Raw genomic sequence first — 72,089 nt, forward strand, 5'->3', positions numbered from 1 at the left:
CAGCTTGGAGAAGAGGAGCCTGAGTGGTGCCCTCATTCATGTTGATAAAGATGTACAGGGTGGTGTCTGGAGGATGGAGCCAGGCTCTGCTCAGTGATGTCCAACAATAAGACAAGGGGTAATGGGTACAAGCTGGGGCACAGGAGGTTCCATGTGAACATAAGGAGAAACTTTTTCATAGAGGGTGACAGAGCCCTGGAACAGGCAGCTCAGAGAGGTTGTGGAGTCCTCTCTGGAGATATTCAAAACCCACCTGGATGCATTCCTGTGTGACCTGCTGTAGGTGATCCTCCTCTGCCAGGGGGATTGCACTAAATGATATTTCAAGGTCTGTTCCAACCCCTAATATTCTGTGATTCTGTGGGTTTAATATCTGCAATACAAATCTGAGAAACCTGGGATTTCGTTTGGTTATAGTACTGCAAGTTCTGTCATGCACTATTGCATTCTACTCTCTAACTTTTATTAAGTACAAATAATTATAATAAAAGTCTGCTTGCAAACTCCACAGGGCATTAGCCATAGCACATGTTTTTGAGTCTGGGCAGACTATTCCCTCATTCCAAACTGAAGTGCTATATGGTATACATTTGGATGGAATATTACTGCCTACAGTATAAAACATCTCTATCATGTGTAGCTAGAAATTGCATACAAACCCTCTCCATAATGTATTTTTTTTATTATTATTATTATTATTCCATGAGTGAGTAGTAATTTCACAGTCTAATAAAACAGGAATGGCATTCTGCACATATGCATTACCCAGCAATGTTGAACATGTTCTTTTCCTGGCATCAGCTGAAATTAATTTCAATCTCTCATTAACGAGCACACTAACATAAACCAAAACCATAACATTGAAAATTAGTTTTCAAGTAAATAAATAAGATCTCTTGCTCAGTGGTGATTAATATTCCCAGGGTTGGTTGGGTTCTTTTTTTTTTTTTCCTGCAGTGGAATGACTTTAATAACTTACCACTGCTCTGGAACTTATTGATTATGTAGGTCTTCTCACACCAAAACTATAAAAAACAACAAATACTGGTTTTAATCAAAGCCAGATTTTATCTGCTTTTCTATTCTTCACATTTCAGTCACACATACATTAGAAAGGAACGTGGATGTTTATTGAAACAAGAAATTTTGTTGCTTTAGTGCTTTCATTTGAAGTCATCTTAATTATTTGTGTATTACCAGCTGAAGTAAGCCACAGGATAATGTTTGGTGGCCCTGAGTGAACAAGGGGATTAAAAAAGGTGTAAATCACTGGTTCTGCACTGTGACCCACAGGCTGTGGGTGATCTCTGAGGTCCCTGCCAGTGGTCCAAGGCTGGCCCAGGAATCCATAGAGCAGAGTATTTGCATTGATTTCAGTGAGATCAGTTATACAAGTTGATACATGAGAAGGTCTGAAGGTCAGCAGTGTTTTGAAAGTCAATGAACTAGATAATAGCTGTGGAAAAGAAGGGAAAAAAAGGGGGAAAAAAAAGAAAAAAAAATTAAAATTTAACTGGGAAAGGACTGGAATGCTATAGCACAACCAGAGATCAGTTCTCAATCCTTCAGTCAGTCTGGGTCAGGTTGCAGCCACAGTAATAACTACACCTGACTGAGCCAGCTGAGTTTGGCTGTGGCATCATATTTACATTGGTTTGTCCTTAGTTATTTAAAAGAAATGGAATATAACATTTCACTCTTCTATATAATGCCTTAAAAAGAAGCCAACTCTTCTTTACAGCTTTGTTACATCAGAGCTTTTCTTCTCAACCCAGCTCTTTTGCAGCTAACTTGCCATCTCATGAGGTTCAACAAGAGCAAGGGCAGGGTCCTGCACCTGGGCCAGAACAATCCTCACTATCAATACAGACTGGGGGAGGAGATGAGAGAAAGCAGCCCTGAGGAAAAGGACTTGGGGGTGCTGAAGGATGAGAAGCTGGACATGAGCAGGCAGTGTGAGCTTGCAGCCCAGAAGGCAAATCACAGCCTGGGCTGCATCAGAAGAAGCACTGCCTGCAGATGGAGAGAGGGGATTCGGCCAGTTTGCTCTGGTGAGACCTCACCTGGAGTACTGTGTACATGTCTGGAGCCCTCAACACAGGAAGGACATGGAGCTGATGGAGAGGGTCCAGAGGAGGGCCACAAAAATGATCTAGGGGTTGGAGTATCTCTGCTACAAGGACAGGCTGAGGGGACTGGGGGTGTTCAGCCTGGAGAAGAGAAGGCTCCAAGGAGACCTAATACCTACCTTCATGTACCTGAAAGGTGTCTACACAAAGGCTGGAGAAGGACTGTTTACAAAGGCCTGTAGTGATAGCTCAAAGGGCAATGGTTTGAAATTGTAGAAGATTAGACTTAGATTGGAGGTTAGGAAGAAGTTCTTTAGCATGAGGGTCATGGAGCACTGGAACCAATTGCCCAGGGAGGTGGTTGGGGCCCCATCCCTGAAGATATTGAAGGTGAGGCTGAACAGGGCTCTGGGCAACCTGCTCTAGTTGAGGATGTCCCTGCTGACTGCAGAGGGGGTTGGACTGGATGACCTTTGGAGGTCCCTTCCAACCCAGACCATTCCATGATTCTGTGATCTCTTGGGCAGATGTATCCTAATTTTGCTTCAGTGCACCAGGAAGATCAGAGATTGATGCATTGTGAACTCTTGCACCATAGCTGAAGGGAAAGAGTGCTGACATTTTAACGATTTTAATAATAGACCTAATAGCTTTTTTCTCACCCTCTGAAGATCAAGGTGACCCTACTGGGGTCATTGGCATGGTTGGAAACCATGGAGAAGTGAGCTTGCAAAGGCAGCTTTCTTCATATTTTGCAGTGTCACACTCTAATTTGGGCAGAGATGTTAATAACAACACGAAAAAAATAACCCTTCTGACATATTACCTGCTGTCTCTTCCAAACCTATTCTAAGCCATGTCTCTGCCAGCTTGCTTCATCTGATCTCTAGACCTATTTTAATCATGCAGATTAGTGGAGACAAATTCACTATAAATCAGGGGTGAAATCTTGAAATCTCTTATAGGTGAGGGAAAACTTGTCATAGAAATTCTGGGGTTGGTTTGTCAATTAGTAAGGAGCTTAATATCACTGACTCAGGAACAGAAGTGCTCAGATGCTGGCAGAACCTACACTTTGCCCTCAGAGAAATGTCCAGAGCCACCAGCATTCTTTTTTTTTTTTTTTTTTTTTTTTTAGGAGGCCACAATATTTTTCAGCAATTTCTGTATATATGAAAGAAATAGTCCTGCCTCCTTCTCTTCTTCACTCTGCAGTTTAAACCCAAGAAAGGGGTCACAGAGACATCAAGGATAATCCCTTTCTTCAATGCTGATAATGGAATGGACAAACTATCCTCTTTTTCTCTGAATAGGGCTTCTGATTAAGTCATGTTGCTCAATCCCATGACAACATCCAAAATCTCTACTGCTTCTCTGAAGTTTTGCTCCAGTGGTAATTTTGTACAAATGCTCAGAGAACATTTGTGTCATCCTTGGAAAGGGTCTTTGGGCTGAAATAGGAAGAGTCCAGCCACACTCCTCCAAGAATAATGGAACAAAAATAGAAATGGATAGATGTAGATCAGATGTTAGGAAGAAATTCTTCCCCATGAGGGTGGTGAGACACTGGAACAGGTTGCCCAGGGAGGTGGTGGAAGCCTCAATCCCTGGAGGTGTTTAAGGCCAGGCTGGATGTGGCTCTGGCCAGCCTGATGCAGTGTGAGATGTCCCTGCCTATGGCAGGGGGGTTGGAACTGGATGGTCCTTGAGGTCCCTTCCAACCCTAACAATTCTGTGATTCTATGAATAGCAAAGGATTACCACTTTGCTCTGGTGAGACCTCACCTGGAATACTGTGTCCAGCTCCAGAGCCCTCAGAGTCCAGAGACATGGACCTGATAGAGAGGGTCCAGAGGAGAGCCACGAAAATGCTCAGGGGGTTGGAGCACCTCTGCTATGAGGACAGGCTGAGGGAGCTGGGGGTGTTCAGCCTGGAGAAGAGAAGGCTCCAGGGAGACCTCATAGCAGCCTGCCAGTACCTGAAGACGACCTCCAAGAAGGCTGCAGAAGAAGTGATTACAAATGCCTGTAGTGATAGGAAAAGGGGCAATGGTTTAAAATTAGAGAAGAGGAGCTTTAGATTGGATGTTAGGAACAAGTTCTTTGCCATCAGGGTGGTGGAACACTGGAACAGGTTGCCCAGGGAGGTAGTTGAGGCTCCATCCCTGGAGATATTCAAGGTCAGGCTGGACAAGGCTCTGAGCAGGCTCTGTTCTAACAAGGATGTCCTTGCTGACTGTGGGGAGGTTGTACTGGATGACCTTTGGAGGTCTCTTCCAGCCTGGACCATTCTATGATTCTGTGATTCTATGATTTCTGAATTTATCAGGAGTGCAAGAGTAAATATTTTGTCCCAAGTTAATTGCCCACATTTTTATAACCACCACATGGTTTCCTTGACAGATCACCTGCCTTACTAAGGGCACAGAGGAAATGTATTCTTCAATTACTTTTCTGCACTTATTCCTGATGTGTCCAATTTGCTGTTTACAAAAGAGGAGGAACAACATGAACTGAGAATCCAGAAGTCTCATTCTTAACATTACATGTTGTCTTATTCTGGAACCTCTGCAAGCTAGTGTGAGTAACTACCTAACCTTAAAGTATGGTTCCTGAAATGCATATGTTTTTAAACCCTCAAATAAAGGTTATTAACACATGTATTTGAGGCACCTTAAACAAACCTCAGTTCAAAATCCACTTTATTTATAAGCTCTCCCTTAAGCCTCACAAACTAAAAGCCACAATTCCATTAATTTGCTCAACCAAACTCGAGCCCTGAAGTACTTTTGGACAGATGTTCTCTTTAGCTACGTTCTGATTTGCTCTATTTACTTGATATGATGTACTGTAAAAACAGTCTCAGGTTACCTTTTAATTAAAAGGAAAAATATGCAGACATTAAATGGTTGTGTAGAACAGATCTGTTTAATTTAACTCCCTGGCTTTGTCACATCATTTTCCTTCTTTGAAGCAGGCTGGCTATGAGTAGTTTCCCTTCTATAACAGGGGTGAGTCGTAATAATAGAGTGAGGGAGATGGCTTTTGGACTGTTTCTTCCCTCAGTTCTGTCTGTCTTCACATCATCACATTTCCAGGAAGAAGAATTGGCTGAAAAATGACTCTGAGTAAGCCATGTTTAGTGCTTTTTCAGTGTAAAACTTAAAAGTGACATTATGCTATCAAGGCAGCTGGGGAGGGGTTTGTTGGGGGGGTTTAGTAGGCTTTTCTTTTTTCTTTCTTTCTTCTTCCCAGCCAGATGCAAGGGCAGTGAGATGAAACTGAAAGAAACCACAGCTCAATCGTCTGCCTTCCACTTAATTTTTCATACAAATTTAAGGTCAGGTTGTGGCCTGGTAACCAGTGAGGTGTATGTAACATTAGAAGAGTGATTCTCAGAAACTGATTATGAAGAGAAACCAGGGAGAAGAGACAGGAGCCTGCTCTTGGTTAAGCTAAAACTACATCAGCTCCATTACTGTAGGGAGTAATGGACTTCTTCAGATTTATACCAAGGTTAAAGCAGTGGAAAATCAGTTAGTGGATAACAATTACATAGTTCAATGAAACAGTCTTTTTTTTTTTTACATGTATATACATTTTATGTACTTTTCCTGTGTGTATGTGTGTTAATGAAAGGCACTTACACATACTAAAACATTCCCATGCAACATATGCTGCCACATTTCTGACTAGATAACAAACTGATTGTTTCTGATAGCAAATCTGTTGTTTACATGAGCAAAATAAGAAGTATCAGCAGTATCTGAGCTGTCATGGTTTCTAACCTTTTATTTGGCAAATGCAAGACCTGTGCTTGCTCTTTGTGCAAACATCTATATCCCTGCTATTTAAGCATGTATTATATATACTTATATATATTTATATATACTTATATATATTTAAATATACTTATATATCACAGTCTCACAGAATATCAGAGGTTGGAAGGGACCTCAAGAAATCATCAGGTCCAACCCCCCTGCCAGAGCAGGATCACTTAGGGTAGTCTGCACAGGAATGCATCCAGGTGGGGTTGGAAAGTCTCCAGAGAAGGAGACTCCACAACCCCCCTGGGCAGCCTGTTCCAGGGCTCTGTCACCCTCACTGCAAAGAAGTTTCTCCTCATGTTGAGGTGAAATCTTCTCTGTTCAAGTTTGAACCCACTGTTCCTTGTCTTATCACTGAGAACCACCCAAAAGAACCTGGCCCCCTCCACTTGACCCCCACCCCTCAGCTATTGAGAGACATTGATCAGATCCCCTCTCAGCCTTCTCTTCCCCAGACTAAACAGCCCCAGGGCTCTCAGTCTCTCTTCACAGGGGAGATGCTCAAGTCCCCTAAGCATCCTTGTTGGCTCTCCATTGGATTCTCTCCAGCAGGTCTCTGTCTCTCTTCAACTGGGGAGCCCAAAACTGGATGCAGTATTCCAGGTGTGGTTTCACCAGGGCAGAGTAGAGAGGTAGAAGAACTTCCCTCGACCTGCTGGACACACCTTTCCTGATACATCCCAGGATCCCATTGGCTCTCTTGGCCACAAGGGCACATTGCTGTCCCATACAGAACTTGCTGTCCCCCAGCACTCCAAGGTCTTTCTCTGGGGAGCTGCTTTCCATCAGGGCAGCCTCTAACCTGTCCTGGTGCCTGTTGTTATTCCTCCCCAGATGCAGGACCCTGCACTTGTCCTTATTGAACTCCATGAGGTTTTCCTGCACCCAGCTCTCAGTCTGTCCAGGTCATGGTCATATTTATATGTACTTATATATATAAAATACATATATATATAAAATAAATAGATATAATATATAGATATATGTATATATATAATATATATATATATAGATATTTTATATATACTTAAATATGTATAAGTATATATATATATATACATACACACACACACAATTATTTTTATATATATATCAGGAGTATATATTCCTGTGTGCTCTTTCCAGACATTTCTGTACTGACAGGAAGACTGTTTGAAAAATGTAGAAGAACCTCTCTAAATCTACCTTCTCTCTAGTCTTACTGCTGCAGTGCAATAATGCTCAGCCTAAGTCAGAGAATCAGAGAATAAGAGTGGTCTGGGAAGAGACCTCCAAAGTCATCTAGTTCAGCCCCTTCTGCAGTCAGCAGGGGCATCCTCTACTAGATCAGGCTGCCCAGAGCTCTGTCAAGCCCCACTTTGAGTATCTCCAGGGAAGGAGCCCCAACCACCTCCCTGGGCAACCCATTCCAGTGTTCCACCACCTCCATAGTAAAAAACCTGCTCCTAATATCCAGTCTAAATCTGCTTCAGCCATTGCCCCTCATCCTGTCACTGTAGGCTTTTGTAAACAGTTTCTCTCCATCCTTCTTGCAGGCTCCCTTCAGGTACTGGCAGGCTGCTGTTAGGTCTCCCCAGAGCCTCCTCTTCTCCATCACAATGTCCAGAGGCTAGTGGGGACCCCTCATCAGCAGAAATATTAAGATTCATCTTGCAGAAATATTAAGATTAAACTTGCAGAAATTATTCCTAAATTTTCAATGAACTAGGGGGGCGGCAGGGGGTTTGGTGAATTTTTGTGAGAACAGTAACAAAGGATATTTATACTGCAATTTAAAATATTTCTGTTTTGATAGATTCATAAGGGAACCCCAGAAAACCTCAAAACTGTCCTGATTCTCTGCTCTGTTGCTTGAATTCTCTAAAGCTGATCTTCTGAGCTTCCAGCTGTGCAGGCTTCCTCAGAGATACAAATATAGTAACTGTATGTATAGCCATATATAGTAGCTTCTTAAACTCCCTAACTCTCAAGGCATGGAAGTATAGCTGGCTTAGGAAATGAGGAGAACCAGGAGTTTCATCTCAGAGGTCATAGCTACTCTTTAATCTCTGACCTGAGCTCTGGGTTCTGGGTTTCCATGTACCCTAGAGCTGTAAGGGAGACCTTGGCAAACCATTGCTGTGAGTCTTCTCAGATACCACCCTGTGTGAAAACTCATGCTTATGTTTAAGCATAGTCTTTACAACCAAAAGTCTGACAAAACTATTTCCCTGCTAGCCAGTAGTGAGCAATGAGGAGTCTAACCTGTATTAAGTCAGCTCTAGTGAGGCAATGCCATCCTCACAAGGTCTAACAGGCCACCAGGTGCCAGCAGAGGATGCAGGGGACACACAGGTAGAGGTAGCTCGAGGTGAAAATAACACATTTCTCTGTAAAGTGAGAAACCGTGACATTTACTGAGGGTTTTTTTTTTTTGTTTGTTTGTTTGTTTGGTTTGGGTTTTGGGTTTTGTTGTTGTGGTGGTGGTGATGCTGGGTTTGGGTTTTCTTAAGCAGTTTGTTGTTTATCCTTGCATCAGACAGCCCAAAAAGTCTGCACATGCGAGCATTTTCAGGGAAGTGGAATCTTATTTCCCCAAAGTCCAGTTAGTAAAACCACCCTTGCCAAGAGTAATCAGTTCTTAGTGGTCTACAGAGAAACAAAAAGGGTTCTGATATTCTGCACTTAAGACTTATCTCTGAAAATAATTTCATGCAGACTTCAGTGTTAGCATGAACAGTCTCAGTGTCAGTAGCAACTGTTTAATAATCATTCATATCTGATTCTTGAGCCACCAATGAAGAGAGATAGGAATCCCTTTTTTAAATCCTTAGTTGGGTAGTAAAAAGTACATCAGGTTACAGAAAACATTTTTGATTTCTGTCAAATCAGGCAGTTCAGGAAAGTCTTCTGCTTAAGGCAGAGAGGATCCAAATAGAAGTGCACCAAGTGCAGTATTAAGTGACCCTTCCACCCTTTCATTGACCACATACTGAACAAAGTTTATTTTACAACACTGCCTGGGCACAGTGTCATTCAAGGCCGATGGAAGACTCACATGTCAGAGAAAATCTTGGAAAAAAGGGAACTTTGGTAACCATAGAATTGTTAGGGTTGGAAGGGACCTCAAGAATCATCTAGTTCCAACCCCCCAGTGCCATGGGCAGGGAATTAATTTATGACTGTATAACAGAGTCTCATATATATATCCCAGCAAGTTACCAGCAAGGTTCATTGGACAGACCAATTTTTACAGCAGACTGAGTTAAAGAGGGTGGAAAACAGAACTGGCTCACAAAGTGCTGTGATTTTCTAGTGTCCTCTCTGAATGAGTGTTGAGAAGGCAGAAAACTGCCAGCCTTAGATAATGCTCATTCCTCTGTCAATGAGCAAAGTGATGGTGATTTTATTGCAAACATATTCACAGCCTCACTTAGCAAAACCTCAGCGCCGCCGAAATCGTTTTCAATTTTCCCCATTAATTCCAGTGAAAGGTTTTTCAGTTCCCCCTTCAGGCTTTTAGCACAAGGGGAATGTTGTTGACATTCAGGAAAGGTGAAGATATCAGTATATAAAAATAAAATAAAAAAGTAACCCTTGCACTGGAGAAATTCAATAAAATAATGCATCACAGATGAAGAGAATAGCTGGAAAAGAGCAAATAATTTCCTGTTTAGGTATTAAAGGAAGATTTAGCATTTGCAGCACTCTTAAACACGACTGCATATAAAGTGCAGAAATGCACAGCATGTTCAGCTTGTGAAACTGGTGGATTGTATATGAAAAGAAAATAAAAGAAGATTAAAAAGTGTGAAGGTTTAAGAGCTCACTAATATTTCCATCTCAGTTCTCGCTCTTGCACGTTCCCCTTCAGTTCTGCAAATGATGACTTCCTTGTCAATCACTGGATGTCCAGGAATGCAAATAAGGAGCTGCATCTGTTACTTGTAATTTCCCCAAGTCAAGCTCTGAACTCTTTCCTTAACGTTTTCAACAATTCTAGCATGTGGTACTTGAGATAATCCTGAGCCCAGTATGTTTTCCTGATGGCTAGATTTGCCTGTCACTAGTGTTTGCTTACCAGCAGTATCATATGAATGAGGTGAATTTTCATTGGAAAAAGCATATTGGAAACGTGTGTGCATCCTGCTTTGTTACATCTGTGTAAAGCTTCTCCCCCCTCCCCACACACACACACACCACCCCCACCCCATTGCAATTGTTTTTACTTTCTTTTAATCTTGCAAAGAAATGTAAAAGTGGAATGACTGACCCCATGTTCAAAGTCATTGGCAGAGACAATGAAGTCATAGGCTTCTGTTTTTAATAATGTCTTGCAAAACACAAAGCATCATTAATCATATTCAGAGGATAAAAGACACACAGATTTCCTAGTCTCAAACTTTCCTGAAGCCTTGAACATTTCAGTGTTGTAGATTCCCACAGATAACATCCCACAAGTCGGCACAGAACGCTCAATCAGCAAAGGAAACGTGAAATGAAACCATTTTTATTGCAGTACATTAGAAAAAAAACAAAAAAAAACCCAAACCAAAACAAAGAGAGAGAAACTATCAGACTATCTTTTATGCAAAGCAAAACAGGCTAGAATGGCTGTTCTGACACAGCAATTCAACACCAGATGATGTCTGTAAATAAATTCTTCTCCCTTTGGGGATGGACGCAGTTGAACCACACCTAGGAGCATAAATAAGGGTGTCCATGCAAGAAATAAAACAGATAACAATCACACTGCTGCAATATTCACCTTCTTACTGCCTTCCCAAACACTTCTGCTTGCAGACAAGCCCTTTGTGTTTTATTGGCTTTAGATGAATAACAGGAGCAAAACCGGACTAAAGGTTCCTGTAAACATTATCCCCCTATCCAACTGCCCAGAATTTCATATCAAGCCAAATTCTGCCAAATCTGAGCACCTCCAATTTTTAATTACTTTGTCTGGAAGTCCTGTCTTAGTTCACTTGGACATTAAGGCCTCAGGAAAATCATTTTGCTCTGAAAGGGGGGGAAATGTAATAGCACAGTTGAAATTTGGCCCTCTCCAGCCTAGTGCATGCCAAGTTGTATCCAAGAGAAGAACTAACCACAATATTGTGTTTAAAGATGTTGGTCTCAGTTCAGCAGAGTGTCTGAGAACTGGCTTCACTCTGGCTTAAGTTTTAACATGTGCTTAAACTGCCGTGAGGAGTTGGAGCTATGTTCTCAATATGGACATAAACTGGCAATAAAAAAGGAAATGTGTAATGCATGTATAATGTGTGCTACCCTTATATTTGTCTGATAAACAAGAAAGAGAAGACTGTAACTTGCCTACAGTTACAGCTCATGTGGTATCACAGTCTCAGAGGATATCAGAGGTTGGAAGGGACCTCAAGAGTTCATCAGGTCCAAGCCCCCTGCCAGAGCAGCATCACTTAGGGGAGTCTGCACAGGAATGCATCCAGGTGGGGTTGGAAAGTCTCCAGAGAAGGAGACTCCACAACCCCCCTGGGCAGCCTATTCCAGGGCTCTGTCACCCACACTGGAAAGAAGTTTCTCCTCATGTTGAGATGAAATCTTCTCTGTTCAAGTTTGAACCCATTATTCCTTGTCTTATCTCTGTGCACCACTGAAAAGAGATTGCCCCCCTCCACTTGACACCCACCCCTCAGCTATTGAGAGACATTGATCAGATCCCCTCTCAGTCTTCTCTTCTTCAGACTAAATAGCCCCAGGGATCTCAGTCTCTCTCTGGTGCCAGACAAAAGGGGGACTAACTAGAATCAGGGAGGTCTGCAGTGTGAAATTCAGCCTCTGTGAAGGCCATGGGAAGCTTATCACTGATTTCAGATCAAACAAGATTTCACATTCAGGATGATACCACTTTGCAAGACCAAACACGATTTCTCTTTCAGGATGATACCACTTTGCAAGACCAAACAAGATTTCACATTCAGGATGATACCATTTTGCAAGACCAAACAAGATTTCACATTCAGGATGATACCACTTTGCAAGACCAAACATGATTTCTCTTTCAGGATGATACCACTTTGCACTGGAATGGATATGTTCAGTACAAAGTTTTCACTTTTTTTTTTTTTTTTTCCTACAGAATGTTAGGGGCTGGAAGGGACCTCAAAAGCTCATCCAGTCCAACCCCCCTGCCAGAGCAGGATCACCTGGAGCAGATCACACAGGTATGAATCCAGGCAGGTTTTGAATATCTCCACAGAGGGAGATTCCACAACTCCCCCTGGGCAGCCTGTTCCAGTGTTGTCACCCTCATGGTGAAAAAATGTCTCCTCATCTTTTCATGGAACTTCCTATGCCTCAACTTCCACCCATTGCCCCTTGTCCTGTCACTGGGCATCACAGAGCAGAGCCTGGCTCCATCCTCTTGGCACTCACCTTTTACATCTTTATAAACATGAATGAGGTCATCTCTTAGTCTCCTCTTCAAACTAAAGAGCCCCAGCTCCCTCAGTCTCTCCTTGTAAGGAAGATGTTCTGTTCCATCATTTCCCCACCCTTCAGACAGTCTAGAGAGGGAGAGGAGACGCATCTGGAGTCATCAACAAAGGAGAGGAATTCATAAGTATTGTTTTTGAGAAAGATGTAGGAAGAAGCCTCAGAGGGGTTTCCATTAATTAAATTTTCCTACCCCATCATCCAGAAGCTAAGACCTCAACAGCCTCACCCCAGTGCCTTGCAGTTCCCACAGACATCAGCGTTCCACACACTCAATTCCTGTTTTCTGCATATCCTCCAGTGGCCTTCACTGACAGCCTGATCCATCTTCTGCACCTTTATAGCAGGGAAGTAGATAGTAGAGATACCTTATTTAGGTTACAGCATCCTACTTAAGTCCTTTCAGAGGGAAACAGACCTTCAGCCTTCAAACTAGCTGCTGACCACCTATAGTACTGTCTTGAGTCAGCTCAAGAATATGTTGTTTTGTTTTTTTTTTCCCAGTAGCACGACTAAAACAATCTCAATCATTATACCTAGATTGGAATTATTTCCACATAGCTTTTATTTACAGGTTGGATTTATTTCCACACAGACAGCTGGCATATGGAAGTCCAGTGCAAAAGATTTTGACTCTAAGTTAAGAGCTTGCTTGAAACCTCTGCATAAATCCACGTTATGGATGTGTGTGTTGATACCTAGGCACTTGTGTGGCTTTTGTACAGTGTGCACATTCATCCATGGGAGGAAAAGAAAACAAAATTGGTTTGCTTCATTCTTCACAGCAGGAAAGTGCAATCGACAACCTTATGCAGCTATTTGCTTACAGTAATCGTTTCCTTCATTAAATTATTTCATTTTAGTGTTAAATGACCCTTCCTGATAAATGACTTCCTACCCCGTTGATATTTAGCAATGTTATCAAGCATTAGCAGGGAATAGGAGGCCTCCTATTCCCTTCAATCTGAAGGACAGCATTTACTCACAGTCTCACAGTGTATCAGATGTTGGAAGGGACCTCAAGAGATCAATAGGTCCAAGCCCCCTGCCAGAGCAGCATCACTTAGGGGAGTCTGCACAGGAATGCATCCAGGTGGGGTTGGAAAGTCTCCAGAGAAGGAGACTCCACAACCCCCTGGGCAGCCTGTTCCAGTGCTCTGTCACCCTCACTGGAAAGAAGTTTCTCCTCATGTTGAGCTGAAATCTTCTATGTTCAAGTTTGTCTCCATTGTTCCTTGGCTTATTACTGTGAACCACCCAAAAGAGCCTGGCCCCCTCCACTTGACCCCCACCCCTCAGCTATTGAGAGACATTGATCAGATCCCCTCTCAGCCTTCTCTTCTCCAGACTAAACAGCCCCAGGGCTCTCAGTCTCTCTTCCTAGGGGAGATGCTCAAGTCCCCTAAGCATCCTTGTGGCTCTCCATTGGATTGTCTCCAACAGAGAGAATCTCATTGAAATAAAACTTGCAGGCCAGAAGTATAGAGGTCAGGTGAGAAGATTCTACTTATTAACTACAAAGACTGAGTGGAAAAGGAATTTGGTGCATTTTGGGCTAGGTGTGCGTGGTGTCTGCAGTTGTGCATGAATGCACTCCTCAGGTTTACTGCAGCCCTCTATAAACATCACAAACCACTTCTACAGCTGTCATCAGAATTTGTAAAGACCTAGACAGTGGTTTTACTTTCTGTTTATCCTAATAATTAATTTAGCAGAAAGCATAGCATTCAGTGACTAATTAAAGACTGGTAATGGGAAGAAACTATTCAGCCCTTTGATTGCAACTGTTCCCCCTGAAAATCCATTTTTTGAGGCTGTCTTTATGCATCAGTCCCTGCAATGTGCGATTTGTATAATGACATCCTCCAAGGTACTGTAAATCATTCAAAGCAATAGGACATGTTGCTAAGTTTGTTATAATATGCAAAGCCACATTCAGAAGACACAGCTAATAATCTGCCATCAATAACTTGGTGAAATCATTCCTAGCAACAAGTGGGATGAAATGTTAAATGAAACCAGACCCTTGCTCTATGTTATCTATGCAACAGTTTATTTTTAACTGGAATATATGCATTTTTGGCTCAAACTCTCCCTTCACACTGAATGAATGGTGATAAAAAGCATATTGCAGTGTTACAACACCAAATTCACAATGATGAGATCTTTAGATGTGATCCAGATTCAACAGCATGACTTTGGTGGGGTTTTTTCTTTGTTTTTTCTTTTTCCTAATAGAAATTAATCTGTCTCTGAAAGCTGAGTTTCTGGGAAGCTCAGACTGTTCATGAATTTGTTGAGGAACTGTCTAACTGGGGCAGCTAAAACAGGGACAGGAAATATCTGAAAGTGGTAAAATGTCAATTTTTCCTTTTTTTTTTTCAGATGTTTCTTTCTGGAATTCCACAATGTTTACAAGACATTTTGTTTCTAAGTTTCCAATGCATTGTTTCTAAGTTGAAATATCTATTTTCACTAGAAAATTGACTTGGCATTTGGGGGGGAGGCACGAACTTCAAGTTTTGAAGTAGTTATGCTTCTTCCTTGCTCAATTTTGTCCAAAAAACAAAAAACAAAAAAAAAGGAAAAAAATCTGAAAAAATATCTCTTTTTGTTTTAATCAAAGAAATATTTTCCTCCTCCTTTACTTTCTGGCTAATAAAGCAATCAGGGAAGCGATTTCTTTACATCTCATTTTTTTTACTCATTATGCAAGAGTGGGGTTTGTAATTTTGGGTTTTTTTTTGGTTGGTTGGTTGGTTGGTTTTTGGTTGGTTGGGGTTTTTTTGGTCAAGGTATCAAAGTGCTCAGCCTCATCTTAAAGTCAAATATTAGTTCATACAAAACAACGTGAGCTGAGACTGAGAATCATTCATCCCCATTTACCTGTCATCATGATTGCATCCATTTTCTTGATGATGGGGTGCAGGAAAAAAAGTGTGTCCAGCAGGTCTGGGGAGGTTCTTCTCCCCTTCTACTCTGCCCTGATGAGACCACACCTGCAATACTGCATCCAGTTTTGGGCTCCCCAGTTCAAGAGAGACAGAGACCTGCTGGAGAGAGACCAACGGAGAGTCACAACTTGAGCCTATGAAGCGAGACAGAGAGCTCTGGGGCTGTTTAGTCTTGAGAAGAAGACGACTGAGAGGGGATCTGATCAATGTCTATAAAGTGTCAAGTGGAGGGGGGCAATCTCTTTTCAGTGGTGCACAGTAATAGGACAAGAAACAATGGGTTCAAGCTTGAGCATAGAAGATTTCACCTCAACATGAGGAGAAACTTCTTTCCAGTGAGGGTGACAGAGCACTGGAACAGGCTGCCCAGGGGGGTTGTGGAGTCTCCTTCTCTGGAGACTTTCCAAACCCACCTGGATGCATTCCTGTGCAGACTACCCTAAGTGATGCTGCTCTGGCAGGGGGCTTGGACCTGATGACCTCTTGAGGTCCCTTCCAATCTCTAATGCACTGCGAGACTGTGATCCCCATGGACTAACACGCTACTCTGTGTATGCAAGCATGATGGTGCTCTGCATTTGTTGTGTATACAATGTATTTAAGGTGATGCTCAAACAAGCTCAAAGTCTGATGCACATTCTCATTGGGAAAAAAAAAATAATATAAGCCAGCTTTCAACATTACTATACCAATGTACTGAAAGAAACAAGTTTGGGGTTTTTTTTCATGGAACGGTTTAGATTTGAAGGAATTTTAAAGATCATTAAGTTCCAAACCCCCCTGCCATGGGCAGGGACACCTTCCATAGACCAGGTCACTCAAGACCTCATCCAGCCTGGCTTTGAACACCTCCAGGGTAGATGGGTGAGGGGTGTTTCATAGCTTTCAGAATCATAGAATGGCTTAAGGTAGAAGGAACCTTAAAAATCATAGAATCATAGAATCATAGAATCAGTCAGGGTTGGAAGGGACCACAAGGATCATCTAGTTCCAACCCTCCTGCCATGGTCAGGGACACCTCACACTAGATCAGGCTGGCCAGAGCCTCAAAAATCATCTGCTCTAACCTCCCTGACATGTGCAGGAACACCTCTCAAATAGACTTGGCTGTTCAAGGCTTCATCCAGCCTGGCCTTGAACAAATCCAGGGAGGGGATGTCCATAACCAACCTAGGCAACCTGTTCCAGTGTCTCACCACCCTCACTGTAAGGAATTTCTTCCTTATATCCAGTCTAAATCTCCTCTGCTTGAGCTTCAATCCATTCCCTCTCATCCTATCACTACAAGCCCTTTTCAAAAGTTCCTTTCCAGCTTCCTTCTGGGTCCCTTCCAAGTACTGTAAGGCTGCTATGAGGTCTCCCCAAAGCCTTCTTCAGTCTTTAATCAGTATTTTACTATTTCTGAATTCTATTGAGATGTCTTTGAGAGTTTTAGACTTGACATAGGTTACAAAAAGGCTTCCTGGGTCTCTTTATTGGATATTTTTTCCAGAATTTACCTAAACCTGTGAGTATTTATTCAGTATAATCAAAAACGCAAATGAATAATTAGACATAGCAGGATTTTTTTATTCTTCAAATGCTAGCTTTTCTTCATTTCACTGTATGTTAATTCTTCATTTCATTGTATGTTAATTGGGGCCAAATATTGTTTCTTACAGAACAAAAACCTGAAAAATCATATGCTGGAATTAATGAAAGGGTGAGTATTTTATGTTTAATAATAAACAGAAAGCTATTCCTAATAGCTTAATAATGAGGATGAAAGAAACAAAATATATTGAGTGAAAGAAAGAGTCTGAGAGAATTACTTAAGAGTAACATATTTGAAATAGTGAAGGACAGTGGGGTGAAATAAACTGGTTGTGGCAGAGTACAGAGCCATGAAATTATGAACTTAAAAATCTTTACTTATTTATTTCACAGGACTACGACATAGTACTGGCTTTCTTTACCAGGGAGCATTGAGATATACTCATTTTATCATTAAGATTACAGTATCACAGTCTCACAGTATATCAGAGGTTGGAAGGGACCTCAAGAGATCATCAGGTCCAAACCCTCTGCCAGAGCAGGATCACCCAGGGCAGTCTGCACAGGAATGCATCCAGGTGGGGTTGGAAAGTCTCCAGAGAAGGAGACTCCACAACCCCCCTGGGCAGCCTGTCCCAGTGCTCTGTCACCCTCACTGCAAAGAAGTTTCTCCTCATGTTGAGCTGAAATCTTCTCTGTTCAAGTTTGAACCCATTGTTCCTTGTCTTATCACTGTGAACCACCCAAAAGAGCCTGGCCCCCTCCACTTGACACCCACCCCTCAGCTATTGAGAGACATTGATCAGATCCCCTCTCAGCCTTCTCTTCTCCAGACTAAACAGCCCCAGGGCTCTCAGTCTCTCTTCACAGGGGAGATGCTCAAGTCCCCTAAGCATCCTCCTGGCTCTCCCTTGGATTCTCTCCAGCAGGTCTCTGTCTCTCTTCAACTGGGGAGCCCAAAACTGGACACAGGATTGCAGCTGTGGTCTGAGCAGGGCAGAGTAGAGAGGTAGAAGAACTTCCCTAGACCTGCTGGCCACACCTTTCCCAGGATCCCATTGGCTCTCTTGGCCACAAGGGCACATTTTTGTTCCATGGAGAACTTGCTGTCCACCAGCACTCCAAGGTCTGTCTCTGTGGAGCTGCTTTCCAGCAGGGCAGCCTCTAACCTGTCCTGGTGCCTGTTGTTATTCCTCCCCAGATGCAGGACCCTGCACTTGTCCTTATTAACCTCCATGAGGTTTGCCTGCAGCCAGCTCTCATCCTGTCCAGGTCACGTTGGATGGTGCACAGCCTGAGGGGTGTCAGCCAACCCCCCCAGTTCTGTATCCTCAGGAACTTGCTGAGGGTACTCTCAATGCCCTCAGCCAGGTCATTGATAAAGATACTGAACAAAACTGGACCCAGTACTGATCCCTGGGGCACACCACTGGCCACAGGCCTCCAAGCTGACTCTGTGCCACTGATAACAACCCTCTGAACTCTGCTGTGGAGCCAGTTTAAATTTTTAGGCTGAATTCTTTTGCATTTCATCAATGTTACCAAAGCCATGGAGCACCTCTGACTGTGGCTGTCTTTGGTTCTCTTTTTAAACAGCCCTTAGCACTAAAAGAAATGTCCCACCTAAACAACCCTCATCCTCCTGCATCCTGCCCCCAATAAATAATAAAAGCCTTCATTTCCAGTCAATGAACTGGGAAACTGCCCTGTATTGACACTACTTTTGCTTTTCTTACAAACTAGATCCATTTCCAGGTCTGATTTATTGCTCAGCTACATTACTGTTTGAGGCTGAGGCAGTAAGGAAAGGAAATGAGGGTGTGGACAGAAGATGGGAATGTGCCTTGCTCTAGCAGTAACTTTATACCACTTTAAAGTGTACACTGAACCACTCTTTCAATCAAGGCTGAAGAATGTCAAAATCAGCTCTATGAGGGTAAAGATATCCATTGCCACCTCTTTTATTTTGCTCTCTTGTCAAAATGCTACTCATAAATATTGGGGGGGGGGGGGGGGGGGGGAGTTATACAGAGGTGGCTTGATTCTTACCTGTGAAAAACTTCATAGTCATAGTACATCAGGTCTAAACAGCAAGGATGTCCTTGTTGTGAACTCTTCATCCAAATGAATTTAATCACCAGCAGCTGTACACTCAAAACAAAACAAACAAGCAAGAGAAATGGCAATAAAAATACCCCCACACCTCACCTGGGATGAGGTAATATAGAATCACATAATCAATAAGGTTGGAAAAGACCTCAAGGATCATCAAGTCCAGCCTGTCACCCAAGACCTCATGACTACTAAACCATGGCACCAAGTACCACGTCCAATGCCCTCTTGAACACCTAAATACCTCTCTAGCCAGAGCACTGAAACGTGGAGGTGCCTTTGTGAATGTGGAGGAACAGGGATTTTGTTCTTAATATCATAGTTTTTAATGAGGGATTGTGGAAGGGACAGAGGGGGCAGAATCTCATTACTCCCCTGCTACCATAAACTGAATGAATATTTTCTTGTGGTTTGTTTGTTTGTTTTTTTTTTTTTCACTGTACAGTTCCCAAAGACTGAAAGTAACTGAGATTCAGTTTACAGAATCATCACAGAATTAACCAGGTTGGAAAAGACGTTCAAGATCATCAAGTCCAACCAGTCACCCAACACCATCTAATCAACTAAACCATGGCACTAAGTGCCTCATCCAGTCTTCTCTTAACCACTTCCAGGGATGGTGACTCCACCACCTCCCTGGGCAGCACATTCCAATGCCAATCTCTCTTGCTGTGAAGAACTTCTTCCCAACATCCAGCCTAAACCTACCCAGGGGCAGCTTGAGACTGTGTCCTCTTGTTCTGGTGCTGGTTGCCTGGGAGAAGAGACAAACCCCCACCTGGCTACAACCTCCCTTCAGGTAGTTGTAGAGAGCAATGAGGTCTGCCCTGAGCCTCCTCTTCTCCAGGCTAAACACCCCCAGCTCCCTCAGCCTCTCCTCACAGGGCTGTGCTCCAGACTCCTCCCCAGCTTTGTTGACCTTCTCTGGACACGTTCAAGCAACTTTATTACCAGCACATTTCAATACATGGTAATAAAAGTTGGTTACTTCCACCTCTGGCCAGCCTGATGTAGTGTGAGGTGTCCCTGCCCATGGCAGGGGGGTTGGAACTGGATGATCCTTGTGGTCCCTTCCAACCCTGACTGATTCTATGATTCTATGATTCTATGATTCCACTTTGCTTCTTCACACACAGAAACCATCATTCTAAATATCTTTTGTCTTTATTTCTTTTCTCTTTTTTTTTTGTAGGTTTCCTAAATACAAATGTAACAGAGTTGTGTTTTTTTTTTTTTAATGAATGGCACAAAGGTCAGTCTTAGTGCATTACCTTTTTTTTTTTCTATGCTTGATTGCTACTTGCTGATTTCTTTAACCTTGAACCACATAAATCAGTAAATCCTTTCTGGGAGCTGAAGCATTTAGTAATGCAATGTTGAACATCTGTCTTTAGAGAAGCTGTAAATTTATTTTATAAAGAAGCAATTCAGCATAGCTAATAAATATAATTTCATGCTTTTTACTTTCCAGCTGTTTCTAGGTTCTAGAGTGTAATGAATTTTTAACTTCTGAAATCTGCTGTAAGGGAATAAGCTTCTACATGCAAAAGAGAAAAATTCTGAATAATAGCTTTGTACTTCACAGAAATATTAAGGTGTACATTTCTCATGGGGATAACAAATCTCTGAGGTTCTGAGTTGTGCTCTATATCATCTTGACACTGTTTCTTAGCTGGTGTAAACATAACTGGCCACAGTAACTGCAGTGAAGCACATTTCCATAGCTGAATATTTAACTCCACAGCTGTGCTTTGAATATCAGTTCTCTCCATACCATTATTTACATATCAGATCTCATTGGGGAAACATGATAATAGCTGAGAAATAAATAACCACAAGAGAAAGATTTGTCCAGACTTTTGTAATCACTGGAGAGGATCACCTCCAAGGTGTGGAACATATCATCCTGGGGGAGATAACTTGAAACAATCTGATAAAGCATGCTGTGAAATCCTTCTGCATCCTGCAGATGGCAAAACACAGGTATGACTAGCCCAGACCTACCCCAGGGCCTGAAATGTGTGCACCTACAGCTTGAGAGGACGGATTTCTGACTACCTGTTGAGAATACACCACCCTCAACTAGCTGCTAAAAGAATGTTCACAGACTCACAGAAACATTCAGGTGGGAAAAGAGCCTCAGGATCACAAAGTCCAACCCAGAACCCTGCTCTGCAAGGCTCACCCCTAAACCATAGCCCCAAACACCACATCCAAACCACCTTGAAACACAGCCAGGCTTGGGGACTCCACCACCTCCCTGGGCAGCACATTCCAATGCCTGACCACTCTTTCTATGAAAAAAAAAAAGTTTCCTAATGCCCAGTCTTGCTGTTACTCTTCAGTGGGAGTACCAAGGGAAAAAAATGTTATCTTTCCCTCTCTCCTCTGGCCTTAACATTTGGTCCTTTACTCAGACTTCTCCCACAGAATGCATTTATATTTATTTTACAAGTAAACACATTTGAACATGACAAAAGTTCATTACTTTTTTTTTTTTCTTTTTTGTCTGATACCATTTGGAAACTACTTTTGATGCATGATGGTATTCCTAAGGAATCTTGTGCTTTCTCCTCCTATTATTGTAGGTGTCAGTGTTTTGGGCTGGGCTAATACACTTAGCCATGCCTTCCACTTTTCAGAAGCATTAGCCTGAATTTGCTTTCTTTGTTTTCCCAGAGGTGAGCCCTCAATTAGATGCATACTAAGCAGAAGAGGAGGACTGCAGGCATTAGCACTTCGTTTTTAAAATGGGAGCACCTGCTGGGTGCTCAGTGGTCAATGTGAAACGGAGGGAAACGTCCAAATATTTGCTAGCTAGATACTTTGGGTAACTCTCCACCCTGGGCTGCCCATTAGGCTTAACTGCAATTAGAGGGTGAGTGGCTATCACTGCCCTTAATTCTCTAAGAAAACATGAATTCTAATTAGCTTCAGGCAAAGGTAGGAGTTTTCTCAGAGGGGTTCTAGGTCCACGTGGAAGCTCCCAGTAGGATGCAGCCTGAACATTCTCCAGCCTCGTAGCAAGCTGGAGATGGAGTTTTATTAGAAACATCTCATTTGCCCCACTGCTGTGCCTTCAGTATCACAAAAAACACACCACATGGAGTCCATTTTTCATAAACCCTGGTTTCAGCTTGTTAAAAAAAAAAAAAATCCAAAGGATATTTTATGCTAATAGCAACATCATGGGCTCTGTCTTCCCAAACTTTACTGAGGACTTTACACAGGCACAATTCCCATAGACTTCCATAGGTGGGTTACCTTTGAAATCTAGGCAAAATAATTCCTCTGAGACAACTAATTTAAATCATCAGATTATCCACAAAAGCATTCTCATTATGCATTATTCTAAAACGTTTTAAGGGGTGGGTATGATCTACTGAGGCTCTGATGCCTTATGAAGCTATTTCTCTTTTATTTCTTGGTTTGAATTACTCAAGAGCACTATCTGAACTTGTGTGATTGCATACCCAATGCTAAGAGCACCTCTGCTCCTTGCTGCATGAGTCCCTACCTCGATTGCTTGTGCAAAATGCCCTAACAAAATGTTCTTCACTTAGCACTCATGGAATGGTATACTGCTCTCTATTCCTCACAGCCCTTTAACACACAAGAATGTACCAATTCAACTTCCTAGGAGCTTGAATTGCACTCAGTTGCCAAAGCCATTTGCATATTTCAATTCTATGTACATAAATATTCTGTGAAGCCTTTTTTGAGCTCTAGTTGTGAGTTTGAACCCAGAATTGTCTTTATCAAAATATTCTGAGGTTTACTATCACCTGGGATTTTAGCTGTAGTGATCAGCAATCTACTAGATCTTTAAGATTGATGATTGATTTAGTGTAGCATTTAATCCTGGGTTTGGAATTAAACTGTTCCCCCTTCCTCAGCAAGGTCCAGAACTCTTTTTTACCTTGAATTGTCAGAGCATTGACCACAGTCCTGGTGGATCGACAATGGGCTCTGTGTGTACATCTGAATGCTTGGGAACATGAAGATGGCACAAAGCACTTGCACTCACCACCCTGTGTCATGCCTGCTTTGGAAGGACAAGCAGAAAGCATGGCAAAGAGGTCACCATGTCAGCAGGACACTGGAATCAGAATAAAGCTTGAAGGAGAAGGTGGAACAGGCAGGGACATGGTAGTGGAGCAGGTCGTCTGCAAAGGTTACTCTTTGTGCTATGACCACTCAAAATTTAATTAATCCTCTCCAAAGAAGTTTCTACACAAAGCCTACACTCTTTCAAAACATCAGTTGTGGCAAGTTTAGCAAAGAATTCAACTCTTCAGCTGCTCTGAGTAATTTTATTAAACTCTTCCTGTTCCTCATAAGCTTCTGTCTTTTGTATTCCTCCCAGTTTCACAGACATGGACAGATGTGATCCTGGCATGGTGAAATGACCTATTGGATTTTTGCATTCCTCACATTCTAGTTAATTTCTTTGTTTTGTCTGTCTTTAAAATTTGGTCAGGATGATTCTATTAATGCAGTGCATGATTCTATTAATGCAATGCATGATTCTATTAATGCAGTGCATCTTTTAACTGAAGTCATTCATCCACATCATGCTCAAAATCTTTTGCTCTTTGTGTGGGACCTCAGCTGAAGTCTTTCTTACACTCTAGAGGTTCTGGATCATTGAAACTGTAATCTGACAATAGAAACTGGGAGGTGTACCATTTTTACATCATTATTCAGGAAGGAAGGAAGGGAATGAGAAGATTAGAACACCTCTCAAGCCTCTGCCAGAGCTAGTTTATTTTGCCTGATTTCTTCATCTGGAATATAAAGGAAAAAAAATGAAATACAGTAAACTGAACCATCTCTTCACCTCAGGTAGGTGAAGTCCTCTATGAGTTGTTCATCCAGACACTCAGATAATGCTTTGCTGCTGCCCATCTCAAAACCAACCAGCAACGAGTGTCACTATTATGGTCGGGCAAGATGAATGCTGTAACAGCTGAGGGAAAGAAAATGAATTGTTTTCTTACAATTCCTTCTTTTCTTTTTGCTTTGGACAGAGCCTTTGATGCAGCTCAGTTCTTGAAGTGCTTGAGGTAGTCCAGGCAGAGATGAATGAATGAGACACGCAAAGGTGGATGATAAATCTAATATATTTCTTGACCACATATGTCATACATACTTCTTTAGGAACAGTCTGGCAGGGTCCCAGGTATATACTATTCATCAGTATGTTGCACAGTTGCATGAATGTACTTTTGTTTTCATTTTCCTGTTGGTAAATTCAGAGTCTGGACAAATCCGTGAGCAGTCTTCCAGCCTTTCATATTATTTAGCAGTTTGTGCTATGGCAATGAAATGTTTTTGCAGTGCTGGTATAAACATACAGCCAAGTCATGCTTTTGGTGAAAAATATCCCTTGCTCCAAAGTGAATAAAGAAACACTCAAGCATGTTCTGCTGTTGTGCAGAAAGCACTGATGAAATTGTCTTGGTCACAATTCAGAAGGAAAAAAAAAAAAAAACAAAAAAGCAGGCATCACAGACTCACAGAATGTTAGAGGTTGGAAGGGATCTCCAGAGATCTCCAAGTCCAACCCCCCTGCCAGAGCAGCATCACTTAGGGTAGTCTGCACAGGAATGCATCCAGGTGGTTTGGGAAACTCTCCAGAGAAGGAGACTCCCCAACCTCTCTGGGGAGCCTGTTCCAGTGCTCCATCACCCTCACTTGAAAGTTTCTCCTCATGTTGAGCTGAAACCTTCTATGTGCAAGCTTGTATCCATTGTTCCTTGTATCTGTTGTATCCCTGTTCTTACTGCACACCACCAGAAAAGAGCTTGGCCCCCTCCACTTCACACCCACCCCTCAGATATTATCCCCTAACTCTGGGCCTGATCTTTACTATTCTAAGCCACTTGCATTCCTTGTTTAGGACGCACACAAGGCACAGTCTCTCCTTTGTGCAGGATGGGACGCAACCAGCTGCAGAAAGCCCACATTTGTTCTTTGAAGGGCTGGAAAACCCCTAGGTAAAATGTACAGTTAAGTGGCCATCATCCTTGAAACACTGTGGGAAAACACTAGGATTATGTGCATGAACAACATTAGAAATTAGTTTTTTCATGGATGGAAAATACTTTCCCAGAGGCAATAGAAACTAAACAAAATAAACCAAACTACAGTAATTCCAGAGTCAGAGGGCATAACCAGATTGTTTCCTTACATGTATTCTCTGTTCAAACTTTATTTCCATTGTGAAGGACTGCCAAAATAGTCCAACTTTTCTCTTCATAAAGTTATGTGTGATTCCCTCTGGGGTGGGTGTGGAAAAGGGAGTCACAGGAGGCATGTTATCAGGTAACATAAATAGTTTACAGTGTTTTGAAATCATGGTGCCTTTATCTGACTAGGGGAATTCTGCCAAGTATTGACATTAAAAGCAGGAGGACTTTAAATAGGATTGACTCCTATAGCCTGCCAGAGGATGGTTCTTTATTATTTCTCCCCAAAACTGCAGCCCCACTATTTTTCTTTAAAAAAAAAAAAAAGATAAATAAAAAATATTTTGGCTCCTCTCCAACTTAAACTTCTGCTGATCCACTATACTTGCCACATTAAATTTCTGTGATGGTTTTTGGGAACCATTACACATTGCTTATGTTTAGCATGGGAAAAAATAAGAAAGGAAAAGAAAAAAAATGTAAAAAAAGATAAAGAGAGGAAACATTTTCCCTTTCTGTTGCATTGCTGATAGCAAGTGCCACCTCATTTACCTTTGATAAATTGCAAGGAAAATTAATAGGAAAAGGAAAAGAAAAAAAAGGAAAAAGGAAAAGGAAAAGAAAAAAAAGGAAAAAGAAAAAGAAAAAAAGAGAAAAAAGAAAAAGAAAAAGAAAAAGAAAAAGAAAAAGAAAAAGAAAAAGAAAAAGAAAAAGAAAAAGAAAAAGAAAAAGAAAAAAAAAAAGAAAAAGAAAAAGAAAAAGAAAAAGAAAAAGAAAAAGAAAAAGAAAAAGAAAAAGAAAAAGAAAAAGAAAAAGAAAAAGAAAAAGAAAAAGAAAAAGAAAAAGAAAAAGAAAAAGAAAAAGAAAAAGAAAAAGAAAAAAAGAAAAAGAAAAAAGGAAAGAAAAAGAAAAAAGAAAAAAGGAAAGAAAAAGGAAGAGAAAAAGAAAAAGAAAAGGAAAAAAGAAAAGAAAAAGAAAAAGAAAAAGAAAAGAAAAAGAAAAAGAAAAAGAAAAAGAAAAAGAAAAAGAAAAAGAAAAAGAAAAAGAAAAAGAAAAGAAAAAGAAAAAGAAAAAGAAAAAGAAAAAGAAAAAGAAAAAAAGAAAAAGGGAAAGAAAAGAAAAAGAAAAAAGAAAAAAGGGAAAGAGGAAAGAGAAAAAGAAAAAGAAAAGGAAAAAAGAAAAAGAAAAAGAAAAATATTTTTAAAAAAGGAAAAAGAGAAAAGAAAAAAAGGAAAAGAAAAAGAAAAAAGGAAAAGAAAGAGAAAAGAAAAAAAAATCTGACCATCTACATGCTACTGGTTGCTAAGCAAGAGCTCCTATTTCAATCTATATTGCTCACATTGCTAATAGTTTACTCAAACTTAATCAAAATCCCTTTTAGCTGTATGGATGCAGCAAATCTTTTCCAAGGCCTAAGAGGCTTCATTATCTATCTAGGAAGCTCTCTGTCCATACTAACAACTGAAAAATTCACTTATCACGTAACAAATCTCGTGCTGTGATAGGCAGAATCTGATGAGGCCCTACGAGCTCTCTGCTAGTCCTCCACACATTTCCATTTCTTCTTGTCTTATCTCTACCCTTCCTTTTATCCTTGCAGTTGGTAAATAAAGCTATGACATAAAGATCAAAGACCAAGAGAAAGAGATGGATCTTACTCATTAAAAGCTTGGCTGCTACTGTAGAGCATCCCAGACAACTATGTTGTTCCCAAGATTCACGTTTCTCATAGGACAAAAACAATTCCTGACTATTTACATTACAGAATCACAGAATCATAGAAACATTCAGGTTGGAAAAGACCCTCAGGATCACCAAGTCCAACCCAGAACCCTACTCTACAAGGCTAACCCCTAAATCATATTCCCAAGCACCACATCCAAACCATCTTTAAACACAGCCAGGCTTGGGGACTCCACCACCTCCCTGGGCAGCACATTCCAATCCCTGACCACTCTTGCCCTGAAAAAATGTTTCCTACTGTCCAGTCTAAACCTACCCAGTGGCAGCTTGAGGCCATTCCCTCTTGTTCTATCACTAATTACCCGGGAGAAGAGAGGGAGGAGGAAATGAAAAGCATCTCAAAGGGGACGTGAAGTTTATTTATGGTGTCTCAAAATACAGTAAAGCAAATTAGTAGCTCTTCAATGTAATTTTCCATCAGCAGCATGAAACATTAGCAGAGGTGCACTGGGCCTGGGAGCACAGCACATGTTTATCACTCTCAGTTTGGGAAGACATGAGGAAAAGGATGTAGCACACAAAAAAGGAGGAGAAATTGGAAAGGAAATTAGAATATATCTAAAATTCAACATTGGAAAGACATCTTCAGTTTTTGTGTTCAGATCTCTCTCAAGTCTGAAACTACAGAGCAGATTCTGACCACTGTTGCAATCTGCAAATGTAGATTTGTTCTCCAGTGTATCTGAAGTTTCAATGGCATTGAAATGTGAAAAAATGGAGATCTTTGCCTCTTAGCCTTCATGTTTGTCACATAGCAAGAGACCTCTCATGGCAGGCATAGGAATCATCATGCAGCTACAACCTTACACCTAGAAAAAACAAATTATTTTTACCCAAGCCAAGCCCATAAAGAAAATAGTTCCAAGTAAGGAAAATAATTCCACACCCACACCCACCTCCCCCAAATCACAATGTTTTCATAATCTAATTTGTTTCAATAATAGAATGTGCTCAAAAAGTAGGGGGGAAAAACTGGGGGGAAAAAAATGCAGCAAATTTGGTGAAAAAAAAATTAAGGTTTCAATTCAAGAGAATTTATCAAGGGCCCTGCAGCAATGCTTAACAATTTTGTTTTGCTAACCAACTCCTAATTTTTTTTGACATTGCCAGTGGTTTGTGGCTTTAGTGACGCAGTCAGCAAATGCTTGAAGGGGTTTTGTGCCAGAGCTGGGCTGGTAATCCCTCCACAGCAGCCAGTCTGAATATGTATAGTGTGTGGCATCTCTCATAAGTCCTAATGATGACACAGCATGCATAAAAAAAGAGAAGATCCAGCAAGTAAAATGGATGCTAAGTTTAATCAACACAGCCTGTGGACTGATTTCAAACTCAGGCTGCTTTGATTGGAAAAAAAAAAATATAAATTAAAAAATCACCTTTTAAACATTATCAGTGGAGGAAACAATCAAACAGACCCTGAAACAAGGTGAAAATTCAAATACAGTAGAGCATGCCAACATTATTTTGAAACCCATTCTTTTCAGCTAGCAGAAGATGGAATGTTTTGTGCGTGTGCATCTAAAAATCAGCATTGATGGTTCACATGCCATGTTATTCACTGAGAAAATAATTACCTTAGCCAATTTCTACTAAATTCCTCCATCTTGGAAGCAATCCTCTTGCCAACAGAGGTTCTCAGTAACCAGGAACTGCACAATTTATTCAGCTAAGGGTTTGGGGTATTTTTTTCCTGGCAAAACGATGGCTTACAATGCATTTCTCAGCAGTGTCATTTGTAAAGCTAGGTGAAAGCCATGAAGCATGAGCCAGCTCTCAGAATATCCAACAGTTCTATGAGTTAGAGACAAATTCCTTGCAGAGCTTGGTTTGTGCATTTCTGAGACAATATTCTAAGGAAAACCACAGGCTGTGATAACTGATGTGTGAAGTCTTTCCCTCTTTCCTAGTACATTGCTCCACCCTGGCTTAGCAAGTGAGTTTCTCAGGCTTTAAAGTACTCCCATTGAAACTATTTTGCTCTCATTAAATATTCATCAACAGCTGGTTTCTGGAGACCTCCATGCCACACATATTCCAGGGCTTGCATATTCAAGAACTTGCTCTGAACCACACAGTGTCAGACCATGATCCTTAATGGATGTGCTGCTACTCAGGTGGGTCTTTGTTGGTATTCTTCCCCTCTCCTTGTCTTCAAAAGTCTCTTTTTTGAGATAGGGAAAAAAAAAAAACAACAGTGGTTAAAACCTCAGAATATTTCAGTCATTGTTTTCCAGTCAGTCACAGCAGATGGAAACAAGGTTCAGGTAAACCAGGTTAATTCTATGAGTGTGGAAGCTGCACAGGGAAGAGATGTGAGGAAAAAAAGGAAGTGTATTATTCCATCCTCTTGATGGTTTTTCCTAGGCTTTTGTCATTCAGATTATCCTCAGATAAAGACAATAAGCTAATGGTTGATCCATGCAAAATTGTCCATTTCCTGCCTTTAGCATTTTTCACAGTCCTAGGAAGCTGCAGGGATATTTTGCATCTCTCATAGGGGACAGTGAAGGATGTTGCTTTCTCAGCCTTGGTTTTGGTCAGTCCAAACTTGATGGGAGCACTTCTCTTATTTGATAAAAACTATCCTCCAGAGCAGGCTCACCAGGACATATAGGTGGTGGCAAGTCCATGTTGTGAGTCCTGGTGTACCTATGGGTGCATTACCACCCCTGTGTTGGCAAGACTGAGGAAGTCCTACAAACATTCAGCATCCTATCTACAAGAAACCAAGGTCTAACAGGGCAACACAACATCTGAAATTTGGACTTATGGACCTAAAATTCTTGCCTTCATTCTTTTCTGACTGTAGCTGATACATTGCTTGCACACTTTAGAAAATCATAGAATTGTCAGGGTTGGAAGGGACTTCAAAGATCATCCAGCTTCAAACCCCCTGCCATGGACAAGGGCACTTCACACTAGATCAGGCTGCTCAGAGCCACATCCAGCCTGGCCTTAAAAAATTCCAGGGATGGGGATTCCACCACCTCCCTGGGCAACCTGTTCCAGTGTCTCACCACCCTCACGGGGAAGAATTTCATCCTGACATCCAATCTGAATCTACCCATTTCTAGGTTTGCTCCACATTTCCTAGTCCTATTGCTACCCAACACCCTAAAAAGTCCCTCCCCAGCTTTCTTGTAACCCCCTCCAGATACTGGAAGGCCACAATAAGCTCTTCTCAGAGTCTTCTCATCTCCAGACTGAGCAACCCCAACCCTCTCAGCCTGTCCTCATAGGAGACAATATTACACTGAACGTCTGATTAAGGTGTTACTTAATCCAGGAATTATTGAAATATGAACAAAACCCCAATTATTTTGGTGTATAATGACTCTCAAAAAATATCAGCCAAATACAGAGGTTCTTTTATTAGTGTTCTGCCACTTTTGTGGGGTTTTTTGGTGGTTTGGGTTTTTTTTTTTCCTCTCTCTCCCTTGTGGCTGACAAGCCTCACAAAGGCAGCAAATAGAAAAGTTATGTGGCTGTGACAAGCACTTAAATACTCTGACTATGGACTCAGCAGTGTCTCTCACCAGACTTCCACAAAAAAAAAAAAAAAAAAAAAGAGTAAAGAACTAACCCTTTAGAGAAAGAGATTATAAGTGGTGTCTTACTCTGTGAAAATAAACACTAAACAAAGCTTTTGGGGATATTTTCCATGAAGTTATTGTGTATAATTATCAGGACCCTAAAGAGAGCCTTGGAAAGGTGAAGATATTTCATGTTACCAAATGTGCTTTGATGTTTCAGTAGGAAACACAATTAACATAACTCAACTTATGAATCATCTTTCAAGTTGTTTATACTTATTTCTTCCTACTCTTTCTTTTACTTTTCTTTTTTTTTCTTTTTTTTTTTTTTGGCTTTAATTATTTATTCACTATTCCCACAGAGAAGTAGATGGGGGGGGGGGGGGGGGAGGAAGGAATTATTTACATAATGGAGACCACATACTGCATAACGAAACGTTTCAGAAGTAGCACGTCCACTCTTGTCTTTCAGAAGTGTTCACAAAGAATGGTTTTATCCTCCATGAGGCAGGTTTATCCAAAGTAAACAATGTCCTCCTCCAAGGAGTGTGTGTTGACATGTTTGTGAAAAATGCATGCAGCCTGCAAAGGAGACATTGCCCTGGATTACAGCTAAAAGCCAATAAAGAGAGATATTGAAAGCCAGGGATGGAGGGAAATGGTTGCCTTGAGAATATAATTCACAATATACTTCTGAAAGAGAAATCTTTATGTTTAGGGACAAATGTAATATGTTGCTATTAATCTTCATTTCCAAAGGGGGATTGTGATAGCATTATGATAAGTGAACTGTTTGACTTCATTGTAGGACCAAGGGGGAATTTTTTGAGGGAATATTTTTTTTCATCTTCCTGGTTCTTCTTGAGAACTGAATCATGTATTGCCACACAGCACCGAATCCTGTCATGTAGGTGAATCCATACTGTCTTTTTCCTTAATTTATCTGATCACAGGCTCACAGGATGTTGGAAGGGACCTCCTGAAATCATTGAGTCCAACTCCACTGCCAGAGCAGGACCATAGAATCCAGCACAGGTCACAGAAGAACACATCCAGATGGGGCTGGAAAGTCTCCAGAGAAGGAGACTCCACAACCTCTCTGGGCAGCCTGTTCCAGTGCTCTGTGACCCTCACAGTGAAGAAGTTCCTCCTCATGTTGAGGTGGAACCTTCTGTGCTGTAGTTTATACCCATTGCCCCTATCACAGGGTGCAACTGAGAACCCTTCTTTCCATATTGGCTCATTTTACCAGCTTCAGTGTGATTGGAAGCAAATTCCTATTTAGAAGGAATTTTTTTTATCAGGTTAAAGAATATTCTATAATTATAAATACTAAGATATTTGAGATAAGTATTACTTCTAAAAAGCTGAGGGTGGATCTTTAAAAATCTAGGTCTTCCTACATTAAAAACAAAAATAAATCATAGAATAGTCTGGGTTGGAAGGAATCTCCAAAGTTCATCTAGTCCAGCTCCCCAAAATGCATCTTTGGAATGAAAACGCTTCACAGAATTGTGTTACATCTATAGAAAATGCATATCAAAGTCAAGAAAGAAACACCAAAATGAACAAAAAAAATGTTATAGCAAAACATTGTACACTGTTATCACAGAAACAATTTTTTTCTGTTCCAGTGTTCTTCATGTTGAAACCTCCCATGCTGTGATGGAACATTCCAGACGAATTGAAACCTTCTCACTAAATGGAAACAAAACTGACCTGTTCCTAGCCTTTTTTTTTTCTGTAGTGTATTTAGAAGTGCAGAGAGTTTGTTCCTAGAAAAATCTCAAAATATCATTTCCCAGGTGGCATTTGCATTCTCCTTAGAGATCTTAGTACCCAAGTCTGTAGCATTTGGTTTATTATTCAAGTCCTGCACCCATCTTAAGAAAATCTAAAAGATCAGAGAAGTGAAACCTTGAGAGAGCCCAATGCAGAGCCACGATGATGATGAAGGGAATGGAACATTTCACTTATCAGGAAAGATTGGGGGAGCTAAATCTCTTTAGCCTGGAGAAGAGGAGTCTGAGGGATGACCTCATTCATGTTTATAAAGATGTGAGGGGTAAGTATCAGGAGGACAGAGCCAGGCTCTGGTCAGAGATGCCCAGTGAGAGGACAAGGGGTAATGGGTGCAAGTTGGAGCATAAGAGGTTCCATGTGAACATAAAGAAAAACCTTTTCACTCTGAGGGTGACAGAGCACTGGAACAGGCTGCCAAGAGAAGTTGTGGAGTCTCCTTCTCTGGATACATTCAAAACCCACCTGGATGCATTCCTGTGTGACCTACTCTAGGTGATCCTGCTCTGCCAGTGGGGTTGGACTGGATGATCTTTCTAAGTCCTTTCCAACCCCCTAATGTTCTGTGATTCTCTGATTCTATCAGTATTTTGTTCATACACTAAGTATCTTGTCTAGTATTCTTTTTTTTCTGGAAGAATTAATATTCAGAATGCTTATGTTGGAAGATCTCTTGAGATAAGTAAGAGATGAATGGGCACAGTTCAAATGAAGAGAAACAAATGTCCCAAAAAGCAGCTTTTGGGATGGGATCAGAAGCTAACTACAGATTGTTTGGCAACAAACTCTTCACTAGAATGCAATTTATGATCACAAAACAGACTATTATAATTGGCCACCAGTGGATCTAGAGTGAAAACTTGAGTTAAAAAAAAAAAATTACATATTATTTAAGTCTAAACTTAGAAAATATGATGCTGAACATCCAAAGGGATGGATTGAATGAAAAAAAAAAATTAACCTATCTTCTTCGCTGCATACAGTATCAGAATAGTTCCCTGGTGCAACTCTCAATAGAAAAAGGATTGCACAAAAAGACCTTCCCAATGCTTTCTTCTTTGTTTCATGCACAACAAAGCAAAGACTTCCAAAAGGAATTAAAATCATGAGAAGCTCATCTGTCAGGCAGAAATCCTTACGGCACCTTCCACATGGGAATGAATTTTACTTGATGCAAATATCCATAAGGCTGCTGTAATTAGCAAAACAACAAATGAAAACATTCATTTATTTGATTATATTTTTATTATCTCCAATTTGGAATATTTGGAACATGGAATAAGTCTGACGTCAATCTTGCTTCTAGTTCTAACTCTTTGCATTGAAAACTAACCTTTCCTGGTTTATTTCAAAAATTAAAGACTCCAGTCATTTAGTTTAAGGCAAATTTGTTGATTATGTTTTGTTTTGTTCTTTTTTCTTATATATTTTCTCCAAATTATCCTTTGGAAATAAATTATGCATCTGGGGAGAAATAACAACAGGCACTATGACAGGTTAGGGGCTGCTCTGCTGGAAAGCAGCTCCGTGGAGAAAGACCTTGGAGTCCTAGGGGACAGCAAGTTCTGCATGGGACAGCAATGTGCCCTTGTGGCCAAGAGAGCCAATGGGATCCTGGGGTGCAGCAAGAAAAGTGTGGCCAGCAGGGCTAAGGAGGTTCTTCTCCCCCTCTACTCTTCCCTTGTGAGACCACATCTGGAATACTGTGTCCAGTTTTGGGCTCCTCAGTTGAAGAGAGACAGAGACCTGCTGGAGAGAGTCCAAGGGAGAGCCATGAGGATGCTTAGGGGACTTGAGCATCTCCCTTGTGAAGAGAGACTGAGAGCCCTGGGGCTGTTTAGTGTGGAGAAGAGAAGGCTGAGAGGGGATCTGATCAATGTCTATCAATAGCTGAGGGGTGGGGGTCAAGTGGAGGGGGCCAGGCTCTTTTCAGTGGTGCACAGGAATATGACAAGGAACAACAGATGCCAGCTGGAACACAGAAGATTTCACCTCAACATGAGGAGAAACTTCTTTCCAGTGAGGGTGACAGAGCACTGGAACAGGCTGCCCAGGGGGGTTGTAGAATCTCCTTCTCTGGAGACTTTCCAACCCCACCTGGATGCATTCCTGTGTGGACTACCCTAAGTGATCCTGCTCTGGCAGGGGGAGGGGGTGGACTCGATGATCTCTTGAGGTCCCTTCCAACCTCTAATGTACTGTGATACTGTGATGGAATCCTAACTATGCAAGAGATGAGCTCTCAAGCTCTCAAGAAGTGACCATTGTGTGTACCATGCTGGATGGACATATTTGGTTAATTCAAGATGCAAGGACTTTTGTAAGAACCAACTCTTATCCAAGGCAAGCACATCTCATTAACACCTTTGCACAGTCATCAAAGAGAGAAAGATTCAAAATTAAGTTTTAGCTCAATTTTTTTTTCTAATTGAGAGTCTTTCAAACCTTAAAATAAAATAAAATTAAATTAAATTAAATTAAAGGACTGTGGTATGAAGTATTGTCATAAAGGTTTTAATTTACAGCCAAATGCCCCTTTCAAGGTTTGTTGATCACTTTTAACATCTCCCAAATTGATTGTTTGCTTGTGTGCATGCATAGGAATTTCTGTATGAAGTTTGGAGGTGTTTCCTGCAGTGGAAGGTTAAATGTTTCCAACATTTCATGAACTATCATCAGATGTCTTCCAGATCACTACTGGTTCCCAGAGAACAGATTGAGGTATACTGCATTAAAGGAGATGTTTCTTTTTTCCATTGACTGTGGAGGGATCCTAGGGGTTAAGGTTAACCTTTGTGAACACCATCTGCAGTTTTATTTTAGACACATATTTTCAGGGAGGGTGTTATGTGATCACAAATGGTTAATGTTCATGGGTAGGCAGTCCTTCAGCAAACAGAGCTCAAGCAATGCAGCACAGTGGTCCAGTAAAATTTGCTATACAATACTTGCACCATCATTGAGACCTTACTGAGGTTTTCACAAGGCCACATATAAAACTGGCAGGGAAATTGCTGCAGTTTCTAAATGGGCACAAGAAGCATCATTTGGTCTGCATTTTGACTCTCTTGTATTTAGATTTTGGGAACACCAGGGACATCCTCAGGCATCCTTTGGGAGGAGCTAGGCAAGGGACCTTGGCTGTGATTGAGACTGCATATTAGGATATGGATTGTCATGCTTCTGATAACAAAAGTGGCATCATAATCACTATGTCAGAGTAGCTGCATCTGGTAGTCACCACAGCTGGGGCTATTGTAAGGCTGTAATTATGGCTTAGAGGAACTCACAATCATTTTCCAGAAACCTTCCATCTGCTGTGCCAATGCTAGCTTTCAGACCAGAAGGAGAAGGGACTAAACCGTATACATCTGAATAAATAGAAGTCACCATCCCAAAGCTTCATGCTCTGTTCACAGGATGAGCTAAGGAAGCTATGAAAGCAAAACAGCAGAGCTGGAATTGCCTTCAGCTCAGTACGAGCGTCACAGGCTGCCAAAAAAATTGTATTCAAGTTCAAAATCTTATGAAGAAGGCAGAAAAAATTTGAATCTAAGCCTGAGAAGAGGTTAAAATTTATTATTCATAGAGGACTTTTCTTCATGAAATGGAAAGTTACACTCCTCTTGCCTGTGGAGTGATTTTATTAACTAACCAAAAGGGAAGACCCACTTAAAAACACAGCATGATAGGAATGAGTGGTCAGTAGTTGGCATGTATACCATATTTAATCTTTCTTTCAGCATTTTCCCCTCCCCCCTCTCCTCATATCAGGTTTTTATGCTAAGCTCTGAAGAACTGTTACTCTGCTGTTTCAAATTCCCACTTCATCTAGCCAGTAGCCAGAAAGCATGACGTGAGCTGCCAATATTAAAATTTCCAATGAAACAATGACTTTGGACTGTGTTTCTCTCTCCATCAGAGCACGAGAGGTTAAATGTATTTTCAGAAGTGTTTGTACCAGAGAAGGTTTCGTTCTCCTAGGCAGTTAAGTCTGCCATGTGCAATGATCTCCACGTTCATCTAGGTCCCAAAGTATTAAAAGAATGAATAGTTCTGTGTATGTATAGACAGATTGTAGTGGTCCTTCTTATCTGACTCTATACATATGTGCATGAATATAAGCATATAACCCACACCCAGTGGAATATAATGAAGAATATAATGCATAGTACACAAATCAAACTATTTGAATAGCAACAGGCTTGAAGTTTTCAAAGCTGTTTGCAAGACAAAGGGAGGAAACTTTTATCACTCGTAGGAGAATTCATTCTAAAGATCTCTCAGGAGGATAGGCCTGAGGTGTTGGAGCAGTGGGACTGCACCAGAGCTGATGACAGTTCAAGTCATCACAGAATCACAGAATTAACCAGGTTGGAAAAGACCTTTGAGGTCATCAAGTCCAACCTATCACCCAACACCATCTAACCAACTAAACCATGGCACTAAATCCTCAGCTAGAAAAAATGGGAGAAGCAAGAGACAATACCCAGATAATTTGGTTGACCAAATGGGCTACAACAATCTTAATCACCAACACTGCACTGATGAAGAGTAGGAAGACTGAGCCATCTTCTATAACTCAATATAATACCATGTTTGCCATGCTAATGGACATTAAAGCAGGTAAGAGCCACCAGGATGATTAGGGCACTTCATCAGAGAGACTGAGAGCCCTGGGGCTGTTTAGTCTGGAGAAGAGAAGGCTGAGAGGGGATCTGATCAATGTCTATAAATATCTGAGGGGTGGGTGTCAAGTGGAGGGGGCCAGGCTCTTTTCAGTGGTTCACAGTGATAAGACAAGGAACAATGGGTTCAAACTAGAAGATTTCAGCTCAACATGAGGAGAAACTTCTTTCCAGTGAGGGTGACAGAGCCCTGGAACAGGCTGCCCAAGGGGGTTGTAGAGTCTCCTTCTCTGGAGACTTTCAAACCCCACCTGGATGCATTCCTGTGCAGACTACCCTAAGTGATGCTGCTCTGGCAGGGGGGTTGGACCTGATGATCTCTTGAGTTCCCTTCCAACCTCTGATATACTGTGAGACTGTGATACTGTGAAGAGAAGAAGAAGTTAAGAAAAAAAAAAAGAAAAGAAAAAAAAAAGATGATCTCTTGAACTTTTTGACAAAATACCTGATTGCTTCTGGGCTGCTGTTTCTTCTCATCATGACTCCTGTTTTTAGAAGCTGCCCCATCTCTCCCTTGGGCATGGCCAGCTAACATGTCAGAGACAAGACAGATGGAGCAGGTTATCAGTGGCCAATACAGTCAGGCCAGCAGTATAACGTGCTCTTTGTAGCTACATCATCTGACACTACATTTTGGGGGTTCTCTGAAAGCTGGACATGTGCTATCCCATAGTTTCAAGAAGCAGCCTGTGAGAAAGGTCAATAAATAACCAGAGAGCAAATCACTATGAATTTAAAATATTCCAGACTATCTAGAGTTTCTTTAAAACAACAAACAAACAAAAAAGATAAATCCCCTCCATCCCCCCCCCCCCCAAAAAAAAAAAACTCAAAACAACAAAACACCAACACATACCAAAAAAAAAAATAAAAAAAAAAACCAGAGGCAATTTGTGAATTCTTAGTTAATGGAAATGTTTCTAATATAAATACCATTGACACATCTGAAAGGCTTCATTAAAAGCATGAAATGCTTTATTGTGAGATAACAAGAAGGAAAGAGCTATCATTCTGACTAGGTTAAAGCTATTAGGGAGCCTGAAATGCTGAAATCAATGGGGAAGAAAAAAAAAAAAAAAAAAGGCAAGTCAGGCTCTAATATTACTTCCATAATTGCTTTTATATGTACCAAAGCCACATGCTGTTCCATTGACATAACATCATACACAAAGGTGTTTCATTAGAGCATAAGAACTTCCATCTAGGAGACACCATTCTCCTAGTCTTTAACACGTGTGTGATGTTTACTTGCATGAGCAGGGCTTGCTAGCCTTCTTGGTACAGCTCAGGCAGGCTAGAATGGGGTTCTGAGCAAGGATGCTTTCTTCTGTAGTCTCTTTCTAATTATATTTTATGTATACTATAACAATTCTCATTTCCATTGCCTTTTCTTCCTGTATTTACAGCAAGAGAGCAAAGTGATTTTGATTTTTTCTTTTTTCCTTAGCTTCAGCTAGGAGAAAAGATTTTGTTTGGATAATGGGGAGGGGAGAAAAAAAAATTCAGATTTCTGCACAACATTTCCTCAGGTAATGTCACTTTGGTTCATATGTGCATGTTTAAACTCTATCAATAAATAGATGAAGAAAAGCAATGATTAAGTATTTGTGAAACATAAAGCAGACACTTAAAGGAGAGTCATTAAGGACAAAGACAATTAGTCAGACTAAAAAAAACAAAACAGGGAGATATATATGTCTAGCCTAGATACACACAGTAGCTGCAGTCTGGAAGCATTTATCTGTGGATTACTTTTTATCTATTAATAACATTTGAAAAATTATTCTTAACCCAAGTTATTATTTGCATGAGACAAGTATAATGTAAAAGCTTGTACAGTCTTGAGTGTACATAAGAGCCCTGGATGGTACTTGGGAAAAATAACTCTACATATGTTGCAGTCTCTGGACTAAAGTAGTTCCCAAAGAATTTTGCTCCTTATAATTAGGGAGGGGGGAAAAAAAATCTAGTTGATCAAGTTGGTCCATTCTGTACAACAGAGAAACTGTGGCTTTATTTTATTTTATTGACTGTAACTAGCTTTATGTTGAAGGGCACTTGAAAATAACAATTTGATATACAAGGGCTAACCTTAAATGGCATGCCCTGAGGGGAAAAAAAAAACAACAATTTAAAAAAAAGTTATTCATAGCCTGATCCAAAGCCCATTAAAAACAACTTCTTTAACTGCATTTTGAATCAGACCCCGTAGCCACAAAAACACACAAAAATCCATGCCTAGTGGACTGCAAGGAGCTGTTTTTCTTTCCCCTGAACCATATGAAACTCCACCATCAAATCAACAGTGAGAGCATAGCAAAGAGAGAAGTGAGGGAGAAAATCCCAGAAAACTATACAATGTGACAAGCCACATTCATTAAAAGATCAAAACCAAAGGAGAGTGCATAAATCACGAGGCAGCCTCAGTCTGAGCTCTGCCTGTTAATGCAGATTTTATTGGAACTCTTTTCTGTGCCTTTCAATGAAGCAAAGCATCTGCTGAGCTATCAGCAGTACTTGATATGTACATTGCCCCCAAGATACAGAGCACCTTCTGCAAGAAATGTGATCACCCCTGAGCAGCTTGAGCTTGTTCTGTGTAATTCAATCACTTCCCCACTTCTTTCTTTTTCCAGTCTTTCTCTTTCTTTTTCCCTTCTTTTTCTTTCTTTTTTCCTCCCTCTTTTTAACATCAGAGTTTAAAATGTTATTCACTCCCAGATGAAGAGCATGCACAAGGCAGGACACATAAGAGGAAGCCTGCAGATGCAGAACAGTAGCAATATGAAATACATGGCTTTTGCATTAATAGTGAGGTTATAGCTTCTTAACTTTTGTCTCCAAACTTTTTCTCACTACAATAATGGAAATGAAGTTGAGAGCCATGCCTTTCAACATCTTGGAAAGAAAAGGCTCTGTTAACCTAAGCATGTTTCCAATCTACTTTTCTGCCAAAGTCTGCTCTACTTTTGCATCTGTAGCCTTCATGGAAAGATCCTTTCTTCTTCTCCTCCTTCTCCTCCTCCTTCTCCTTCTCCTTCTCCTTCTCCTTCTCCTTCTCCTTCTCCTTCTCCTTCTCCTTCTCCTTCTCCTTCTCCTTCTCCTTCTCCTGGGAGTAACTTGAATAAAGAATATCATAGGATCACAGGATGTTAGGGGTTGGAAGGCACCTCCGAAGATCATCCAGTCCAAACCCCCTGCCAGAGCAAGACCGTAGAATCCAGCACAGGTCACACAGGAACACTTCCAGATGGGGCTGGAAAGTCTCCAGAGAAGGAGACTCCACAACCTCTCTGGGCAGCCTGTTCCAGTGCTCTGTCACCCTCACAGTGAAAAGGTTCCTCCTCATGTTGAGGTGGAACCTCCTGTGCTGAAGTTTCTATCCATTGCACTTTGTCCAATCACAGAATGGAGAAGAGTCTTTCTCCTCCCTCTTGACACCCAGCCCTCAGACCTTCAGATATTTATAAACATTTATTAAATCCCCTCTCAGTCTTCTCTTCTCCAGACTAACCAGCCCTAGGTCTCTCAGCCTTTCCTCATCAGGCAGTGCTCCAGTCCTGTCATCATCCTTGTAGCCCTCCATTGGACTCTCTCCAGTAGATCCCTGTCCCTCCTGAACTGGGGAGCCCAAAGCTGGATGCAATATTATGGGTGAGGTCTCACTAGGGCAGAGTAGAGGTGGAGGAGAACCTCCCTCTATGCACTGGACACACTCCTCCTAATGCACCTCAGGATCCCATTGATCCTCCAGGCCACAAGGGCACATTGCTGACCCATGGAGAACTTGATATCCACCAGGACTGTCACTGCTGTGCAAAATATTTGGAGTTTCTTGATAATCAGGCAAGGGAAACATCATCAACAGAGGCATCCTCCCAGTACTGTTGGAGACACAGAAAAGCATTGTCAGTATTTAAGAGGCCCTTCACCATTTAGCTGTGCAGTGAGCTGCCAACTTTTCAACAGTATATATGCCAGCTATGGAACAGGGCCATCATCAGCATGAATTTGATGGCAAGCTCAGTGAAATCACAGTATTGCAGTATATTAGAGGTTGGAAGGGACCTCAAGAGATCATCAGGTCCAACCCCCCTGCCAGAGCAGGATCACCTAAAGTAGTCCGTGCAGGAATGCATCCAGGTGGGTTTGGAAAGTCTCCAGAGAAGGAGATTCCACAACCTCTCTGGGCAGCCTGTTCCAGTGCTCTGTCACCCTCACTGGAAAGAAGTTCCACATGCTGAGGTGAAATCTTCTGTATTCAAGCTTGAACCTGTTGTTCCTTGTCTTATTGTTGGGCACCACCAAAAAGAGCCTGGCCCCCTCCACTTGACACCCACCCTTCAGATACTTATACACATGGATCAGATCCCCTCTCAGTCTTCTCTTTTCCAGACTAAATAGCCCCAAGGATCACAATCATGACAGGCTTAAAAACACTGCTCCTTTCAGGCACCATAAGAGACACAAAACTACAAATCCTGCAGTAGCAAGTGCCTGTGCGGATCATTTGCAAATAAGGCTGCTAAGGATGCACAGGTAAAGCTCTCCAAGTACCAAACTATCACAGTGCTTTGCATCTTTAGCTGTAAGCAATAACCATCAGCAAAACACTTGGACAGAACTTCCTCTTCTGGCAGCTTTGAGGGGGTTTTTTTGTGTGTGTGTGAACTGGTTTGTAAAACAAGAGACAAGGCTGGGATAGGTAAGACAGTAAAGAGAGGACTGAGGGCCAGGAAGGCTGCTTTGCTCATTTATTGACTCATGGCAGGCTCTACAACAGCCAGGAGGAAAATAAATGTACAAAACAATTTGGTAGTGAGCGCTACCTCAGATGTAACTGGTTTTCCTCAGTGAGCAGGATGGGTTTAATACAGCTTTTACAAACCAGAAGGCTAGAGTTTACAGCTGCAGTAAATGACACTTTGAAATAATACTCACTGGTGAGACAAACGTGAGGCTGTCCAGTAACTCTGCTCTCACTGCCACAGCCCAAATTAAACTGTGCTGTTTGTTAGAGGAGGATTTAGTCTCCTCGAGCTGCCAAGTTTCACTGGTTTTCATTTAGAGAAGTTTCTGGGAGAGAGACAGAAGTGGAAGACTGCACAAGAGAAGTGGAAACGCTCAGTGCTAGCAAAGTGTTTAGCAGTAAATAGCACACACACTGTTTATGAGCTGGGTTGTGAACTCAGGTAGGAAATCATAGCTGTGCACTCTGAAGTAAACACTGAGAGAAAGGTGTTAGATGTGGGGATTGAAGTCCTTAATATGTGTGGTGGGTTGAAAATTCCCCCCGCTCCCTCCCCAACGTTAACTTTGCCAGACCAGCTCAGTGGGAAGCAAATGAAAGCTGTATTTACAAGCAAAACTACAATCTACAATGGAATGTGATGAATATCTACAAATATACAATATTTACAGATACTTACAATTAATAAACAGCACAAGGACCTCCCTGGCCAAAGACCAGGGGGAGCTGCAACAGCTTCTCTCTTCCCTGCCTCCTCCCCTATCCTCCTGTACACAAGGGGCAAGAGACAGAAGCAGAGAAGTTCATAGCAGTCAAAACAATGCAGCCAAGGTCAAGCAGAATCAAGTTAATATCTCCCAGCCTGAAGAAGCAAGAAGAAAGAGAAATTATTTTGGGAACCAAATCTTATAGTAGGTATCTCTCCAATGGGACTGTTTAGAACTATCTTTATTTTCCTTTTTACACCCAATAGTGATTTATTTACATTTTACCACTTTCTGTTCAAGCTCTATGGAAAATATTTACAGGCATAGCCTAAAACTACCACAATATGCCACAGTTACATAGATCAAACAATTGGCTTTTGGCTTCCAATGGGAGTCTAACAGTCATCTTTTTTTGATAGAAGTTCTGTCTGAAAGAGATGTGGGTAGGGGAAACATCTGATGAGACAACCCCCATTTAGTTGAAGAAAGCTGGCATTTTCTTTTTATTGTTAATTAACAGATAAGAAAAAAAAATAAAAATCAAAAATAATTCACTGTGTGATTCCCCTGGCTCCAGGTGGAATAAAACATCAATTTGTGTAGTCTTTTAATTTAATATAACATGCAATCCTGTGTTCAGTTCTGGAGTCCCTGTTACAAGAAGGATCTGGAGGTACTGGAATGTGGCAAGAGAAGGGCCACATGGGTGTGCAGAAGGCTGGAACACCTCTCCTACGGAGACAGACTGAGAGAGTTGGGGTTGTTCAGTCTGGAGAAAAGAAGGCTCTGAGAAGAACTTTTTGTGGCCTTCCAGTACCTGAAGGGGGCTACAAGAAAGCTGGGAAGGGACTGTTTAGACTGCTAGGTAGTGATAGGACATGGGGGAATGGAACAAAGCTGGAAGTGGGGAGATTCAGACTGGACATAAGGAAGAAGTTCTTCACTATGAGGGTGGTGAGACACAGGAATGGGTTGCCCAGGGAGGTGGTAGAAGCCTCATCCCTGGTTTTTAAGGCCAGGCTGGATGTGGCTCTGAGCAACCTGATCTAGTGTGAGGTGACCCTGTCCATGTCAGGGGGGTTGGAACAGGATGATCCTTGAGGTCCCTTCCAACCCTGACAATTCTATAATTCTATGTTGCACACAAATCTTCAAGACTTACTTGCTATAAAGTGGTAATAAAAATTCTTACTAATAGATTTCTAAACCAGTAAAAAAAAAAAAAAATCACATTTTGTTCAGAATGAGAAGCATTACTTAAGGCATAGAAGTATTCCTGTTATAACAGTGGCAGTCTCAAGGGAAAGAGTGAATTGTGTGCCTGAACTGTCTAATATTTTCTAAATCTATCAGTTAATAACATTTAAAAGATGCCTTGTCTCACATTTGTGATTCATAATTAAATTAGAAGTAGCTCCACATAGGAGAAGTGACAGAATTTTTCTGACCTCATAATGTTATCAGAGAAAGACTTTTAATCATCATCTAAAAACCTAGATCATGACATCACATCTAAACCTGTACTGTTTTTTTTTTCCCCCTCATGATTAAAATCACATGTTTAAAGCTTAGCTGGATTTCAGAAAACGTCTGGAAATGCCAGAAAACTTTACACACAGTCCAAGAAGCCTGACAGAAACAAAAAAGAAACAATTTAGGGACATTTCAGACCACTTTGAAATCAGTGGCAGAGTGCTTTTGGCTTTGGAGGCATCAAGATTTCATCTTCTGTTTCTCCACCCAACACAAAACATTTTGGTTTGCTTCAAGGGTTGTTGTTTTACATCTCTAGCTGACATTTCTTTCTTTTAAGCTGTTGGGATGCCAACATGTAAGTTAACTCACTACAATAAACAAGGCTCAGTCATTGAATAATTAAGAGTTTAAATTCAGCCAGTTAGCTCATGGAATTACCTTGTAAAGCTCCTTCAGAATGCAATGGGGACAAATAGCCAGAAATGTTGATGTCAGCTTGAAGTGAAGAACATTCTGATTGCAGTCTTGTCTGCTGCAAATAACTGTGTCCCATTTCTAAAGCCAAGGGAATTTGCTTGCCACTACAGTGAACTCATAGAGAACTTTTGTGTTAGAGCACAGTAGCTTCCACTTGCTTAGGGATTCAGTTGTACTCCAGATTCATTTTTTAATCAAAAATTATTGGTTTATGAGGTGATTGGCTTTTTCAGCACAGGATAAAACCATTACCTAACCACATAAAGTACAAAGAAGAAAAAAAAAAACAACATTTAACTTAACTAATATGTTCATTTTGCTTCAAATACCTGAGTAACAATAGCTAATTTCTGACCAGCCTCCTTCCCCAATAACAGAAGATACTGCACATTAATTAATACATACTATAAATTACTTAATTTCCTCCCAATTTAGTTGCACTCTTCTGCAGCACAAACTAGACACTTATTGTTCCCAGTGGTAATAAATGGGAAGCCTACAGATTTTTCTTTTTTTCCCTTCTTTTTATTTCTTCTTTCTTTTTCTTCTTTTTTCTTCCTTTTTCTTTCTTTTTTTTCCCTTCTTTTTATTTCTTCTTTCTTTTTCTTCTTTTTTCTTCCTTTTTCTTTCTTTTTTTCTTCAATTTTTTCTTCTTTTTATTTCTTCTTTCTTTTTCTTCTTTTTCTTTGTTTTTCTTTTTTCCTTTTTTCTTCTTTTTTCTTCTTTTTTCTTTTTTCTTCTTTCTTCTTTTTCTTTCTTTCTTTTTTTCCTTTTTTCTTCTTTTTTCTTTTTTCTTTTTTTTTCTTTCTTCTTTTTTCTTCTTTTTTCCTTCTTTTGCTTCTTTTTTCTTCTTTTTTCTTCTTTTTCTTCTTTTTTCCTTTTTTCTTTTTTATTTTTACTTTTTCCTTCTTTTTTCTTTTTCTTTTTTCTTCTTTTCCATTTTCCTTCTTTTCTTCTTTTTCTTTTTCCTTCTTTTTTCCTCTTTTTTCTTTCTTTTTACTTTTTTTCTTCTTTTTTTCTTCTTTCCTCTTTTTTTTTTTTTTTCTTCTTTCTTTTTCTTCTTTTTTTTTTCTTCTTTTTTTTTCCTTTTGGTTCTGTCTAAAATGAAACAAATCTGTTTAACGTGATTAAAAATATATAGTTCTGTTACTTCTCATGACAGCTGAATTGCTGGAGACATTCTGCTTTCCTCTTCTAATGAGGTGCATTAGTCAAGAGCCGAAGGACCTTTGACCCTAGGATCAAGTGCCTACCCTGCAGGGACAGAGCTCAGCATATGGGATTATGAGTTGACAGGAGACAGCTGGAAGAAATACCTGAGAATTCACACTTAAAGTAATCCCTGAAAATTGAATGGAGGTATGTGGAAATAACAATTATGTTCTCTAGTGATGTTCTCTAGTGAAAAGCCTTATAAAAACTTAACTAGTGTTTGGGGACCCCATCAGTGGCTATACCACTGAATGAAGCAGTCAAGCATGTTTAACACTACACTCAGCAGGGATTCAAGTTTTGTGAATGAGCTTAATCTCCAGCTGATTTTATTGCAGGCTCCTTTCCTCTGCTAATGATGTCCTGTGTTGTATACTTAGTGTAATACCACAGGATTGACCCATTATCAAGTAACGAAAAACCAAACAGTTTATTTCTGTAGATTCTTCAGAAAGGAAGTGTTGACAGACACACATAAGTGCTTGAGACACAGGGATGGATGGATGGATGGATGGATGGATGGATGGATGGATGGATGGATGGATGGATGGATGGATATATAAAAGTGGAAGAATACAAAAATTCTTGTTTTCTGTGCAGAAGAGAAATTATTATTAAAACCAGAATGCTTTGTATACTGTATATTCAATAATTTCTATTAAAAAAATTTTGTTGTTTCCCCTTTTTGTTCACCCATTTCTACCTTATCACAAGGAACGTACCTTCTAAAAACATTTGACAGGCTCACAGGATGTTAGGGGTTGGAAGGGACCTCTGAAGATCACCAAGTCCAACCCCCCTGCCAGAGCAGGACCATACAATCGATTTCAGGTCACACAGGAACACTTCCAGATGGGTCTGGAAAGTCTCCAGAGAAGGAGACTCCACAACCTCTCTGGGTAGCCTGTTCCAGTGCTCTGTCACCCTCACAGTGAAAAAGTTCCTCCTCATGTTGAGGTGGAACCTCCTATGTTGTAGTTTCCATTCATTGCCCCTTGTCCTATCCCAGGGTGCAAGTGAGCAGAGGCTGTCCCCTCCCTCTTGACACCCAGCCCTCAGATATTGATAGACATTGATTAAATCCCCTCTCAGTCTTCTCCTCTCCAGACTAACCAGCCCCTGGGCTCTCAGCCTCCTCCTCACCAGGCAGTGCTCCAGTCCCTTCATCATCCTTGTAGCCCTCCGTTGGACTCTCTCCAGTAGATCTCTGTCCCTCCTGAACTGAGGAGCCCAGAACTGGATGCAATATTCCAGGTGGGGCCTCACTTGGGCAGAGTAGAGGGGGAAGAGACCCTTCCTGGATCGGCTGGACACATTTCTATTAATCCACCCCAGGCTCCCATTGTCCTTCTTAGCTACCAGGGCACATTGCTGTCCCATGCAGAACTTGTTATCTGCCAACACTCCCAGGTCCTTCTCCACAGGGTTGCTCTCCAGCAGATCCCCTCCCAGCCTGTACTGCTGCAGTTTATTCTTCCTTCCCAGATGCAGGACTCTGCACCTAACCTTGTTGAACCTCATTAGGCTCCTCTTTGCCCAGCTCTCAGTCTGTCCAAGTCTTTCTGACTTAAAATCATGCTGGAAGAGATTCCAGCAAGAATTTAATTTCTTACTGATTAACAGAGTGAAAATACAGCAAAAAAAAAATTTCATCTCAACCCCATAATTAGTAATGACAAACAAATCTTTTCAAGAGTCTTGAACTTTCTGAGATTTTAATTGAAATGAGCATGTTTTCTTTATTAAAATGTACTTGCAATCAAAATGCTGAAATTTAGAGTCATCCTAAATTCCCTTGAGATTTATTTAGGGTTTTTCAATTTAAATTTTTGCTGAAATCAAATGAAGTTTGTCACTTCTGCCAACTTGTTCTTGATTTATTCATTTTTTAATAGGAAACTAACTACCTGAAAATATTTCTAAGTTGTAAGTAAAAAATTTCCTCTAGGACATGACACTATTAGATTTCCAGTCTTTACATCAGTTGAAATGAAGTGCTTGTGAGTGCATCTTAAAACTTTACTAGAACCTTCTATATTCAGTTTGGGTTTTATTTTCATAACTCAGACTTGGACAAACCACTACCATGGGCCATGACACATTTGTGTCTCCAGTGAACTGGTCTGAGGCTTTTCTGCCTGTTCTGTACTTGAAAATCGTAGATTCATATATTCATAGAGTGGTTTAGGTTGGAAGGGACCTCCAAAGGTCAGCAAGAACATCCTTGTTAGAACAGAGCCTGCTCAGAGCCTTGTCCAGCCTGACCTTGAATATCTCCAGGGATGGAGCCTCAACTACCTCCCTGGGCAACCTGTTCCAGTGTTCCACCACCCTGATGGCAAAGAACTTGGTCCTAACATCCAATCTAAAGCTCCTCTTCTCTAATTTTAAACCATTGCCCCTTTTCCTATCACTACAGGCATTTGTAATCAGTTCTTCTGCAGCCTTCTTGGAGGTCCTCTTCAGGTACTGGAAAGCTGCTATTAGGTCTCCCTGGAGCCTTCTCTTCTTCAGGCTGAACACCCCCAGCTCCCTCAGAGCTCTTTGTAGCAGAGGTGTTGCAGCCCTCTGATCATCTTTGTGGCCCTCCTCTGGACCCACTCCATCAGGTCCACGTCCTTCCTGTGTTGAGGACTCCAGATCTGGGCACAGCACCCCAGGTGAGGTTTGACCAGAGCAGAATCACTTTTCTTGATCTGCTCGCCACACTTCTTTTGATGCAGCCCAGGATGTGATTTGCCTTCTGAGCTGCACATGCACATTGTTGGCACCTGTCCAGGTTAATTAGGTTAATTCAGATTCGAATCAGACTTCTAGGCAAATAAAAGTACATTGCTCATATCTAAAAGCCACCAGGGGTGCTGCTGTGGAGGTTGTCCAAACATTATATAGGGAGTGAATGATGAGTGCACAACCAATTTGCTTGGCAGTTCCAGGAGAAATTTTGCTTTCTTGTCAGCACATTTTGGTCTTTTGTGTTCAATTGCTGCCTGGCTGATCTGAGTTCAGAATTTACAGCCTCGGTGTTCAAATTTGCTCACCCCAGACTGGTGCTGTTTCTCATGGAAGACTGCATCATTTTCATTTTAAAAATGCAACTATTTTAAGAACACAACCAGAATATTGTCTCAAATGACAAATTACAACCTAAATCTAAGTGAACTTCTTTTCTGATAATCCTTTAAGATCAACAGCTGCCTGGCTGTCTGGCTTACATTGACTGAACAAACCTGAATACAAACTTCTATTGCCCAGTGTTCTAGTTGCAAGGAAAGGAAAAAAATCTGTCCTTCTTTTTTTCTGGAAAACAAAATAAATTTGTGGCAAGAAGCACATTTATTTACAATTGCAGCAATCACCAGGATAGTAATAAAATAAGTCTTGTAAACAGTGTAATTACTCTGTTTATTGTAAACTTGACATTGCACTTGGAAGGAGCTCCTGGGAGATTTCCCTTCCTTTCCCTTTTACAACTAGGAAGATGGATGGTTCTGCCTAACAAAAATGAAAGCTTCTGTCTTTGTACAATGTCTGTGTGTTTGGGTGTGGGTAGGTGAGCCTAAAGTCTCGGTGCAGAAACAAGGAGTTAAAAGGCAATGAACTTAAGTAAACAAAACATTCCATAGAAGAAATTCATTAAATATCTCTATGTATTTAGTAAAACAAGGCAATTTCACACACATTTTTAACTAATATTATGCATCACATGTATCACAGAACCTAGTTATCCAAATTCCCCTGTCCTGATTAGTAGGACTGCAAAATCCACAGACAATAAAGCCTCAGCTGCTAGCTTGTCCTAAACCTGTAACCTCTTGAGTTACAGCAGCTTTCAAGAGTGCATTCAGAGTCCTAAACAAATTGTTCCAGCTGCTATTTGTCTTCTGTTAAAAACATTTTTATTTCCAGCTAGTGAAAGAGAAGTAGTGAGGTTGGCTGCAATTACAAATGTGCTTCAAGCCATGAAGTTTTATTGGTGTCAGTTAAGCAAGCATGGTATTGTGATACTGTCATCAATAGTAACATCTCTTTGCTTCTGCAGTTGCAGAATTAAGCCCTTTGAGTATAATGATCACAGGGCTGGAGAACCTCTCCTATGGAGACAGACTGAGAGAGTTGGGGTTGTTCAGTCTGGAGATGAGAAGGCTCTCAGCAGACCTTATTGTGGCCTTCCAGTATCTGAAGGAGGCTACAAAAAAGCTGGGGAGGGACTTTTTTAGGCTGTCAGGTAGTGATAGGACTAGGGGGAACGGAGCATAACTAGAAGTGGGTAGATTCAGATTGGATGTGAGGAAGAAGTTCTTCCCCATGAAGGTGGCAAGACACTGGAACAGGTTGCTCAGGGAGGTGGTAGAAGCCTCATCCCTGGATGATCTTAAGGCCAGGCTGGATGTGGCTCTGAGCAACCTGAACTAGTGTGAGGTGTCCCTGCTCATGGCAGGGGGTTTGGAACTGAATGATCATTGAGGTCCCTTCCAACAATTCTATGATTCTATGAGAACTCGTTCACGTGGGGCCAAGAAGAAAAGTATCCTGATCCCAGAGTCAGCATTCCATAGAACTCCATACATGGAATCCATTCATAGCAGGAGTAAGGTCACAGTGAGAAAGAGGTTAAGAGCCTTCAGAAATAATGTAAAATTAGAGGACTTCCACTAACTTGTGCTTTCCCTTAACGTTCTATACATGCTTTAAAATTGTTTCCTTGTTAAACGAAAACGGACCTATTTTTCTTTTCTTTTTTTCCTCCAGTTTTACATGGTTTGCCCTCTCTTGGCTTGCCTTTTAAGACTGATGCAACTGCAGCTGTGATTTTTTTAAGAGGTGTTCACGTCATTTCTTGCACACAGCTCATCCATCACTCTCCACTCAGATACAGCAAGAATTCAAAACGCAGCCTGAGTGGCACAGCCTTTTGCCTTTCATGAGGTGGTTTGGCCAGAGCTGAAGCATCAGTGTCTCACCAACAGCAAGTTCCAGGAGTGAATGTGGTGATTCCTCCCATCTTCCAGAATATATATCAGAGCAGAAATACTAACATTTACATGTGCTATAGGATAGTGATACTGGAAATCCATTCTGGAATTGCACTACATCACACTCACCACAGGGGCTCTGTTTCAGGTGTAATCCTTGGTACAAGAAATTCTCCTTCACACAGAATCACAGAATCAGCCAGGTTGGAAGAGACCTCCAAGCTCATCAAGTCCAACTGATCAGCCAACCCTATCTAATCAACTAGACCATGGCACTAAGGGCCTCATCCAGGCTTTGCTTAAACACCTCCAGGGTGTTTAAGAAAACTTATCATCCCTAACTGTTCCTAATGAAACAGTTTCTGTCTATATATAATCTGGTTTTCTTTGATATAGAATACCATCTCTGTGGTTAAGGGCTAGATTCAGACAGAAGATAGAATAGTAATAAACAATCATCATAAAGTCATATTCTCATTTTCAGACATGGCTCTTTCCCTTAGACCAAGTTTGACCAAGTCATGTTGGAGCTGCTGCCATCTGCTGCTTCATAGGGCCAGGCAAGTCTATCCAGAGTGATGTTTTGTTATTGCTTTACTTTTATCATCACCTGCTTTATACTGATCAGGAGATAGAGTTTTAGTTTATATCTGAAATGGCAATTCACAAAAGCTCTCTGCCCACTGAGCTCAGAGGTGAGCTCAGTTGATTGTAACTACTCCCTTCCCAGGAGAAGACCCTGCATGGTGACCACACAGGTGAAAACTGTTGCCAGGAAGAATGTGGAGACCCAAATGGAGGAAAACAACCCTTTGGTCAATGATTTACTGTCCAAACCAACTATCATCTCACTTACCTCTCTTCACATACCTTGCTCATTTCACTTAATGAAGTTACCAAAGTTGCATTTGATTCCCCTCTCTTCTAGCTGAATTGTACTTAGCACACAAACTTGGCAAAAAAATATTGTTTTCAAGTTACTACTGCTGCTTCTGATCATCTGAGCACAGCTCAGGGCCTGCCTGCCTATGACATAAATTAAAATACTCTGCAGCTCTGTGTGCAGCTGACAAGAGTAACCTTAAATAACTTCCCTCACTGTTGGTGCAAAGGGGAGGCTACCTCCTTGATCAGCTTTGTGTTGACTATAGAGTCACCCCACTTCAAAGACAAGCCACCAACTTTCAGATTTTAGTAAATCACTGGAGCAGTTGAAAGGAAGTGTATGAAAAATCATGCTTGTGGTTTCCCTCAAGCTATGCTTCCTATAATTATTGCTACACGTGGGTGCTGCTCAATATATGATGTGTGTGCTGCTCAACATGTGATGTGTGTGCTGCTCAACATGTGATGTGTGTGCTGCTCAATATATGATGTGTGCGCTGCTCAACATGTGATGTGTGTGCTGCTCAATATATGATGTGTGTGCTGCTCAACATGTGATGTGTGTGCTGCTCAACATGTGATGTGTGTGCTGCTCAATATATGATGTGTGTGCTGCTCAACATGTGATGTGTGTGCTGCTCAACATGAGTGTGTGCATGTGTGTGCTGCTCAATATATGATGTGTGTGCTGCTCAACATGTGATGTGTGTGCTGCTCAACATGTGATGTGTGTGCTGCTCAATATATGATGTGTGTGCTGCTCAACATGTGATGTGTGTGCTGCTCAACATGTGATGTGTGTGCTGCTCAATATATGATGTGTGTGCTGCTCAACATGTGATGTGTGTGCTGCTCAATATATGATGTGTGTGCTGCTCAATATATGATGTGTGTGCTGCTCAACATGTGATGTGTGTGCTGCTCAACATGTGATGTGTGTGCTGCTCAATATATGATGTGTGTGCTGCTCAACATGTGATGTGTGTGCTGCTCAATATATGATGTGTGTGCTGCTCAATATATGATGTGTGTGCTGCTCAACATGTGATGTGTGTGCTGCTCAATATATGATGTGTGTGCTGCTCAACATGTGATGTGTGTGCTGCTCAACATGTGATGTGTGTGCTGCTCAATATATGAGGTGTGTGCTGCTCAATATATGATGTGTGTGCTGCTCAACATGTGATGTGTGTGCTGCTCAATATATGATGTGTGTGCTGCTCAATATATGAGGTGTGTGCTGCTCAACATGTGATGTGTGTGCTGCTCAACATGTGATGTGTGTGCTGCTCAATATATGATGTGTGTGCTGCTCAAATTGATGTGTGTGCTGCTCAACATGTGATGTGTGTGCTGCTCAACATGTGATGTGTGTGCTGCTCAATATATGATGTGTGTGCTGCTCAACATGTGATGTGTGTGCTGCTCAACATGTGATGTGTGTGCTGCTCAATATATGATGTGTGTGCTGCTCAAATGATGTGTGTGCTGCTCAACATGTGATGTGTGTGCTGCTCAATATATGATGTGTGTGCTGCTCAACATGTGATGTGTGTGCTGCTCAATATGATGTGTGTGCTGCTCAACATGTGATGTGTGTGCTGCTCAATGTGTGTGTGCTGCTCAATATATGATGTGTGTGCTGCTCAACATGTGATGTGTGTGCTGCTCAACATGTGATGTGTGTGCTGCTCAATATATGATGTATCTGTGTTGCATGGAGGAAAACCTTTCTAGTTTGCTAGTAAGGTCTGGATTGGTTGGTCCAGATTCACAGTTTACAGAATTTATAGATTCATAGGTTTAGTTTGGAAGGGACCTTAAAGATCATCTAGTTCCAACTCTCCTGCCAAGGGCAGAGACACCTTCCACTAGTCCAGGTTGCTCAAGGCCTCATCCAACCTGGCCTTTAACACATCCAGGGAGGAGGTATCCACAATGTCCCTGGATAAATTGTTCCAGTGTCTCACCACCCTCACTGTAAAGAATTTCTTCCTAATCTCCAGTCTCAATCTGCCCTCCTTGAGCTTCAATCCATTCCCTTTCATCCTATCACTGCAAGCCCTTGTAAAAAGCCCCCTCTTGGCTTTCTTGCTGGCCCCCTTCAGGTACTGGAATGTCACTATCAGGTTTCCCCAGAGCCTTCTTTTCTCCAGGTTGAACAGCCTCAACTCTCACAGCGTATGTCATATACTACATGAGTGACACACAGCTACAACAACTCTAATGTTTTCTGTGTGGGTAGGCTTCAGAGTAGCAGAGATTCTCCTTGTCACAGTTTTCTCAGTTAGTCTGAGATGTCCAAGCATAGTAATCAGAAAAGAAAATAAAACAACAAATGCATCAGAAGACCTAAGGGTCTGTAGGGTTTTGACAGGAGCAAATATTTCTTTCTGAGAACACAGATCTGTTGTTCCTGACCCAGTACAGGAGCTCCAGCCTGTTGTCTGCTATGTGTCCTCTAAACCTGATTCTATAAGCCTATTTTTTTCATCTTTTTCTTGTTTTCTCTAGTTGAGAAACTGAAGAAATATGAACAAAGTCAGGCTGGATAATCAAAACTATGGTGCTGATGCATAACCCTGACTATGTAAGGTTATATTTCACCTGTTCTTAGGCAAAGGGATTTTTTTTCTGTGTTTGTGTGAGACTCTCTTTTTCTGCAAGACATTGACAAAAGAAGAGAGGTATATTGTTCATGGGAACTCTGAGAGGTAAGGCATCATAAAATGAACCTAGCAAAATAATAAGTGTTGTGTTCATCATTGCAAGAGTCAAAGTACAGGATCAAAGGCTCAGGAAAAAACAAAGTTTGACAAAGAAGGAATCAGTTGGGAGTAAGGGTCACAGCCAAACAGGAACAAAAGAATAAAGAGCAGAAGAAAACATCTGCAAGCCTTGCTTGTGGGGAGGGAGAAGGAAGTAGGAAGAGGGAGGAACCTTTCCACATACTTGCCCTCAGAGGTTTGCATACATTTGTGTACTGCACATTGTTTGAACCTGATTTATAAAATAGTTGTGTTCCAGAGATAATGCACATCATGGGTGACCTCTCCAGAGGGGCTTCCTTTCCCCTTTAAGGATAAGGGGAAGCGAACTTTCTTGTCACAGGAGAACACAAAGACTTTTAGGGTCTTTTACCATCTAACTGCCATAACTTTTGTGTGGTATATGTGCAGACTTCTGCATCTCACTTTTAAAACCAATATAGTCTTCTTGTTTCCCTCCTTGCTTCTCATCTCAATCTTTAAGGGTGGCTCCACAAAACAGAGAGAGCAGCACTAGAAAAGAAAGATTCAGAGGAGGCAGATTCATGCAGGGTGAGTAGAACCAGACTTGTTCTGACTCCTGGCAAGGACACAGAGTAAGGAGCCCCAACACAGGCAGTGACCGAGCGCTCAGAAAGAGCCTTGCATGTTGTGTTTTTCTTAAGTGTCCATAATCATTTCTGGGATAGGCTGCAGTAAGGCACTGTAAATGCAGGAATGCTTTGATTTATACCAGCACTTCATTCTTGCAATCACCTTTCGTTCCTTTTCCTTAAAGCTTGAATGATATATGTACCTTCTGCTAGTAAGCCAGTGGGAAGGCTTTAATTAAACCATTACTTTCACAATTAAGTTCAGATAGGCAGGACCATCTATCCTAGGCTTCCTGTGCAGCCAGTGAAGTGAGAAATATTGATTAGCAGCTTCCTTTAGTATCTTAGGAGGTTGAGGTAGCTGGGGTTGTTTAGCCTGGAGAAGTGGAGGCTCAGGGGAGACCTTACTGCTCTCTACAACTACCTGAAGAGTGGTTGCAGCCAGGAGGGGTTTGGTCTCTTCTCCCAGGCAACCAGCACCAGAACAAGAGGACACAGTCTCAAGCTGGGCAATCACACAGAAAGAGAGATTGCCCATTGGAATGTGCAGCCCAGGGAGGTGGTGGGGTCAACATCTCTGGAGGTGTTTAAGAAAAGCCTGAATGTGGCACTTAGTGCCATGGTCTGGTTGATTAGATAGGGTTGGGTGATCACTTGGACTTGATGATCTTGGAGGTCTCTTCCAACCTGGCTGATTCTGTGATTCCATCAATATGGAATATGGAATTATTATTATTGTTGTTATTATTACTATAGAATATTGTTGCTTCCTTGTCTTGTCAAGTTTATTTCTGGCAGGCAAGGTCAGCAGCAGTAGATTGGTGTGTCTGCATGGACTTGCCAATACAGCAGTTGGAAAGCATCACATAATTCACCTTTTACCCTTTGCACTTGGATATGTATCAGGAACACATCCTTTATATATGTTCTCACACACACAAAAATAAGCAGTTAGGACATACAGAAAATGTTTAGCAGTTTAAAAGCAGCATCTCCAAAAGGGATGGCTCTTGGTACTCCCTCCATGTTTTGCTCTTTATAATACTTGGCTTGGCTTAATTTAACTGCTCCTGAGGTAATACTGTACCTCTATTACTGGCTAGTGGGATGTCTAAAGTAGTGCAGCCTATTTGTCAAAGACTTGGATATGCAATAATATTATCTTCCTCACACCTGCACACTTTTGGGTCAGTGTAACTTCTCACTACATGTCCTTTACCATGTAAATACTCATAGCTGTGGTCAATGCTTTGGCATATACTGCAAAAATGAAAGACTAAAACTGGGAGATGAGCTTCCCAAGATTCATAGAATGGTTTAAGTTGGAAGGGACCTTAAAGATCATCTAGTTCCAACCCTGAAGGGACACCTTCCACTAGATCAGGTTGCTCAAGGTTGCCAAATCAGACAGATGAGACATTAATATCGGTGGATCTTTCACAGAATCACAGTACATTAGAGTTTGGAAAGGAACCTCCAGAGAGTTCAACCCCTCTGCCAAAGTAGGATCACCTAGAGTAGTCTGCACAGGAATGCATTCAGGAAGGTTTTGGAAGTCTCCAGAGAAGGAGACTCCACAACCCCCCTGGGCAGCCTGTTCCAGTGCTCTGTCATCCTCACAGGTACGAAGTTTCTCCTCACATTGAACTGAAACCTTCTATAGTCAAGTTTGTATCCTTTGTTCCTTGGCTTATTAGTGAGTACCACCCAAAAGAGCTTGGTCTCCACCCCTCAGATACTGATAGACATTGATGAGATCCCCTCTCAGCCTTCTCTTCTCCAGACTAACCAGCCCCAGGGCTCTCAGTCTCTCTTTATAGGAGAGATGCTCAAGACCCCTAATCATCCTCATGGCTCTCCCTTGGATTCTCTCCAGCAGATCCCTGTCTCTGTTGAACTGGGGAGCCCAAAACTGGACACATCATTTATCTTTAGCCTCTTCAAAAATCTGAAAAAAAAAAATAAACCCAATCTTTTATGGAAGACAAAGTTAGAAATTAAGATTACTTTGTGAAATTGGAAGCAAGTCCCACTTTAAGGTTTGTAAATATTGCAGGTTGACATGATTTTGACTGGGCAACACTTCCAAATATCACCCATCTTGGGGGGGAAAACTAAAAAAAAAGCCACATAGTTTCAATTTCTGTGGTTTCATATCTTTCATAAAACTTTCTGCAGGGAATTTGACATACTGTTCAAGATACACATGGAGAGGTTTAAACATAAACACTTTATGACAGTTAAAATATTTGCCTGTGTGTTTGGAATCTATCAACAACAGAGATGGGCTGTTCAGTCTGGAGAAGAGAAGGCTCTGAGGTGACCTTATTGTGGCTTTCCAGGATCTGAAGGGGGCCTAAAAGAAAGCTAGGGAGGGACTTTTTAGGCTATCAGGTAGTGACAGGACTAGGGGGAATGGAATAAAGCTGGAAGTGGGGAGATTCAAGCTGGACATGAGGAAGAAGTTCTTCCCCATGAGGGTGGTGAGAGCCTGGAATGGGTTGTCCAGGGAGGTGGTTGAGGTCCCATCCCTGGAGGTGTTTAAGGCCAGGCTGGATGAGGCTCTGGCCAGCCTGCTGTAGTGTGAGGTGTCCCTGCCCATGGCAGGGGGGTTGGAACTGGCTGATCCTTGTGGTCCCTTCCAACCCTGACTGATTCTATGATTCTGTTGTGTTGTGCTCTCTTTGAATACTGAAATGCAGCAACGCAGCCTGGATATCCTTAGATCATGGCAAAGTGGTTCTGTAAATAAGGTAATAAATATTCAAACTTCTCTCATGGACATATGGAAAAATATAGACTTTTTGAGACAGGCATGGTCATTTCTGCTTTGCAAATCCTGAGCCTTAAGAGAGACATCACTTAAAGGGGAGGCAACAGAGAGAAGAATCTGGGTGTCGAGTCGAGATTTGGTGATAGATCCATATAGGAAGATTTAGTCTTCCACTTGCCATTTTACATGCCTAAATCTAAAGGTAACAGCTTCAGCTTCCCATCTCAGTGAAGGCTGACCCAAGAGGTACCTGTTTCTTTGACTTTAATGTAGGGCAGGTGGAGAGAATTCTGTTCCAGACATGTCTTTACAAGCCACTTTCTCTCTAGGTTTCAGCGACATAAAGCGTAGCTCACAGCCAAAACTTCCATGATTTGCAAACTTCTTTGCAAAAGAAGTGGATCTGAGTTTTCAGAGCATGTGTAAACCACATACAGGTGGATTTATCACTGAAATAAATATACAACTTACATAGAATCATAGGATCAGTCAGGGTTGGAAGGGACCACAAGGATCATCTAGTTCCAACCCCCCTGCCACGGTGGGGCCATGAGTATGACTTTTATCATCTAGTAAGTAGACTCTCACCTGAAAAAGTTCCCAACCTGTTCCATCAATATTTTCCAGATTCTGCCACTAAGCATTCATAGGAGCAAAAACTGGAGTCTTGAAATATTTCATGTAGTGGAATTCCCTTTGCTGGCCTTGAGCTGAGTGATAGCTCTGTCATAGCTCCAAATCATGTTTGAAAGAAAGATTCCTCTGCTTCAGATCTCAGTTTGAGTCTTGTGCCAGGAGCTGGAAAGGAAATTCTCACCTCCCATGAACCAGGCAAAGCAAAACTCATTGGCAAATTCTTAGGGAAGAAGGAATATAAAGAAGTCAGCTCTAGAGGGGATTATTTCAAATTCTACCTTATAAAAAACCTTAATTGTATTGTTTATTTAGAAAGGGTGGGAGGACACTACAGCTTTGTGTAGCTGTTGGATAAAGTAGGCAAAATGTGATGGCTGGGATCTTTACTTAAAATTCCCCCAAGAAAGGAAAATGATACACCATTGCAGAGGAACCTTGCCAGGCTGGACAGATGGGCAGAGTCCAACAGGATGGCATTTAACAAGTCCAAGTGCCAGGTGCTGCACTTTGGCCACAAAAACCCCATGCAGAGCTACAGGCTGGGGTTGGAATGGATGGAGAACAGCCAGGCAGAAAGGGACCTGGGGGTACTGATTGACAGCAGCTGAACATGAGCCAGCAGTGTGCCCAGGTGGCCAAGAAGGCCAATGGCATCCTGGCCTGCATCAGGAATAGTGTGGCCAGCAGGAGCAGGGAAGTCATTCTGCCCTGTGCTCAGCACTGGTTAGGCTGCACCTCAAATAGTGTCCAGTTCTGGGCTCCTCAATATAAGAAGGACATTGAGAGACTTGAATGTGTCCAGAGAAGGGCAACGAGACTGGGGAGAGGCCTCAAACACAAACCCTACAAGGAGAGGCTGAGGGAGCTGGGGGTGTTTAGCCTGGAGAAGAGGAGGCTCAGGGGAGACCTCATTGCTGTCTACAACTACCTGAAGGGAGGTTGTAGCCAGGAGGGGGTTGGTCTCTTCTCCCAGGCAACCAGCACCAGAACAAGAGGACACAGTCTCAAGCTGCGCCAGGGGAGGTTTAGGCTGGAGGTGAGGAGAAAGTTCTTCACAGAGAGAGTGGTTGGCCATTGGGATGTGCTGCCCAGGGAGGTGGTGGAGTCACCATCCATGGAGGTGTTCAAGAGGGCATTGGACATGGCACTGGTGACATGGTTTAGTGGTCATGAAGTCTTGGGTGACAGGTTGGACTTTGATGATCCTTGAGGTCTTTTCCAACTTTATTGATTCTGTGATTCTGTGATTCTGTGATTCTGTGATCATGGTTATTACAACTAAGAGGAAATCTCTTGTGTTCTGTGACACAGGAAAACCCAATCTGCTCTGTAGGAACAACACTGAACTCTGCAGAAGGGCAGCTTATGAAGAATTAACCAGATGCAAGCAGATATCCACTGCTGCTTCTCAATCCTTCAGACTTCACAAAGAAAAATGTATAACTTGTTGTTAATGTGCTCCTGCCGTGATTTTCCTACTATCAATTTATTTGCAGAGTGCAGTGCTGGTGAAAGTTAGAGGCTGACAGAACTTCTGTATTAAACTCTGAATGGAAAAAGTGTTAGAGTGTGCATCACCTAGGAAACAGCATCAGCAAGAGTAAATAATGCACACATTTATGTGGGAGGGTATGTTTGGCAGTACATGGGAACTATGTTAAGGCTGCCAGTAGAAAAAGGTGCAAGGCTAACAGAAGGGTGCAGCTGAGAAAGGAAGTGGAGTCTGCATAACAATGAAGAGAGCTGGTGAAATTCATCTGGATAGATGGAAGATAATCCCTGAGAAGTGAATATGGAAGCTTTGTTCAGTATCAGAACTAATACTGAGGAGTCATAGAATCAGAGGATGGCTTAAGTTGGAAGGGACCTTAAATATCATCTATTCCAACTTCCCTGCCATGGGCAGAGACATCTCTCAACTGGACTCAGATGCTCATGGCCTCATCCTACCTGGCCTTGAACACCCCCAGGGAGAAGGCATCCACAACCTCCCTGGGCAGCCTATTCTCATCACTGGATCCTAAGATCCAGTCTAACCCTACTCTCCCCCAGCTAAAAACCATTCCATCTTGTCCCCTTGCTAGACACTTACATGAAAAGTCCCTCTCCATCCTTCCTGTAGGATCCCTTCAGGTACTGCAAAGCAGCTCTAAGGTTCCCCTGGAGTCTTCTCTTCTCTAAGCTGAACACCCCTAGCTCCCTCAGCCTATCCTCATAGCAGAGGTGTTCCAGCCCTTGGATCATCTTTGTGGCCCTCCTCAGGACTCACTCCAACAGCTCTCTGTCCTTCTTATGAGTGGGACACCAGAACTGGATGCAGCTTTTGAGTATTCATAAATTTGGTGAGTTACAAGAATTATTTTATGTAGTTGCTTGTGCAAAAAACAAATTCTGAAAAAAAAAATAAAGTTTCTGCTTTGAGGTGTCACAAGCTGAATGAGTATTTAAAAAAAAAAAAATCATAGGATCATAGAATGGTCTGGGTTGGAAGGGACCTCCAAAGGTCATCCAGTCCAACCTCCCTGCAGTCAGCAGGGACATCCCCAACTAGATCAGGCTGCCCAGGGCCTCATCAAGCCTCACCTTGAATATCTCCAGGGATGGGGCCTCAAGCACCTCCCAGGGCAACCTGTTCCAGTGTTCCACCACCCTCATAGTCAAAAATGTGTTCCTAACAACCAGTCTAAATCTGCTCTTCTCCAACTTAAAGCCATTGCCCCTCGTCCTGTCACTGCAGGCTTTTGTAAACAACCTCTCTCCATCCTTCTTGTAGTCCCCTTCAGGTACTGGAAGGCTGCTACTGGAAGGTCTCCCCAGAACCTCCTCTTCTCCAGGCTGAACACTCCCAGTCCCCTCAGCCTTTGTAGCAGAGGTGCTCCAACCCCCTGAGCATTTCTGTGGCCCTCCTCTGGACCCAATCCATCAGGTCCTTGGCACCAGGTGGTTTCTGTGCAAATTCATAACCAAGGAAAACTGTTTAAAAGAACTCATTCTGTGATCAGCCAAAACATTGTATGGGAGGACTCTGGTTCCCTGTCATAGCTGTGTACAAGGAGTCTGTAAGTTGCCACACAGCAACTTGCAGACACTGATGAAGCAGAGGCAATCGGTGATAGCTTGCACAGGAACAAAACAAAAGCAGAGATGTGTAAAGCCCTGAAGAGTTACAACAAACCTGATTTTGCTTTGCTGTAGCAATGGAAATGTAACAGAACTATTTGATATAAAAACAAAGATCTCTAAATTCAAACTGGAAAGTAGCAGAAACACTTTATAAATGCATATTGGATGCCAAAGAGGAATGAAGATGGAGAAGTTAAAATAAATAAAATGTCTTCTGCAGCAAACTTGTAGCTTAAAGAAATTTCACCTCTGACAACTTTCCAAGGTCCCCTAGCTGAATATTGGCACACAGAATAGATGGGAAATAGCACTTTTTATTCTTGGCTGTGGTTTCCAACAGAATCAATAAAGCTGAAGGACATTAGAAATGCGATTACTCCTTTGATCCACAGGACCAAATTTAACACAACCAAATGTCATCTCCACGAGCATTCTAATGGATTTTCAGGCAGAGCAAGATTGTGAGGGTTGGTTTCAGGATGCATTAAAGCTTTTAGAGAAACTTTGAGACAGCAGAATGCCTTTCACTAAGTATCACCCATCTTGAATGCTTCCTGCCTGGTGTTCTTGCCTGCTCTGGCCAGCCTGATGTAGTGTGAGGTGTCCCTGCCCATGGCAGGGGGGTTGGAACTGGATGATCCTTGTGGTCCCTTCCAACCCTGACTGATTCTATGATTCTAAAAGTGAAGAGATGGGCAGGTTTGGTTTGGTTTCATTGAAGACAGATAATAAACTTTAAAAAAAAAAAGAAAGAAAAAGAAAAGAAAAATTTAAAAATAAAAAAAAAAAAAGGATAGATAAATTTCTTCCCAGGGTAATAAAAATTCTCAGTGAACTTTGATCTTCCTTTTAAAGAGTGTAAACAGATGTGTACTTACCAAAAAAACATGAGTCAGGATAAATAAGTTGCACTGTAGTACTCAATCACTTGTGCTTTGCTGTGACATTTTCCTTTTTCTGTAGCTTGTTTATTTTTCTTGTTAACTATGCTGGGTCCAGGGCCCAGGGTCCTGACTTTGTTCTTCCTTACACCTCTGGAAATTCGAATGGAGATGTGATTCTAAAACCAGGGGCATTAACATCACCTCCAGATGTGACTCAGAAATACCCAGCACACCCTGAGAGAGGTGCAATGCCAATGAATAATATCTATAAGAAGCAGGCAAGTGGCCTTTCTGTTTTTCTCAGCCTCATAGCAGCAGACCTTGAGAACTTGACCTACTGATGGATGAATAAGGCATAAATCTGCTAAGAGGCTATGAATATATGCAGTATAGTGCCTTCTGAGGACTTGGGAAATTCTTTTCATTGTTCTGACCTCCAGAGGGTCAGTATTCTTATCTCCTGGCAATGAAACATAGCCGACCGTTGTCTTGGGTTTTTGAACATTAAAGAGCTTCTATGGACAGCATCAGATTTCTCCTGAGCTTAAAATATGAATCAAGCTCTTGGCCATTCACATAACACCCATAAATGATGGAGGCTCCATGCTTTCTGAAAGCTTTGGAAAACTTCATGGCTTGAAGGTCTCCACCATCAAAGTTTCTGAGGATTGTAGGAGCAAGCTCTTTCTCACAGTCATCAGCTTTAGCTATGACTTCTTAAAGCAGTATCAACAAAAATGGCAATAAAATACTACCTCTAAACACAGGCTCATTACTGTAGACTTCAAATTAAGTAATAACAAAGAAATGAGTCTAGGAGAATGGTGACTATTTTAGTCAGTGCTCTTCTTCAACTGTTCCATGATTCACTTTTTGAAGACAGAAGATTATAACCCTGATGGCTCTGCTAGCACCACTAAGGCTGATACAGATTGAGAGGTGTATACTAAAAGTCACAGCAAAAGCTTTCTTCTCAATGATAAGTAACTTACAGTTACTGAATAGTAACTTCTCAATGATAAGTAACTTACAGTTACAATGATAAATAACTCACAACCAGTGAGTCTCTCCTCCACGTTACTACATAGCCACCCTCTTGGGCTGGCACATAATCTTCTCTTTCCACACAAGAGGGTTGGTTTTGAGACACCAAATATCCTTATTTTTCTGCCTTTCTCATGATCATTGGACAGGACAAAAAGGTACAAGGCACTGGGCTTTTGTACCTGTTGAAACACAGCTGGGGAGAAGGAGAGTTAAAAAGGAAGGAGAGTTTCTTCCTATTAAAGAAATACAAATGGGGATATCAGCTCCCATCAGGTCTGAACAACTTTGTAGTAGAATCACAGAAACATTGAGGTTGGAAAAGACCCTTCAGGATCACTAAGTCCAACCAATAACTCTACAAGGGTCACCCCTAAACCATATCCCCAAGCACCACATCCAAACCACCTTTAAACACATCCAGGCTTGGCCACTCAACCACCTCCCTGGGCAGCACATTCCAATGCCTGAACACTCTTGCCCTGAAAAAACATTTTCCTAATGTCCTGTAAAAAACTTTTCCTAATGTCCTGTAAAAACTTTTTCCTATTGTCCCGTAGTAAGCCACTGCCTCTTCATATTTTTTTTCCTAACACTAGAAATAAACCAGGCAAATTTTCAGTTTCATAGTGGACAGTATCTCCTGTATGGGTGCTGCTTGCACAAATATTATACTGGCTAATTGAGGTGCAAATATGCTCTTTGATACATATGTTAAACAGCAAATGGAGTTTCAATTTGGGTAGTGATCAGGCAAGTTTTGCCAAGAACAAGACAGCAAAGTGGGTGGATATATTTCTGGACAGCCTCTAGGGAGGGAAGTAACCCTCTGCTGTCCCAGTGTTTTTTAGGTACATCTGTGATGTCTCTCAGCACCCTATATTTCAGGAAGTCAGCCTGTTTGTGAAGTTATTGTAAGGTAGCAGTGGGCATAAGTAAAACACTGCTAATATAGTACTTGGCCAAAAGTAGCCTCCCCTGTAGGAGTTTGTTTATAAATTGCTTTGGTCCACTTGACAAGGTCAAATCCATTCTCTTAATGATGAATCTCATCTGTTCTGGTGCAGAAAGAAATGTTTTCTTTCACTTCTACGTGTGGTAAGAGCTCATTCATCTCTGTATGTTCTAAAGGGAAATCTAGCTACATCAGAGAGAGAAGGAGTATTCAGAGGGCAACTGATGGCCAGGAAGATATATTGAATTCACTTTCCTGGGACAGACATTCAAATGGTAACAAGTGATAGAAAACAGCTCTATATTTCAGCATGATGTGTGTTCTCTCTCTTATGATTAAACCCCCTGTGGGCCATCTGCATTTAATGGGTTAGAACTACTTTGTAGCTGCAGTTTTTCCCTTCCATGCCTCTTATTTATTTGAGAGGAGACCAAACTGCTCTCTTAAAAGTGCAGCCCGTAGGAAGCACTGCCAAAAGAACGAGAACCAAAAGGCAAATTTATGGGCCAATGTTGTTTTAAGCATTTAGCAGTATAAATAGGAAGTGTAGATAAATGTGGACATATAAGCAGCTCTCTGTTTATCTCAGTTATGTTATTTGCCTAAATTCCAGAAGAGAATTAACCCAATTAGTTTATGTTAAGGGATAATGCTCTGCCTCTGGACTAGCAATGCAGCATATGCGTAGAACTGTTTTTATTAACACTCCTCCTTAGAACAGGTCTTAAAAAGATAAAAAATAAAAAAGAACACACAAAACAACAACCAACCAAACAAAACCCCACATTGGTCAATTCATCCTTGTCTCTCTAATCCTTAAAAAAAAAAAAAAATCAAATATAAACATGGAAAATGCTGTAATAAATTAGGTGTAAACCACTGATTTAACAAAGTTCAATGTTTTCAAAATAGCAGAATGGGCTACCTAAGGAAAAAAAAAAGGAAAATAAATGAATATTAACTGAGTAATGTTCCAGGACAATCTGATCTAGCATAGTAAATCTATTATGTATTTATTGGTAAGGTTACTGGCAAGATTCCCATTAACTTCAATTGGGGTTTGATCATAGATTTTAGAGTTAAGGAAATTTCTTCTCTCTGCCAACACTGGGTTTTCTGGCTCTAAATATTCAGTAAACTCCCAGCCAATGAGTGTATTTTCCTCTTTTCTCATTGTATATATTACTTAAGCATTTGCTAAATAATACTTACCAACTCAGATCTCTATTCCAGACCTCTTTCTAAAAGCCTTCCAAAACCATTCAGTATTTTATTTATGTGTTCAAGTGACATCTGATAGATTTTTCCATGTGTAAATATGCATTTCATTAAGAATTAAAATGTTTATACAGACTAAGGAGAAAATCATTCTTAGTGCTCTAGAAGCCAAGTTGGACCCTTGGAAAATGGAATGAGCATGTTTTTGCATTGTCATTTTCACAGTTAAAGGTCTCAGCTGCTTTTCATTTTTAATGCTTGAAACAAAATCGTTTGAGTAAATACACCTGAGTAAATACAGATTCAGATATTTCTTTTTCTTTTTGAGGACACTGTTTAAAAAAAAAAAAAAAAAAAAAAAAAACTGTACCCTCCTCTTTCTCAAAAGAGCAAAAATATCCTGAAAGTGTTAACTGGGAACTTTCTCCACCTTCAAGCAGTTTGGTAGTTCACTAACAGATTTGATTAAAAACCAAAACAAAACAAAATTTAAAAAAAAGTCTTATGCTTTTAACATAAAAAATAGAAGATTTTCACCTTCTTATTCATCCCTCTCCATATCAATAAATTGCTCAATCCCAGAACAATTTTGGCTGAGCGCTCTGATCTTTTGTGACTGCTGGATTAGAGCAGAAGATTTGGCCCAGCTCTATGGGTAGTGGGGCTAGACTAAACTGTAATTGGTATTTGCACATGGAAAGTCTCACAAGGCAGGGAGGATCAAGCCTATTTCAATTAATTTTTACTAGTTAAAGGATGCAGAAGGCCATCATTGCTTCAGCTTCAGAGAGATGGAGTGCCCAGCTATGGATGGTTGCTGTGATTAGAATCAGAGCAAGCAACAGCAGCCCAGGTAACAGCATTTTGTGAGCCATGAAGTTCCACTGGATAAGCCAGTCTGAATGCATGATTACTGTCAAAATCCTACAACCTGTGGTACTGCAAATGATCTTTTTCATGCTAACACTATTAACTTTAATTAATAGTGTTGCCTATACTAGATGGAGTGGTCTAGTCTCCTTATTCCTATGGCAATAATCATTGTTGTGAAGGTGGGCAGCACGAGGAAAAATGAAGTTATGAACTGCTGAGTGAGAGTCAGGTTTTAGGAAGCACTTTCTCACAGAAAGGCTGATCAGGCACTGGGATGGACTGCCCAGGGAGGTGGTAGAGTTGCCATCACTGGAGATCTTTAAGAAAGGAGTAGATGTGGCACTTGGTGGTTTAGCTGATGTGGTGGTGTTAGGTCATAAGCTGGACTTGATGATCTCAAGAGGTGTTTTCCAGCCTTGGTAATTCTGGGATTCTGGGATTCTGTGAGTTGTGTGGTCTGCTTGTACCTATGGGAATAATCATTGCTATGAAGGAGGAAAAATGAAGTTGTGACCTGCTGAGTGTGAGGCTTCCCAACAGCTATTATTCTTTAAGATAATGGATTTTGAAGACTCACCTCTTAGGGTTTTCTTTTTCATATACTGAAAGAGCAGAGTGACATTTCATGGGTGGATGGCATGTAAACAAACTGGTTTGGTCAGGAACTACATCATTTTTATACTGTTATTTAGATAAAGCAAAAGGAACTGACAGAGACACATGAGTATCTCAAATGCATCTTATATGACTCTTATGTCCCTTCATTTGCATTCTACAGGTCTATCAGGTTTAATATGTTTGTGTCCTGCTTTAAAACAAGACAGCCCCTCACGCCTTTGCCAGAGACAATAGGGAAAGTAACAAAAAACCCTGGATTGAGATAAGGAGTTTTATGAGATGATCCAATGTACATTTAACCTTCACAGAAAAGCACAGCAAAAACAGAAGCAGCAGCAGAAATCAGACCTAAAACGACCCCTCCATTCCCCAAGCCCACAGCCAGCCCAGCAGAAAAGACCAGCACTCCAAAACTGGAAACCAGAAGCAGCAACTGGAAACAGGAAGCCTCTCCTGTTACAATCTGAACTGCAAGCCCTGTGATACTTTGCTCCCAGACAGCATTTTAATTTTAAAGCTGCCACTCAGAATTATCCAGCCCTTGGACAGAACTCCAGGTGGCATCCTCAGGAAAGATCTGCATCACTCTTGACAAGACCTGGTGTCCATCAATTGGATGAGGTTACAGAATCACAGAATTGTCAGGGTTGGAAGGGACCTCAAAGATCATCCAGTTCCAACCCCCTGGACATGGGCAGGGACACCTCACACTAGATCAGGTTACCCAGAGCCACATCCAGCCTGGGGATGAGGTTTCGACTACCTCCCTGGTCGACCTGTTCGAGTCTCTGACCACCTCCCTGGTCAACCTTTTCCAGTCTCTCACCACCTTCATGGTGAAGAACTTCTTCCTAATGTCTAATCTAAATCTGCCCTCCTCTACCTTGGATCCATTCCCCCTAATCCTATCACTACCCAACACTCTAAAAAGTCCCTCCCCAGCTTTCTTGTAGCCCCCTTCGGATACTGGAAAGCCACAAGAAGGTCTCCTCAGAGCCTTCTCTTCTCCAAACTGAACAACCTCAACTCTCTCAGCCTGTACCAGGTGGCTAGTGGAGTAACCACACCACTATATCCAGTACAGCAATAATAGCTCTAATCCATTCCCCTGAGGTGATGAGCACCCCCAGAGAGCACAAAGAGTACAAGTGCACAAGGTTTGGTGTAAGGCAACCAGAGCTGGACCCCAGCACATCGGCCCCAGCCACTCCCAGAGAGCAAATTCACCAACATGGCAAACATACCATGGAGGAAAAAAAAAAAAAGTATACAAAATTCTTTTAACAAGCCTTAATGAAATGTTCTCATTGTCTCACTTCTCATTATCTCAACTCTTTTATGCCCCATGTTGGGCACTGAAATAGACTGTCCTTGGTTTAAGACAGCCTGCTCTCACAAGCAAGCCTCCCACACACAGGCAGGAAGGAAAATAACACCAAAAAAAATGGGTTAAGAAGTGTTTAGTGAGATGATCTGATGTACTTACCATAGCCTCCTATTTCACAGAAAAGCACAGCAAAAGCTGAAGCAGCATCAGAAGCCAGGCATAAAATGAATCCCTTAAGCCCACAGCCAGCCCAGCAAAGAAGACACAATCACAGAAATCACAGAAACACAGAAATATTCAGGTTGGAAAAGACCCTCATCATCACCAAGTCCAACCTAGAACCCTACTCTACAAGGCTCACCCCTAAACCACAGCCCCAAGCACCACATCCAAACCACCTTTAAACACATCCAGGCTTGGGGACTCCACCACCTCCCTGCCCAGCACATTCCAATCCCTGACCACTCTTGCCCTGAAAAAATGTTTCCTAATGTCCAGTCTAAACCTACCCAGTGGCAGCTTGAGGCCATTCCCTCTTGTTCTGCCACTAATTACCTGTGAGAAGAGACCAGCACCAACCTCTCCACAACATCCTTTCAGGTAGTTTTAGAGAGCCAGGAGGTCTCCTTTCAGCCTCCTCTTTTCCAAACTAAACAGCCTACACTCCAAAACCATAAACTGGAAGCAGCAACCGCAACCAGGAAGCCTCTCAAATCACAATCTGGACTACAAGCTCCCTGACACTTTGCTCCAGCCTGCACTTTTGTTTTAAAGCTGGCATGGTGTCACTGCAGTATTGAATACTCCTCATCAGATTCAGCTGGCCACACCCATGGCACTTTGTGGTGCAAAGAAGGAATAGCCACACCTCAGGAATCTGATAGACTCACTGATCCACTTGCTGTACTTGAAACCCTCTGCCCTCATGTTGCCTCAATACAGGGAAAGAAAACCTGAAATTCATGATTAGAGGATGCAGAGACTGCATGCTTCCCCCCAGAATTACTCTTCTGTTTCCCAATATGTTTTTCTTTACAGTGATAGTCACCCACCAGTCCTGTCCCTTTAAGACTGACTTGTTGGGATCTTTATATCACTCCTTAAGCTCTTGCAAACAGAGATAGGAGAGGTGGCAATACATAATTCTTAAGTTCACAGGTCCTAGTGAGATTGAGATGGAAAAATTCAGGCAAGAGAGGGAAGGAAGGGATACTTTGGGTTTAGGTTTCCTCCTTACTCCAACACTGCACCCTCGCTCTCTTCCCACACTCCTTGCACACTCCTCTCATACTCACATTTCACACTCAGTGCTGGCCCAGCCTCTTGCTTATTTAACACCATTTAACCCTAAATTATGTTCCTTGAACAACCACAATTTCACATTCTGGATGTTTTACTTAATAAATGTTAACAAATATGCTTATACCATCAATGCTTCATATAATAATCCACCAGGGTAGCACAGTTGTTTTGTGTTGTGCTGGCAATACAAAGCAGCTGGAAACCCAGTTATAGATGCACACTTAATCTTCTTTGGGCTGTAAAATAAATGGGTGAGCTTTGGGTAGCTCACAATGACTTACTATCATTGGATCTGATCAATGTCTATCAATAGCTGAGGGGTGGGGGTCAAGTGGAGGGGGCCAGGCTCTTTTCAGTGGTTCACAGTGATAAGACAAGGAACAATGGATACAAACTCGAACATAGAAGGTTTCCTCTTAACATGAGGAGAAACTTCTTTGCAGTGAGGGTGACAGAGCACTGGAACAGGCTGCCCAGAGGGGTTGTGGAGTCTCCTTCTCTGGAGATATTCAAGACCTGCCTGGATGAGTTCTTGTGTGACCTGCTCTAGGTGATCCTGCTCTGGCAGGGGCGTTGGACTGGGATGATCTCTCGAGGTCCCTTCCAGCCCCTTACATTCTGTGATTCTGTGATTCTGATGCTAATAGAATCTAAAATGAGCACTGTAGAGGGATAAGAAGGGTGTCTTCTGGAGACAAGATGATAACTGGTCACTTGTTAATTAGGTGTAAAACTGTCAGTCACAGAAAGTCAGTGTCTTGTCACAGAAAGATGAAACATTTTGAATTTTAGCACTAGAAGTGTTTGGAAATATTAATAATTAATCTAATTTCTAATTTCTGATTTCACCTCAACATGAGGAGAAACTTCTTTCCAGTGAGGGTGACAGAGCACTGGAACAGGCTGCCCAGAGAGGTTGTGGAGTCTCCTTCTCTGGAGACTTTCAAAACCCACCTGGATGCATTCTTGTGCAGGCTACCCTAAGTGACCCTGCTTTGGCAGGGCAGGATTGATCTCTGGAGGTCCCTTCCAATCTCTAATGTACTGTGATACTGTGCAATTAATTTAACCTCTAAAATATTAAATCATCATGCCTTTCTGAAAACACTGCAACATTTTATTACTTGCAAGTAATTTACTTCTGTCATGCTGAAGTATCTCGGTATGAAATGCACAGTACTGGTTATTTGTTAAATTACAGACTTCAGTGCCTTATCATTAAGTTCACAGTCAAAACAGAATGCTTTGAACACATGGAACTGCATTTCTTCAATACATAACAGAGCAAAATGTTATGACAGTAATATGATGTGAGAAATATAATTCATTTCACCTCATTCTCAGCACCCAAAGATGCCTTCATTGATGTGTTCCAGCAGTATGTAACACTGCTGATTAAACTGCAGGTAGAAAACAGCTTCTGATCATCTTTCCAGTAAGGAGTCTGGGTATTTAGCTGCTAAACTCAGCTAATGCTAAATGCTGAATGTCCATCATTTATGTAAGTCCATACAAATCTTACAGAGGACTTTCAGTTTTCATAGATAATTTCACATCTGTTCAAAAAAAAAATCATTCCAATACAGGCTTAATGTCTTTAAATAGTTGATGAATCAATCAGAGGAGAGAGGACTTTCAGTTTTCATAGATAATTTCACATTTGTTAAAAAAAAAAATTCATTCCAATACTTCCAATGTTTTTAAATAGTCGATGAATCAATCAGAAGAGAGAGGACTTTTAGTTTTCATAGGTAATTTCACATCTGTTAAAAAAAAAAAATCATTCCAGTACAGGCTTAATGTCTGTAAATAGTTGATGAACCAATCAAAGTAGAGAGGACTTTCAGTTTTCATAGATAATTTCACATCTGTTAAAAAAAAATCATTCCAATATAGTCTTGATGTCTGTAAATAGCTGATGAATCAATCAGAGGAGAAAAAACCAGGGCAGTGTTGTGTCATCAGAAATTCTTCACAGCAATAATTGCAACGATATTTCACTTTCTCTTTTAGCAGGTTGGGGACTCTTTGCCCAGAAGTTCTATAAATTTACTCCTCAGCATTGCATGATGATCACATATCTCAAACATTAGTTAAAGCACTTGGCAGGAAAGCTATGTAAATCACCTCCTTTTGTTTTTAGTGCATTTGCCACATGTGGAAGGAGCAGTGAAAAGATTAGCTGCCCCTGTGAAGAAATCATTAAAGGGGTGGAATCAAAGTACAAGACCACAAGTCCTGTCGAATGTGGGAGTACAGTCCAGTGGAAAATTGAATCATTTACCTTGAATGGAAACTTCAACTATTTGCATATACTGAAATGCTTCTTTGCTAGCATTTTCTTTTAAAAAGGGAAGCCTACAAATAGCCCTGCTGGCTCTCTTTGCACTATTTGTGGAATAAGGAGCTACTCATCTTGGTTAAAAAATCTGAGCCTGGCCTTAAGCCAGCGTGGGCCAGATTCTGCCATCCTCACCAGAGCTGAATAGGACTTTAAGCTGGGCCTGATTATGAGCCGATTACTCATGTTGTGCCGAGCTGCTCTTTGCATGAATGAGGCCATTGTGAATAAACATTTACAAGTGATTC

This window comes from Indicator indicator, chromosome 3, assembly GCF_027791375.1.
Source record: "Indicator indicator isolate 239-I01 chromosome 3, UM_Iind_1.1, whole genome shotgun sequence".
Classification (NCBI taxonomy): Eukaryota; Metazoa; Chordata; class Aves; order Piciformes; family Indicatoridae; genus Indicator; species Indicator indicator.